Genomic DNA, 72089 nt, shown 5'->3' with positions numbered 1-72089 from the left:
TGCATCGACATCACTCTAAACAAAGCTCAATGTGTAGTATGCATTATTCAGAAAACTAGAGAATAGAAAGACAGCAATTTAACATTGCAAAATAAGGCAGAGTTTTGACATCAAAGGTACCGTCCATGGTGACCAAATTTAGTGTGCAGTTGCTCGTCATCATGTTTTCTTCTACTAATTCTCCACTAAATATTTTTTAGTGAATATTGGATAAAAATACTCTGAACCTTGTAGAACAATGTAATTTCATAATTAAAATATGAAGTTCTGTATATTAGTTTAGGGTTTTTTTTTTCCTTCTCTTTAGTAATGGGAAACATTCTTGAACATAACTTCAAAACTACCTTAAACAGGTTCAAATTAAATGCAGTCAGTGAGATCCAATATCAAGCACTTTTAAACCAAACTTGGCATCCCTCTGTCCTATCAGTCATGTCCACAGACAAAACTAGGGTGAACAAATAGCCCTTCCAGGAATGCTCTCTGGGTTAATAGATGTTGTCTTATCAGACGGATAAAGGGAAGCACGTTTAAAGCTAATGGATCTTCAAAGACATATCTCCTATTTCACTGTTTCTTAGATAACAACATTTAAAACACTAGGGGCTGTGACTGCCTGCAACTCAGAATGGAGGTCAGCATTTGTTACCAGAGAAAGAAGCAACGGAAGATGTTCCTTCACGACAATTTAATCCTCACACATGTCCAGATTGACTCCCTTCTCATAAGACATCGTGATGAGGCATCTGCTAATCCCCACGACATTCTAAACCAGCTCATCCTGTCTGCATTATTTAGTCTTTGGTTTACAACTTCCCAAAATTTTTGGAATTTCTACCTAAATATTAAAGACTTTCTCTACCCAAATACTAAAATATCTATTTAATTAAATAAATTAAAAGACAAACTAATACACATTTTCTATTAAAGAGCCAAAGAATTTAGCCTTAGGTAGCACTGAGGAGTTTAGCATTTGAGATTGATGATTGTGTAGACTTACGGTTTGGAATGTCTCATGAGGTTTAGTGATAGCCAATCACTTCTGGTTTTACTTAGACCACAGTGACCTTTTATGCATCCCGTTGATTTAAGTAGAAAAATATTCTCTTTAGTTACAGTATTCTTTGTATAAGCTTTTGTTTCTTTCTGTGGACGGCTTTCAGTGGTGTCTGTGGGTTTCCCACTCAGCGTTGACCTCAGGGCAAATACGGTATTAGCAGAGTTTGTCTGGAGCACCCCAGTATCCTCTTTGCCCTGTTCTTATTTTTCCCTTTAGCCTTAGGCCTTCAGCACATACAGCTTGTTTATCAAAACCCTCTCTCAAGAAATGATCAGAAGCAAAAATAGTAACTCTGAATTTAAATGCATTGAAGTAAAAAAAAAAAAACAAAAAAACACAAGATCATTCTGAAGTTCCTACAGTGGAATTTTAGTTTTCAGCAAGTTCATCCTCATCCTCTCAGGCCTGTTGTCCATGTTTTCTGTTCCTCAATGGTCGGAGTCAAGTTTTCTTTGCATATGCATAGGCCCATTCATTTGCAGTATGTGGCAAGTGAGAATGGGGTGTGCAGGTATGGTTTGTGTGTACAAAAGTGTTATAACACTATTGTCAACATAAAGGGGGGTCTTCATGGGCATCTGCAATCATACCATGCAGAATTACCTTTTTATTATAAAGTCCTTTCTGTTGTCATTTATGCCCTGAAAATTAGTAAAGAAAACATTTTGAACCACATTTCATATCAGGGAAGATATTAAAGGGTAATAAACAAATGCTTACGATTTTCAAAGTTTTAATACTCAAATGTTTCAACTTCTTTCCTACCTCTTATGATTTTTGACTCCTTTATTTTATGCCATCGGATCTAAATCTACTATATACTGCTACAGAGCTGGGGCCTTCAGAGAAACTGAGGCAGCACAAAGACCTCCCCTCTTCAAACCCTGTTTTTTTGCACCCAAATCAGAAATATTTCAGACATGTAGCTCAGAGTAACAGGAATGAGTTTATGGCAGGAATAGGAAAAGGGAAAGGAGATACTTTCAAGGGAGAAAGTGGGTCCTCTTAGAGAGGAGAGGGCCAATGTGCCTCTCCTGCTTTCCAATTTTATTTCGGATCCCAGAGAAGTTTCCAGAGAGTCTCGCCCAGGTCTACCTCTTGACTTTTGACTGACAGTAGGGTAACATCAGACTTTCCAGTACCCACTGCCATGGCAACGCTAGGTCACTTTGGCCAGTGCTGACCAGTTCTATTCCGATTCTTAACCATACTTTCTTACAGATTTGTGGTTAGGAGGAACTATCCTTGTCTTTTAGAGTTTCTCCCCCTTGAGGGAAACGCAGGTTCCTCTTATCAACATGATTTTGGGTCTGCATTTCTCCTACAGTTAACAGTTTGCTAAGGAATGTGATGTATCCTGTCCACTTAGGCCAGGCAGGACTGCAGGTGAATTGCTTCTTGGAAAAGAAAATATGTGGGGGTCACCACAGAGAGCCATTTTATAGAATTATTCTCTTGACCTCCTGTTCTTACTATTCTCATCTCTTTGTCCCCTAACATAGACATACATATATGTTAGTAATAAATCTTTTGAGTACTTGTTTGTGCCACACATTTTAGGGGAAAATGTTATTCCATCTCTAAAGCCACATTTGAATTACCCGGTCAGTTTATTTGGATAGTGGAGCAATTTGCAGGACCCTTTCCTGACAGTGTGAACCGTCCATGCAAAGGAATCCCCTAGTGAACATGTCACCGAGTGATTTCAATTTGGTGTGTGTGTTATCAGCACGAGCAGTACCAGGAATGCTGATACAACTGTCAGAGAGGAGTGGAATGTCACTGAAATCTAAGAAGTTAAGTGAGGGCCTGGCAGCCTTGTCGGCTCAGCACTCACCCTGAAAATAAGAAGACGTTCCATCTGCAGACATGTTTATGATTTTCTTATTAGATGTCACAAGCAACTCAATCCCTTCCAAACACAGGAACAATATTGAGAGGTAGATATTAAAATTTTAACCTGCAACAACTGAGAGAGAAACCGTAGCAGATGGCAGAGTAGAAAACAGACAGTAGTAAGAGCTTTGAAATAAAAATTTTCCTAGATTTAAATCTATGATCTTCCAATTACAGGGTGGAGCAAATTATTAGCAGCTATTAGGGTCAGTCTTATCTGGAAACTGGGTATAAAATGTTTACTTTATTTTTTTTTTTAGAGAGAATTTTTAATATTTATTTTTTAGTTTTCGGCGGACACAACATCTTTGTTTGTATGTGGTGCTGAGGATCGAACCCAGGCCGCACGCATGCCAGGCGAGCGCGCTACCTCTTGAGCCACATTCCCAGCCCAAAAATGTTTACTTTATACAGCTATTGTGAAACATACATGGGATAGAATTTGTAAAGAACAAACTCAGACATGAGTTCTTACAAGATTTTTGATAAATGGTTGGGAATTATTGGATCACTACCACAAGTCTACTTTGAATTCTGTACCTCATTGTCTTACAAAGTACCTGTTAAATTCACCCCTGTTTTCAGCACAGTCTCTAGCTGTTATTGCTTATGGTTTTCCTGTTCTTTAAACTTAGTGACTTATTCATGTTCATATACCTACGCTCTGTTATAATGTCCTGAATATGGTAATAACAATAGCAGACAAATTTTAGCAGATATTTCCTATTAGCCAGGCACTCTACTAAGATATGTTAAATTAATTTTTTAAATTCTCACAAGAGTCCCATAACATTAGTATTGTGATCTTCACTTTGCTTAAGTGGTGCTATCAAGTTTTTCCATTGTCAGAGAGTTAGTGCATTTTAGAGCCTGGATTCCAAACATGGGCGTCTGGGTCCAGATCCCAGCTTCTGATCACCATGCAATTATATCTAAGAGCAGGAAGAAGCAATCTAAATAAGGTGGCAGAGTGCCACCCAGTGATAACTCTTGAAATAGCAGTGAATTAACCAGAAGTCTGGGGAGATTCAAGCAAATCATACCAAGAAATCCTCTCCTCCAGAGAGGAAGTCATGCCAAAGGATAGAATTAACATTTAGTGCCATTGAGAAATCAAGCCATTACCAGGGGTGGTAAAAATGTGAGAAATATTTGGTTGACTTCATTTTTATTCGGATTTATACCTAGAGCACTGATGGAAATGAATTAAAGAAATTGTAAAAGCTAAGTATGTTAAATGCTAAACATTTTCAACATTAACAAAAATGCATTTAAAAGAACTAACAAATCCATATTCCAAGTATCTGCCTTGAATGAACTGCTGCACTACAATGCTTCATTTATCTGTGTTCTGAAGCTCTAGGAAACATGTTGAGTAATAGATTTCATTTTCTGATCAAAAGATTCATTAACACTATTTTGCATTAAACTCTAGGATGAATTAAATATATATTGATTAATAATTAATGGACAGAAGAGTGAGTGGATCAATAAGATCCAGGCCTATATGACAGGGGTGTAAAGTGATTAAACACTAAACTCCTGTGTTATTGGGGAAATATTTAAGAGTGTTTATGTATTTGTCTCCTTCCCAGTGAGGGAGTTGTTTTCTCCTAAGGCACAATCAGAAAGTTGTTCTTTCAGCCCCAAAGCCAGAATGTCATAAAACTCTTTTAAGCATCAGTCTTGATGGGACACCTCTCAGCGTGCTTAGAAAGCCTGAGCAAGAGAGAAAATTGATGTTAGAATAAACAACAGCAAAAACACACACAACAGAAGTATCTGAATAATGGTGGATATTTTAGAAAATTAAGAACTCTTGATGAAAAAACAGAATTCTGGAGGAAATGAGGTTTATTTGTTATTAAGTGTTGGATATCCATTTCACTATGTTCTCTTAATTCTATTTCTTTATTTGTTATTAAGTTTATTTACATATAAACTTCCATTTTGGTACAATTGGCATGGTATTGGAGCATCCCAGGATTCCTAAAGAGGAAATGCAACTTCAAACATCAACTGCTCTACCATAGACAGTTAATTTCACACCACCATGAACCATTCTCTGCCTAAGCAAGTTTTCCTTAGCTATTACAGTGTTCATGCCGAATGTAGTAATCCAAATCTCCCATTCCAAAGTCTAAGTCTAGTCATTACCTGTCCACCTTTCTGCTATTCTGTCTCTAATAAGAACCATATTCAGAAAGAATCTAAATCCATTTAGGGGGCCCCCAGTTGATGATCACAAGCAGTTTGCATACCCAAAGAGGTAAGTAATGCCTCTTAGAAAAAACTGCCAAGTCAGTTAGTCCTTTTGTGTACATCTGTGTTCTCAGCAATACGTTGAGCACTGGCAATGAATCTGACACGTTATTATCCCCAAAATGTTCTCATTTTATATTGACAAAAATATGCTATGTAATTATCACAGATAAAGGAAGTGAATGAAGCTCAGAGAAGGTAAATAGCTTAACTAAGATTACTCAACAGGTAAGTGCCACTCAATAATTGACAGTCCCAAAGACACTGGATAGGCATGTATTAGATACTGTGTAAATAAATGCAGAACACAAAACACAAGGCATAATTTAGAAATGATAAAGGGAAAACAAGGCAGGAAAGCAAGGTGGAGATCATATATCATAGGTTGATTGCTGAAAATCTGAGCACAGAAATAGAATTAAGAGAACATAGTGAAATGGATATCCAACATGTCTCCAAAACTACTTCACTGAAATTTGTACAACCTCAGACAAGACATTAGAAGGAAATGGATTTCCATCAAGTAAGGAATTCTCCAAGTGTAGTTTGAATTATCTATTAAAAAAAAAAAAGAAGAAGAAAAAGAATTGTGGGCCAGGCAATACTAGAACAAATTCAATCCTTTAACTAACTAAACAAAGAAGAAGGATGAGAAGCAAAGGCCATTAACATTTCTAGATCATAAATTTAGAGATATACCTGTGTTTAGTCTTACCTAACATGTTTACTTCTGGTTATTTATACAAAGATACACTTTCCAAAATTTTTCAACACTGAAGTATTTAGCACAATGTTGTTTGTAAAATTTAATAAAAATTACAGTAAACAAACAAAAAAAATGTAGGTAATTAGCATTGCCAGAAAAATGGTACAGAATGTCCAGCTACATTTGAGATCCATATAAATGAAAAAAATTTTAGAAAAAGTACATCCTGTACAATATTTAAGGCATACATAAGCATAAAAGCAACGGTGTCTATCTGGAACAATGTGTGATGTACTTTTATTAACTAAGTCTGGTAGATTTATTTATTAAATGATAGTAAACTTTTTAAAAAGCCAGATTCAAACTTTTACATGCAAAAAACTTTTACATCCAGATTTTACATTGAATTTTAGCAAGGTCGAAGAGATGGAGCATTTCATCTCCTTTTGCTGTTTACCATTACAATCTTTTTATATGCTTCCATTTCTTTAAAGAATATGTTTTATGGTTGAAACTTTAAAAGGGGGGCATTTCTTTTTAAGACAATACTTTTGAAATGTTAGATAAAATTACAGAAGAGCTAACACCTCTTCAAAGGAAGTCTAGCTCATTAAGATCTTTATTAATTTTTAGTTATATCTTTTATCTATACAGATAAATAGGGAAAGAGAGAGGGAGAGAGTGCAGCTAGACACATTAGGATGCTCATGCTATGGTAATTCTAAACATCGTCATCTTTTGTTGGTCCTAACTTTATCCCTAGATCTGGGCATGGAAAGTATCAAGCACGTCTCAGATGCCAATCATCGAAAGGAAAGAAAATTCCTAGTATAGTTTTAGACCAAGCTCTGTGCATGCAACAGGAGGATTATAAAAACCTAACAAACAAAAAAATAACGGCAACAGAAACAGCCTTTCAGCCTGTCTCTGGGAAGCAAGCATGCTAATTTGTAGTCTCCCCACACACATGCCTGTCTCGTTATAAATCCACTCTCTACAATGCAGCAGCCAAAATGTAAACCTGTGCTTAAAATCCTTCCAAACAATTCCACGCTCTCTGTTAAAGACCTATCCTTAACATAGCCTGTAATTAGAGTGACTGGGTGCTCCAGGGGCCACCTGTTGTTCTGCTATAATCATTTGTGGTACCTCCCTTTCTCTCTCAAAAGTAATCGAGTTCATACAATAAATTACAGTTAATTTCCAAATTCTGCTTTTTCCTCTCATCCCATCCTTCACTCCACACCCGTCAGACATTCTGGATTTCTTTTGGACACTGGAATATATACCACCCTACTTTCTAACTCAGGGCCTCTTCACAGGATGGTCTAAAGCCCCTTCCTCTGCTGCCCCTTCCCCTCTTAAAGGCTTATACCTTCTGAAATTCTGTCCATCAATTACATCTTAGTCCACATGTTGCTTTTTTTCCCAGATAATCCTTCTCATTTTCCACCAGAATAAGAGTAATCATCTTATTATTTAATTCTTTTGGTTTTTTTGTTTGTTTGTTTGTTTGTTTGTTTTTTGGTAGTGCTGGGATTGAACCAGAGCCCTTGTGCATGCTAGGCAAGTGCTCTGCCAACCTCTTATAATTTATTCTCCTGGCTCCTTATACTTTTCCATTCATCACAGAAGTGATATGACTTTCGTTGACAAGGTTATTTGATTAATGATCGAATTTCCTATTTGACTATACATTCCTGCTTGTTTTCTTATTGTTTGTTTTGTTTTGTGAGTCATTGTAGCCAGTACCCATAATTGTGCCTGGCAGATCATTGGTTCTTGATAATTACTTATTGATCTAATAATTGAAGGAGCTACATAAACTTTTGATGAAAGAATACATACAACCATAGGTACTTCAGTAGGGCTACTTCAAAGGAAAACTCTGTGTGCTCTTTTTTAAACAGTGGTTTCATGTCGGTTTGACTCCTGTATACACTGATTCATAACTGTTTGTCAATTAAGAAAGATTCTCCTACTAGTGTCTCTTTTTTTTACTAACTACAGTATATTTATAAGTCAAGAAACAAGCTCGTTCTACTCTTTAAAGGCATCCACTATTTCTACAGTTAAAGCTGATTTATGAAAGAAGATATTTTTCACGTACTCCACTATCTTTACTAAAATACTCTTCTATCTTATTTTTATAGGTAAATATGTATTTAACTTTTAATTGTCACTTCAGATGATTTGTTGATCTCTTTTTAGATGTTTTTGCCAATTACTTTTGTTACAAAAAGATGTCTGTAGGGCTTTGGTTTTCCTGTCTTTGTGCTTAATTTTCTTGTGGGAGAGGGGTTTCTGGAAGATTTCAAACTTTCTGTACTTATCATCTTCTCAGAATCCCTTATATTTGTTTGGATTTTCCTGGGCATTTTCAACATCCCATTCCCACATTTACTATTTCACATATCCTGTCTTGTTACAAACTGGCCAATGACAATGTAAAATAATGGTAAGTACTATACCATTATAATAACAATAGCAAGAAGGTACTGGTCTTTTACCATGTGGCAGAGAGTTTTAAGTGTTTTTCATGTATTAACTCAGGTATCTATCAAGAGGGCCATAAGCAATGCAAAATGTAACAGAGCATTCTAAAGCAATTAGCTTGGAACAAAGAAAAGTCATTATGAAAACACAGATACTGTGCCTTGGGGGAAGAATGCCAAGTCCTTGGTTCAGGAAAAGAAATGAGCAAAAGTGAATGATTTTAAGTACATTCTGCACTTCAATTTCATGCTCGGTTTCAGGATGGTTAATGTTTGGCCTCTAACATTAATATTCTTTAATAGATCCTCTGGACAGTGGTATTGGCTGATGACAATAAAAAGATGCTTTGCTGCTGCAGCTGTCTTTAGATGTCTCTGCCCAGCAGATTAAAAAGCATCACACAATGTACATCCCACCTTCCATTGACTATAGCCCCAAGGTTGGGTCAAACATGAGAATCAACTTAAGGAACTTAAAGTACTCATGTCAATTTGCAGATCCTGCTTCTTTTTAGGAGGAAGGTGTCATTTGTAAGCTCCTGAGAAACAAACCCCAACCATGATTTGAACAGGAAAACTGGATTGGAAGTCTGTCTTCATGAAGATATTATGATGAAATCATGAATAATCATACTTGGGACAAATTTTCAAAGAATGGAGTATTTATATAACTCAGGTAGCCTGTCCTACTATATAGTCTTCTTAGTTAATTGTTCATGAACATCCAAGTTTTACCAACTCAAGTACCTTCTCTTCACTGAGGTTCTGCTCAAGTAAGTTTTACTCAAAAATGCAACTTTTTATTACTTTAGTGCTGTTAGAGAGATGTAAAAAGTGAAACCAGCATTAAGTATTGATCTCTCAGTTAATTAACTTCTATCCTGAAGTTAGTATCTCCCTAATTAATGGAACACATGCAAATAAAGAAAAATGTTATTTGTAATAGATGTGTATTTGATTCTTCTATATATTGCTCAAAGGAAAGAATCTAGTAAATGTTAAATCCTTTTTTTTTTCTTGCTTTCAAGAATCACCTCTAGTCTTATTCCTAATAATGAATAACTTTCGTTTCCATGTATTCAGTGGGGTATATATATATCATAACATGCAGAGATTCACAGTCCTCCTTTCTTTAGGCTACAAATCCCTTTTTCTCCTAAGAGGAACCTGGATTTCTACCCCGTTTCTCTGAAACTTAACTCATGATATACTTAATAATTGACGGTATAATCTGAAAAGCTTAAATTATGAATGCTTCAAACATGTTACCTACAGATTGAGTTATTTAAAATATAACTAAATTGTGTATATGTAAATTTAGTTACAAATTTAGTATATATGGATGTATTTATAAAATTTCTAGAAAAAAAATATTTAGAGAGATACATCATAAGGTATTGGCTTATGTAAATAGGAAGGCTACAAATAATTCCCATGAACTGTAATTGGGAAGCAGAAGCCCCTGGAAGGCTGCTGGTGGTGGTCAAATGCCTGAAGCCAGGGAGCCAGTGTTGCACATTCCAGTCCCGATCCGAGACCTGAAAACTGGGAATATCAAGGGCAGGAGAAGATCAGTGTGCCAGCTCCAGCAGGCAGAGACCAAATTCAGCCTTGTTCTACCCTTGTGCTCCATGCAGCCCTCCAACACATTGTGTGCTGCCTACCCACACTGAAAGGGTCATACAATTCTCTCAGTCCAACAATTCAAATGTCAGTCTCTTTCAGGAACACCAGAAATATCACTTAACACATATCTGGACATTCTGTCACTCAGCCATGTTGACATGTAAAATGAACCATCACAATATCTCTGAAAATATCCAAAGCCATTCCTGTTCTTAAGAGGCATGCAGCAAGACATTTAAGTAGAACGTGCCACTAATTTTAACTGGTGACTCGTGATGGATGATACAAATGTTGTTCATTTGTTTCTGATAATCAAATCAAATATAATGGTTTTAAGAAAAAAATATACTTCTCTTTCTGCAATCAAATTGCTTGAGTTCAGCAGGCCATAAAACACTTAACTCAGCCTTAGAATATGGGATCATAGAATCTCGGCACTCCTGGCTTTTATTTTTAATAATGAAAATCACTGGTTGCTGTGAATAATGGATATATTTGCAGCAAAGGTTGAAAAGCAATGCAGAAAACAAGTACAGTAAATTGTCTCCATCTACACAATGTCAAATACAGCTCTAAGGAACTCATGCAACTTCAAGTTTCAAAATTAACTTGTTTTATTTCTGTAATAATTGGGTAAAAATGTAAGTTACAACACATACTGATAGAAGTATTTTCTAATCAAACTTAATCATTTAGGAATTTAAGGTTTTCCCATTCTGACTATAGAACCTTGAAAGTTGTATAGATTATTTTATAGGTATTTATCAGTTTAAAACATCTGAAAGAAACATAACAAAAATTAGAGAGTGCACTACCATTAACTTACATAGCATTAAAAAACTACAGATACCACATAGAAGTTATGATCTAAACTTTAATATTATAATTTCATTGTTTGATAGAAATCCTTGGCCATGTACGGCTATAAAAAAAATATCTTTATTTTAGCCCAGAGCAAATTTCTCTTCTGCCCTTACTCAGCTTTGACTAGCTTCCCTGTATATGTTTCAGAATGGTCTTGCCCTTCTTGGTAATTCAGGAGTTCCCTTTTATAAGGTACATAAATAATTTCTAAGTAGTAACAGCTTCTCTTTTTTTCTAGTCTCAAAGTTAAACTTTTAAATAGAAACATTATCAACCCCAATGATGCTACAAATGCCCATGCCAGGAATCTCTATCCTTATCTTCTTCCTCCATTTGTATTTCCCTATGTCTGACTATTTTGAAAGGTGGATGAATCTGTCTAGGTTCTCCAATGAAAACCTCAACACTAAATACTCAGTTAAGAATTTAATTTTAATTTTCTCCTTCTTCTTCTCCTTCTTTCTTCTTCTTTTTTTCCCCCTAATACCAGGGATTGAACTCGGGGCACTCAATCACTGAGACACATCCCCAGCCCTATTTTGTATTTTTATTTTAGAGACAGGGTCTCACTGAGTTGCTTAGTGCCTCACTGAGTTGCTGAGGCTGGCTTTGACCTCGTGATTTTCCTGCCTCAGCCCCCTGAGCTGCTGGGATTACAAGTGTGAGCCAGTGCACCTGGCAATTTTTTTCTTTTTAAAGTATAACAACAATCTTATATGATAGGTGTGACTATTTACTGTTACAGATGGGGAACTCAAGTGCCATATCATCATTTAACTTGGCCAAGTTTTCCTAACATGGAGACCAAACTACAGCAAAACAAAACTAAAGGTATCACTGATGCCAAGAAGCTCATACTCCCCAGGAGCACTGCATTAGGGTTCTCTTGAAGAGATTTATTATGAAGAATTGACTCATTTGATAGATGTTGAGAAGTCCCACAAAATGTCCTCTGTAAGCTGGAGACTTGCTGAAGTCTAAGATCCAGGGAGCTGATGGTATAAAGCCAGACCATTGACACAGTTCAACATGGCAGGCAGGAAGCTCAAGGAGTGACTTCTTTCTTCCACTTTTTTGTTCTATTCAAGCCTCTGCAGATTGGATGATGACCATTCACAATGGGGAGAAATTTCCACTTTATTGAGTTCACTGATCCAAATGCTGATCACCTGGAAACATCCTTAAAGAAACACCCAGAAATAATGTTTAGTCTTGGTCCTGCTTGGCCACCCATCAAGGTGACACATAAATTGACTATCACAATCATCAACAAAGTATTCAGTGCAGAGGAGGCTCTGGAGTCAGGTTGTTTGCCTTCAAGTTCTAACTCTACTTCTTGTGCTAGTTGGGGGAGCTCTGGCCATCATTTAACCTCTCTAAGCCTTGATATCTTCATCATCATAATAAGCATGATGATCATTCATAGCTCATGAGATCATTGTGAGGATTTGAGAGGCAAGGCATACAAACAGCCTGACATGGGATCTGTTATAACATAAAATTCTCAACACATGTTAATTATTAGTCATTAACACATTTTGGTCTCTCAATACATCAATGGAAAGGATTGTTCTTCCTTGCACATTAAAAAAGAAAGAAAGAAGGAAAGAAAGAAAGAAAGAAAGAGAGAGAGAGAGAGAGAGAGAAACAAATTCCATCCAAGTTCAAAAGCCTCCTCCATTTTCCTGAATGTGGGCAGCATAATTGGAAGTTCTTCTGACCATATTAGTGCATCATTTTTTTCCTTGTCTGCAGAAAGATGCTGTCATTAGAGAGTACACAAAGCAAGGAAGGGTAAACACAAAAATCTGATCCTAACTGAATTAAAATTTTGCCTCCCGATATTGTCTGTGTAAAACTTGCTTTCTTTAAACTACTGTTTACCATATGTTTATCACATGATAAACATTTTGCTGAGCTTTTTTTACTCAGTGTGTATTTCTCAGAATGCCACTATAAAAATAGGCATTTTATCATCATACAATAAACAATAAGATGGAAGCCCAGACAGTTACTTAACCTTTCATAAATAATGTGACTACTGTCTCATGGCACAGTCTTCTAATTTCAGGTCACCTTCTTCGAACTACCTCATGTATCAATCACAATAAATGTTTACACTTTGGCACTCAACATTAATTCAAGTCATGAATAAGCTTTGGAGCGAAACAATAAAAACAAACCCACAATCTCTATATTCAATTAAATTAATAAATATATGATCAATTTCTAGTTAATACAGCTAAAATCAGGATTAAAGTGATAATAAACAGGACAATTCTACTCTGAATTTCTCAATCTTTTGAAACAGAAGTTTTCCATCCTTCTTATTAAGAATTCCAAAACCTATTTCCCAAGAAGTTCTTAAATTAATTTTCCCTTGTTGGCAACAGTATAAGCATGAATGTCTTTTTTTAATATTTATTTTTTAGTTTTCGGGGGACACAACATCTTTATTTTATTTTTATGTGGTGCTGAGGATCGAACCCAGTGCCCCACGCATGCCAGGCGAGCGCGCTACTGCTTGAGCCACATCCCCAGCCCCAGTATGAATGTCTTTTGAAGTCATTAGTTTTATGTTGTTTAAGGTCCATTTTTACTCTGAATTGACACCCTTCCTCTCTATTCACTGACTTTGTTTTACCAAGTTATCCTTTCTGCTCATGACATTGTAAGACAGAATTTTGAAGTTTCCCTAGAACCACAAAGTCATAAATTAGAGGAGAAAGTGACTTCGGAGAGCATAGGATTTAGAATTGTTGTTTCAAAGATTCAAATGTTAACATCTAAAAGTCATAGTTGCCCTGGTCAAGACTATGGAAGTGAGGCATTAGAAAATCTAGATCTGATGTGAGAATATGATGTTGTCTCCTGGTACATTCAATATTCCTTCAAGAATTAATTACAAGTCTAGACCCATAAGAGGTGTTTCCTCCACAGAGGAACTTCTATTTGAATGGAAAGAAAAGACATATGCAGATATACAGAATTCCTCGGGTAAGGCAGAATTTCCATTAGAGAATGTCACCAGTATGATGTGAGACATATGTGTGTTTGTGTGTGTGTGTTTGTGATTGAGTGTGCATTGTATATGTGTGTGTGCATAGTATATATGTGTGGTACATATATGTATTTATATACACACCCATACAAATCATGTGTGTATATATGCACATATGCTATATATGTACATATACACAGATTTATATATATGTTAAAAACATTGCTAGAAGTAAAAATAATACACAGAAATGGGTGTAGTATGAAGTTATAAATTCTGTGTCCATGAGCATCTTGAAATACAAAAATAAAATAATTGGGTAAAAGTTTAAGCTGAACAGAATAAATAGAAAATCACATTGAATGAGCAGTGATTCGGTGTGGTTAGTAAATCTTGTCAAGAAAACCTTCTCACACTCTGGCTAATGCAGAGGGGACACCAGCTCCCAAAAAAAGCTAATGGGAAAGGGCAGAGGCTATGTTCCTCACAGTAACTCCAAGAAATAAGACCCTTGCAGTTGCAATTTGCTGGGTCTTCACCTTGCTTTAAAGGCTGGTTCAGGACTTAACGAAGAAAAAAAAAAACAGGGTTATGATTCTGGCAATGTAATAAATAATCTGTCATTACTCAATTATTAGAACAAATTGACAAAAAAACACTAAATGGCTCTATTATCAGTAAAAGTGAGAAAATATGAGAAAAAAATGTCATCCTGGAGCAGATCAATCATTTAAGTATTCCAGTATGTGGTCTCTCGAAATGTTGCACTGGAGACCTCTCACTTCCTTTGACAAGCTGACATGCTTCAGCCATCTATTAATTTATCTGAACTATTCTTGAATCTACATCTTCCAACAACATCGCCTTTCTGGGAAAAGACTTTCATTTGTTTATAATCACTTTCAAGTTGAAAAGTAACCTTTATTCTTGTAATTAGGGATCAAATAGAGATCAGAAGTTACTGTGTACACATCCTCCAAAATGTTTTAGACTTCAATCATCTCCTCTTTTCAGCTTTTATCTTCTGAGGTCGGAGCCCTCTTTTCTGTGTATGCATCATTAAATGGAAACTGGTCAATCCCATTTCATCTGCAACTCTGTTGAAATGTCCAATATCTTTTCAAAAATGTGATCATTTACCGGAACACTACTAAAATCTTTTCTAAAATTCCTTTTGAGGCAAAGACACTTAGGAAAAAAGAGAGAGAGAGAGAGAGAGAGAGAGAGAGAGAGAGAGAGAGAGAGAGAGAGACAGAGAGAGACAGAAAATAACATGTCCAGAAAGACCTAAGGTCTATATTTTTCATGCTCCCTGTTCTGTTTTTGTTTTTAAAATACTAGATAGGCAGAAAATGAAACATAAGTCATGCTAGTATGTCACAGTACCTAGCCATGTATTCATATGAATAGCTTTCTCCTCCCCCTAAAATTAATTCTGTTCACACGTGATGCTGACCACTCTGATTCTCCAGCTTTATTGTCAATTTCTTCTAGTATCTTACGGATAACTAAATGAAAATGTTTTAGAGAAAATAAGAAGCAACATTTATATGAATATGATAATAAAATGATTATTATTTATGTGAAAAGTTAACAAAGTAATAGAAACATTTTTCCCAAGAGCACTGTTTCAATGTATGCAATGCAACATTAATTTCTGTTCAATGTACACTTGCTATCACATACAGTGATTTTGTGTTTCTTTTCCCCAATTAAAAGATAGCATTTAAAACTTTTGTATTTTTCAGGTAATAGTTATGGAATTAGCAAGCAGAGCTGAGGGTTTCCTACATTTTAACATTGCAGGTGTTCCTTGAATATGTTTGAATAAACAAGCAGTTTTAGACAAGCAAGCCACCCATTCATCCCATAATAATGAATAACATTTTATTTGAATAATTTAAAAATTAGTTTAAACACTAATCCAAGGTATTAAATTGGACAAGAAAGGACCCTATTCTCAAATTTTGGAGTTAGTATTATTGATTCTACTTCTACTAACTTACCCAAAAGACAAAGAAAAAGATCAATTATTTTCATAGATTCATATAGAAAAGATACTGTATATCCTTTAACTTTTAGTTTGCTATATTATTAAAGCTCTTCTAGGAACTATCTAGAAACTCTTAAAAATATATAAATTTGTTTTTCTTCAATCTTGTGCTTTTGATAAAATAATATAAAATTGTTTAAATAAACTATATTCAACCAAATTCTGAGCAGTCTTAAAGTTTATGTTAATTAACAAATGTTTATAATAAATTATTAATTTGAAAGAAGATATAAACACTCTATAAGAAAACTGATTATATTTTGCATCATTTCTGCAGTCATAATATATAGAGATAGCAAAATAAAACATAGATATATAGCAAAAAGTATATATTAAAGAAAATGTTTAAAATTAAGCAAAATGTTAAATTTCATTTTCTATTAGAAATGTAATTAATGAAGTGTTTTATCATTTTCAATGTGTTTTCCATATTTTCAAGAAATATTTATATAGCATACAGTGTATGCTCAATACTAAGGCAGGGTAGGAGGACCCAGAGGCAAACAGGACTAGAGTTTTGAAAATAGTTAAACTGTAAACCCAGGTATTTTATTAGGATTTAGTAAGAAACATAGAAGCAGAAGGGGCACAGAGGAGGAGAATAACACATCTTAGGCAAAAGGTTTTCTTAACACATATAGTATTTGAATTTCTACCATATCCAGAAAACATTATAATGAAGTCTTTGTATTTTAAGTTACTAAGAAAGAATTAATATTTATATGAAAAATCAGGGAAATAGATCTAAGTATCAACTAAACCATCCATATTCAACAAATGGCTTGTAACAAGTATGTTAAACCTGTTGGAAAACTAAAATACACTTTAAAATGAAAGAGAGCTTTTTTATTGATTACCCCAAAGACATGAATTTTATCCTCAGTTCTGCACAGAAATTTCACTGTGTCATGTGAGATAAATCACTGAATCTTTCCAAACTGCCATGTATCAAAATATCTTGGTAGTAATTATATATTAAGTCCAGAGGACATTTATGAGGATGAAGTTAATTCCTTTCTTTGCCCAAATGAACAAGAGAAACTAGGAAGATGTCTATCATTATTATTTATGTGAAAAGTTAACAAAGGAATAGAAACATTTTTCCCAAGAGCACTGTTTCAATGCAAAATTTAATATTTCAATATTTTCAGTTTATGCAAGATACATACCTGAATCTTTTCCTGGTTGGTTATTATGAAATATATGACATATCTTTCTGATATATTCTAATATCAGATCAAGGTAAGACTTCAATTTTTTCTAATATTAACGAAGCAATTCTAAACTACGGTGCCTTTTAAAAGTAAAGGAAGTAATTTATTGTAGGGACTTGTGTCTCTAAGCAAAAAGGATAAAATAATATTTAAAATCCAGGTCAAGAAGTCAAGTACATTTGCACATACCTGTAATCCGAGTGACTCCAAAGAATGAGGCAGGAGGATTGCAAGTTTGAGACCAGCTTCAGAAACTTAGCAAGGCCATAAGAAACTTGGTAAGACTCTGTCTCAAAATAAAAACATTAAAAGGGTTGGGTATACGGTTCAGTGTTAAAGGCCCGTGGGTTCAATCCCCAGCACCAAAATAATAATAATAATAATAAAAATAAATATAGAAATGTTATTATAGTTATTAACACATATTAATTGTATAGATTAGTGGGACTCACTTTGATGTTCCCATACATTCATAAATCATACACTGATCATGTCTAGTTAATATATAGTTAAATATAAGGAAAAGCTTATAATTTAAATAGCTTATGTAATTATAATGTTATATTAATTATAATAAGAGGTTGCATTATATGTATTTTGAAATAAAATATTAAACTTAAAATTTAAAATATTTTTCCTTTAAGGATATTTAGAAATATAATCCATCACAGGACTCTCTTGCTTCTTAAATATTTTGGACAGGATACTATCTATTTTGGGGGATATTTTTAAATAATATTTTATTCTTTTGATTTTATTAGTATGCTGTTTTTTTAAAATTTATTTATCTTAATTAGGTAAATATGACAGCAGAATGCATTTTGATTCATGGTACACAATTGCAGAACTTCATTTCTCTGGTTATACATGATGAAGTATCACACTGTATGTGCAGTCATACATGTACCTAGGGTAATGATGTTCATCTCATTCCACCATCTTTCCTGTCCCCATGGCCCCCCATTCCTCCCTCCCATTTGCCAAACCAAAGTTCCTCCATTTTTCTTATGTCCCCCCATTATGATTCAGCATCCACTTATCAGAGAGAACATTTGGCCTTTAGTTTGGGGGGATTATCTTACTTTGCTTAGCATGATATTCTCTAACTCCATCCATTTACCTGCAAATGCCAAAATTTTATTCTCTTTTAATGCTCAATAATATTCCATCATGCATATATACCACAGTTTATCCATTCACCTATTGAAGGGCAACTATGTTGGTTCCACAATTTAGCTATTGTGGATTGAGCTTCTATAAATATGGATGTGGCTGTGTTACCACAGTATGCTGATTTTAAATCTTTTGAGTATAGACTGAGGAGTGGGATACTATCTAATATAAACTTATAGATGATTCCTTTTATTAAGGAAGAAACTCTAGAAATCTTTAGAATTAAACAGCCTTCCTCAAGACTGCATTGCCATTATTTTCCTGATGTATACCTGGAAGGAATCTCTTAGCATAGATGTCACAAATGACAGGTTCTTTAGGCCAGTGATTCTTGAGAAACCAATTTGTGTACTCCAGTCATTCACTTCATATTCTCTCTGGTACTTTATTTAGTAGAACTTTGAGAGGAAGAAAAATGGATTAGGTAATTTTTATGCTTCCTAAATATGATATATATGTATTTATAGACATGTGGATTTTCAAGCAAGATCTGTATATATAGATAAAGTTCTAATTAAGCTGGAAAAAAGAAGCACCAAGCCACAACTCACTGTTTAAATTCGTGACTTCCATGACTTTATTCCTGAGGGTCATCATTTCTGATTGTAAATAAAAGGAGAATTTTGCAGATGGGGAAAATTCTAGAATAGAGAAAGAAAACAATTTATGTAAGTGAGTCTTTATGCTACTGCTAAAAATGCACAAAGAATTTCTAACCTGATGTTTGCATTATTTTATGTTGAAATATGTTTTTATTTTTTTAAATTAAGGAATTTTCCTTATTCATTCTCCATTGATGGACACTTAGTCTGTTCCCTATCTTGGCTATCATGAATAATGTTTCAAAGAATATGTATAGAGGTACACATATATATCTTCAAGATACTTATTTTATTTCCTGTTGTTGCATCCCCAGAAGAGAGTTTGCTGGGGTATATGGTACTTCTAATGTTTTGAGGAACCACCATGTTGTTTTCTATAATGGTTATACTACTTTATAGTCCCATTAACAGTGTATAAGGGTTTCCTTTTTCCTACACCTTTGCCAAAAATTGTTATCTCTTGTCATTTTTATAATAGCCATCCTAGAAGGTGATGTCTCATTATGATTTTGATTTGCATTTCCCAGATGATTAGTGATATTGAGAAGATTTTCATATAATTATTGGCCATCAGTATATCTTCTTTTGAGAAATGTCTATTTTAAAATGTTCTTTTTAGTTTTGCTATTGAGACTCTTAAATATTTTTGAATACTATCCCTTTGTCAGATATATTAATTGCAAAATATTTTCTTCCATTCTGTAAGTTGCATTTCCATTTTGTTGACTATTTCCTTTATTTCACAGAAACTTTAGTTTGATGTTGTTCCACTTGTTCCTTATGATTTTATGTCCTGAGCTTTTGGTGTCATATCTACAGAAACATTGTGGAGATCAATTTGAATTTTTCTAAAAATTTCCTAGGAATTTTATGGTTTCAGATTTTACACTGAAGTCTTAAATCTATTCAACTTAATACAAATTAATTTATATACATTGTATAAAATAAGGGTCCAATTTTATTCTTTTGCAAGTGAATATCCAGTTTTTTCCAAACCACTTGTTGAAGAGATTACCTTTTCCCCAGTTATATTCTGGATATCTATACCAAACATTAGTTGACACTTACACATATATGTACTTCTAGGTTTTCTATTCCTTTGGTCTATGTTTTTATGTCAGTAAAACCTTCTTGATAAATACAGTTTGGACATATATTTTGAAATCATAAAGTGTAATTCTTGTAGCATACTTCTTTTTCCTCAATATTGCTTTGGTTCCTTAGGGTATTATGTGATTCCAGACAAATTTTAGAATTCTTTTTCTATTTATTTGAAATAAAAAATAAAATTGAAATATTGACTAGGATTGAATTGAATCAGTAAACTACTTTGAGTAGTTTAGGCACTTTAGCAATTTTAATTATTTCAATTCATGAACATGGTATATCTTTCTATTTATCAGTGTTTTATTATATTGTGTCTCTTTTATAAATAAAGTTTATGGGATGTACAAACTCAGCTGTAAGAGAGACTATTAATAAATATCTATATCAAGAGAAAGAAAAACTTCAGATAAACAACCTACTTCACACCTGAAGAAACTAGAGAAACCAAATTTTAACAGACTAAGCCCAAAGTCAGCAGAAGGAAGTAAATAGTGATAATCAGAAATGAGTATGAGATAGGTACTGAAAATACATTAGACAGAAACAATGAAATTAAGAATAGGGTGATTGAAAGGAGTAATCAAGAAACTTCCAAAAAAGAAAAGCCCAGACCAGAAACCTTCACTGGTTAATTGTATCAAACATTAAAAGAAGAACTAATATCAATACTTCTTAAACTCTTGCCAAAAATGATAAAGAAGAAATAGTTTCAAACTCATTTTGTGAAGCTAGCATTACTCTTACATCAAAGTCACCTGAGGATACTACCAAAACAAACAGACAAACAAAAAAGGAAGGAAAAAAAAGAAATTAATTTTCAGTACAATATTTCTGATGAACACAATGAACATAGAGGCAAACATCCCCCACAAACACTATCAAGCCAAATACACATTAAAAACTCATACACCATGATAAGTGGAATTTATCCCTTGGATAGAGGATCAATTCATCCTATGCAAATCAATAACTAATCCCTGGGCTACAGGGACAGTTCCTCCTATGTAAATCAATTAATATGAAATACCACATTAATAAAATAAAGCACTGAAATCATATAATTATCTCAATATACGGAAAAGGCATTCAAAAATTTCCATATTTTTCATAATAAAATCTTTCAACAAATTAGGTATAGCAAGAATATACTTCAACACAATGAAAATCTCATTCAACAAGTCCATACCCAACAATGGCTAAGAAATGAAAAGTTTTCCTCTAAATCCAGAAACAAGACTCTCCTTGCATTTATATTCTACATAGAACTAGAAGTTTTAGCCAGAGAAATTAGACAAGAAAAAGAAAGAAAAAAATATCTAACTTGGAAAAATGAGAAATGTTTTTCTTTGCAGATGACCTTATATATATGGAAAATATATATATATATATATATATATATATATATATATATATATATATAGAGAGAGAGAGAGAGAGAGAGAGAGAGAAATATATATACATAGAAAATCCTAACAATGCCACAAAAAAAACACCACTTTGAAAAAATGACAAATTCAGTAAAATTCCAGGCTACAAAATTCAACATCCAAACAGACAGTTGTATTTCTAATACACTAACAGAGTATCCCGCAAAGAAATTAAGGAAACATTACCAAATGTTATGGTTTGAAGGAGAATGTTCCTAAATTTCTTCTTCCTTATAAAGTTCCAAATTTCTTTTATGTATAAGATATTGAAAAGGTACCAGGTAGAAGGCAAACGGACTGCTCACAAGGCATAATATATTAATTCTTTGACATCTACTCTCACTAGACAAACTTGAATTAAAGAAATGGGACTCAAAAAAATTGTTAAGTGTAGCGGATTGTTTACCCAAATTTGTTAAAGTTGATCAGTTCTCATCTCCTCAGGCAGCCCCTTTCTGTTATTACTAAATCTGTGGTTTTTAGGAACTAACTCATTGAGACTCCAAAATACTCATTTAAAAAAAAAAAAAGTGTCTGTAGAGATTTCAAAACAAGAATTTTGAAATCATAAATGAAAATTAAGAAATACTATCCTAGGGGAACAAAAATGATTTAGGAAAAAAGTTAAAAGAATCATCACCCTAAAGCTCAATATAGCAAAATAGAAGTTTCCAATTTTCCTTTGTCCTTTCTTTTGCCCTTTCCTATCTGTTAGCCCTGCTGCAGCCCAAGTCATCACAGAAACACTGCCAGCCGCGGTCACTGAGTCATCTGCGTCTTCTGTACCCGTTGGAGGCTTCTCATTCATGTCAGCATTTTAGGCTTGCTATGAAATAATGCCACAAGTGTCAGCTTCCAATTTCTGGGCTTCCTGCCAACTGCTCACTTGTCGTTTTCTTCCAACGATAGCAACAAGGATACATCTGCTACCTCTGACCTTATTTTACTTTCCTTCATTTTCTTCTTCTTTTTTTGGAATACGTACACACACACACACACACACACACACACACACACACACACACAGATTTTTCTAATCAACAGCTATCTTGCTTTTTGTGCAACTAAAAGTTACATTCTAAGTTCTTTGATCTGTAACATCCCTTTACCCAAGTCATGATGTTCTTAGTGTCTGTGGTGAAATTTCAAAGCATTCATATGTATATGTACATATATGTGTATGTAGATCTAAGTTTAACATTCCATGGGAAAATGTTATAAAATGTGGCCTCAGTAAATAAAGTATTGTCTTCCACTGCTCTTGACATGTCCTTACAACGTGATTTCTTTAGAGGATTCACAGCTTTTATGTTGGAAGAACAACAGAAAATGTTAATAATAAAAGCATTTCAAAGTTGACTGCTGGCAAAGTTTAGGATGGCAACAGAGTCAAATCCAGAAGAATGAAACCTGATTGATTAATGAACTGGTATCCTAGCTCCTCCACTTACCTCCTAGCAAAAGGTGTTAGCTTCTGAAATTAACAACACTGTTTAATTTCTCTGTCCTTGTTTCTAGTATATAAAATGGAGATAAAAATCAATGACTGCTCTACAGTTGCTGAAATTATTTTGTAGCAAAAATGCACATTAAATAGTTCACAGGGTGTTATATAGGCAAGGCTACAACAAGTATAAGCAGTCAGGATTCAGTGATTATTATCAATGTCCCCATTAGTTCAGGGTAATGGCATGGGTGTGAGAAACTTGGCAAATCCTCTGGGTATCCAAACTGGCATTTTTCTACAAAAAGAATTACTAACATCCATTTGTTCACCAAAAGCTTCTAAACAGTTTTCATAGGGAATGTTGGTGGAGGCAACAGAATTTTAGCTAAAGATTTGCAACTATTGAAGTTTCAAGAAAAGTTAAACTGTGCTTCTGAAAGCCTTGATTAGTTTCATTTGCATCTGTATCTGAGTTTTCCAGCTATAAAATTAGAGTAACTTCATTCTACAGCTTTTTAAACACCTTCAAGGTAATAGTAGAACAAAAATGTGAACCAGAGACCTCCTTGTGCTTAAGGAGGTTATGTGCAATGTAAAAGACTGATTTTCAGCACTATCAAGCAATCACCATCACCTAATAATAAGGAGCATGGGTTCTTGAGCCTATTTGAACTGCCTGAGTTTGAATCTCAGCTTTATCAGTTGCTCTTTCTGGGACCTGGAGAATATTTTAACCTTGCTCTACCTCCATCTTCTTACCTTTGAAATGGGGATGATAAAAATGTCAATAGATATGTTATAAGAGTTAATATTTACAAAGGTCTTAGAATAACAAGTGCAGATAATAAATATTAAAGTAATAAATAATTATACCATTGGTATAAGTCAACATTTGAAATGTGCATACATGAAGCTGAAATAATAGGAAAAGAGGGTAAGAATGCATATTATGAAAAAATATAAATTTCATAAAAACAAGATAAATTCTTTGAGCCCTTCAAATTCAAAGTAATTATTTATAGCACATATATTATTAATGTTTGAATACTATAATGGGAAGTATAATTAAACAATACTAGAACATTATATGCTATTAATTTTAAAATAAATGACTTGTGTTTTAGTGCTAAACTACTTGTACTTTCTATTTGTATGACCCTAATCAGATTACTAAAACTTTCTATTTTTCTGTTTCTTTAGGGGAAAAAAAAAAAACCACAACTGTCTCAAGGGACTGTCATATGGACTAGGTACATTAATTCTTGTAAAGTGTTTCGAAGAGGACAAAGTGCATGGTATGTATTCAGAAAATGTTATTAAAGGATGTATTTTTATGCACTGTCACAGAATTGGATATAGATCACTGTAACCTCAGCTTTCACTTCAATTAATTAGCATCTGCCAACCCACAACATGATCTAATTATTATAAACTCACGGTCGTGCCATTATCTATTTTCTTGCCAGAGAAAACCTGACTGATCCCAAAAGTTAAACTAAATTTACAAGGTGAGGTAATCTGGAAAAGTTTTATTGCAAAGCAAAAATGTATATGTAAAATGTATATTAGAACTCCTTGATCTGCCCTTCAGAGAGAGAGAGTGAGACAAAGAAAGAAAGAGAGAGCCTCTGTATTTTCTTATTAAGTTAGCTGTAGTTGGAATTGAAAAACTTGTGGGACCATGTAAAAATATTGATGGTATAAGATACAATCTGCATTCTGACAGAATTTAGATGTGCACTTACTCCAAAGCCACTTTTCAGCATTAAGATCTCTATCAAGCCCAGATACATCATGTATCTTCCCAACTTGGAAAAAAAAATATTTAAAAAAATCATCCTAAATTTCATATATATGTTTTTCCCCTTTAGTTTTCATAATTGGTATTTCGGTGATTCGAAATAAATATAAATATAGATTTTCCCAGGTACACTATATTATTAAAATCTCAAAGTTCTGTTAATTTAATTTGCCTTCTTGATGTCCTACTTGTGTCTGGCACTGAGCAAATCGTCACCAAATATGAGAAGGTGTAGCTAGCTAGGAATAAAATTCCCACTGGCTATAATATCTGAGCTGTGTCTTAACAAATAATAGATAATTCTGTGACAATGTGTGAGGAAATAACTGAGCTGTTTGAGGAACAAATGTTTCAATATTGTTAAACTGCAGAAAAAAGAACAATGGCTGATATAATTTAGGAGAATAGCATGACCCAGGTCACAGGTACATCCTCTGCCTGCTTAGGAACTTGCTCTTTACTTTATCATTGAAACAACTGGAACTGGATAAAGTCAGATTAATACATTCATGATCACTTTGTTGCAAGAGAGGAGGAAAACTTAGGAAAAGGATAAAACAATGTGAATAGGTATAGTATCAGGCCGACTTTGTGCTTTGAATATAAACCTTGCTGCTTGACCTTTGGTGGCTTATTCTGATACTTTTTCCTTTCCTCTTCTCCCTCTTCCCCTCCACAAGTAGGGGAAGCAGGATTAATATTTTTCCTGTCTAAAGCCAGGTTGTCTGTCCTTTAGTTTACTCTCTCCAAGAGTAAAGGAACTACAGACCCAGAAACTGAAGCAACGCTTTCAAAGATACAAGTTGAAGGTTAATTAGATACACTGTTAGTGAAACTTGGAAAAAAAAGCCTTTGTATCCACCTTTTTAACTTCCTGGATGTTCGAATGGCAGTCTCTGTGACATGAGTCTATTGCCTTTCTCCTTTGCTGACAAAGCAATAAAACATTTTCCTTTTTCTCAAAACATTGTCCTTATTATGGGATCAGCATCAGAGACAAGGGCTGAGCTTTTGGTAGAATTTTCTAGTAGTAATAGATCAGGCAAAAGATAAATATCTCAACTTTAGTCAATGTCATTAGGAACTGAAAGAAGATGGTTGGTTGTTACCACGGTTTTTAGAGGCAAGACATGGTAATTATTTAAACATGCAGATTAAGGAAGAAAAGTGGGTGTAAAAAAGGTCTTGGACTTAAAAGACCAGGTGAATTTTGGTGGTATGTTCACAGGTAAAATATTAAAGGGGGAAAAAAAAAACACCTAGGGAAGAAGGGGGTATTTGATGATGGGCATGTGTAGCTTAGGAATCTAATTTAAAGTTCAATGAGGATGTCCCCTAAGATGTTAGATACTGGATTTTGGGAAGTCAGAAGAGGTGCCTGTGCTATCAGTTTTGTTGGATGTTAGTAAGATTTTTATTTGTTTTTTTTTTTTTTCCTCAGAGAATGAATGTCACAGAATGGGAAGAAAAAGATTATTAGGAATATTAACACAATGACCAGAAAGTATAATCTAAGAAAGAAGGTCAAGAAGTAATGTCTGAGGGGAAGAAAGAGAGCCAGGATATGTGTGTTGTCACAGAAGCCAAAAGAAGACAGAATTTCAAGAGGAAGAAGTAGCCAACAATGGCAAAGCTGCATCGAGTTCAGGTGAGGACCATATATTTATTAGACCTGACAGTTTTTAGTTTGTGGTTATTAATAACTAGAAAAGCTACAGTGGAATGCAGAGATGCAGTGATTGGAGATATAAGTGGTAGTTAAGAAAATTAAATTGAACAATGAATATGTGTCATCTTGACACCGCTGGTTACCAGTGACTAGTTCTGCTCCCCCACACGTTGAAGTTTGAACCTTAGAGAAGCAGGCGAGGCAAGCAGATAAAGCAGGGTTTATTTTAAAAGGGTTAACATAGACTTCTCCCAAAAGGGAGAAGGGGGACACAGCTGGTATCTTGATATGCCCAGAAGCAAGAGTGTTCTGCCTTTTTATAGGTCTTAGGATTCCTCTTGCTCTCTTCCCCCTTATCTCTCTCCTTCTTATGTGAGTACACCCAGGAATGCTTGGTGGGATGTCCAAAAAAGTGGGAAACAGGTGGGCTGAAGGGGGAAGGGCAGGATGGATCAATCCAGGACACCTTAATTAACAACCTTATAGCTCCCTGTAGGGAGGGGGAATTCTTGGGACAGGTTACCTTTGCAACAAGTTGGAGCAGGGGCAGTTTCTTGATAAGGGTGGAGGAAGGGCTCTGAAGGCATTTCAATCCCTCAGGGGGCAGTCTCCAACTTCCCAGATTCACTCAAATTGGCTTCCTTAATCTGACCCGATTTATCTATCTATACTGACTGCCTGTCTAATTCTGGCTTCAATCTTTCAATTAACTTGGTCCAGAGGAAAAAAGTACATTGGTAATTAGAGGACTGGAGAGAGGTTGTAGGAGCATTGAATAGCTAGATATGATGACGGTAGAAGAAATGACCCCATAGACCACAAGGGATATCCATTGTTGGGGAAAAAAATGAGATTATCTTATCCAAGCAAAAATTGCAGTGCACCAAGTTAAAAAGGAAAGAAAAGTTTTATTCAAGGCAACTGTTATGGAAAGAGAGTCTGAGTTCAGTTCCAGGAAAATAAAGGGATTGAGAATTTTGAAGATGTGGGTTGAGTGAATTCTATGTTCTCTGAATGGATCCTTTACTCAAAGAAAAAGTAAACTAATAAGGTTACAACTTGAAGCACAGCACTCCAAAGTTAGGCTCCCAAAGAAAATAGAAAATAGGGTCTCTGATTTTTATAAAGATTGCATTTCAAAATAATGGGTTCCAGGTTCTTAAGAAACTTAAAAGAAGCTTTTCAAAAAATTTACATCTCAAAAAGATAAAATATTTGCAATTACAAGTTTTCTAAAGTGCAACTCTAAGAAAGGGGAGGTCAGGAATCTAGAATCTGACCTGAGGAAAAAGCTTTCTAAAGTTTACTGAAGCTGAGGAGCACCCTAAGGCCTTCTTGATCTTTCTACTGACTCAGAGTCCTTTATGTATATGTAAAAGAGTGCAGTTTAAAGGTAAAGGAGAAGATGGTGAGATAAAAAGCAGGAAGCCCATCCCACCAGCAGATACTAGAGTATTGGAGGGAAGGCTGGGATGGAAATTAGTAAATTGATTATGGTGGGGCAGGCAGTTGATTGAATTCAAGCCTGGAGCTCTCAATTTTCTCAACAAAGTAGGTCAGAGAAATAATGATCTTCTGGCAGTGTGGTACTGAGTGAGTGGGAAATGGAAGAAGCCAAGGTCAAAACTTACAGGAGAGATAGAAGTGGGGCAATGGAACTATGACCCCTTGAAATATAAAAATGATGTAAGGAGAAAGAAACACAATGTTTCAAAAGAAGGCACTATCTGTGTCCCCGGCAGCATTTAGAAAGCATTGTATTTCTGACTGGTTATATTTTTCCTTCTTTCACTTAAAAGAAAGAGCCTATAACATAATCATGTATTTTTTTCCTCTTCTTGCTAATGATGTTTTCTGGTTCATCTGATTTTTAAAGTTCCATGTTGAACCTACAATAAAGATTTCTTGGCAGATTGTCTCCTCTGTGTATAGAATATGAAAAAGAGGCATTGAATTTTCTTACCAACTTTTCTGAACTTTGGTTATTACAGCAATGCTGGGGATGTTCATTTCTCTGCTCCTTTTCACAGTGCATTAACTTTAAAATAACATCTAAGTCCCTATCTAGCTGTTTTCACATTTTATTTTCTTCTATTGCCAGCCAATGAATTGTTCAACTTCCCAGTCTCTCTTTTGGGACTCTACTTTCATTGACAATAAGAGTTATTAAGATCTGTATAGTTGATTTTTATCCTTACTTAGATCTGTTTATGTCTCTTGGGTAGTTTTTCTGTGCACATCTCCAATTACTTTATTTCTGTACTGTCCTTTCTTTGTACCAAAATTTGATTTTGTTCATTCGTGTCCTCTTATAACGGATTCCTGAACTCATTGTTATTTTCTTGTCATGGTTATTCACTGACTTTTTTTCCCAAGGTTTTATGACCTGATATTAAAATCTATTTGCAAGTTTTGAATACATATTCCATTTCTAGAGTTCTGTTTTTCTTTACCATGCCATCTTGGACATTTCCATAACAGCCATCCTTAGAATCATGCTTTTATTTGTGTATAAAGCTGTATTCAATAAATGCATTTAGAATTTCCTAGCTTTCTTTTTTTTATAAAAATACTATTCGAAGTTTTAAAATCCCTTCTTTTAATTATGATTCTGTTATATGAGAAAGAGGTTAGACTAGGCAATTCTTAAGGTCCTTGGATACCTTAGGAAATTCAGTATGTTGTAAAAAATGTTTTTAAACTTCATCTAAGGGTAAGAAACATTTAAATTTAAATTGGTATTTAAATTCACGCCTGAAAAGAAGAGTAAGCAATTTCTAACCACCTATGATTTGAAGGCTTCTCTAGGCTTAAATATGCCCTCCCCATTGACCGGCTTTGATACCCTCGCTCCCCATTACTAACATGAAGTTCTAATTACGACTGTGATTTTTTGACTAATAATGTTTAACTCTCTCTCTCTCTGAGGTTCCAGAGCTATATAAGTAGGGCTTCTAGGCCAGTAGTGAAGTCTTCCAGATGATCCAGCCTTCTAAGGGGCAATCAAGGCAGATGGGAAGAGCAGGTAGGAGATACTAAAGGGAAAGAGCAAATAAGAAGGCAGCTAGGGAAATTTTAAAAGTAAGTCTACGGTTAGCCCTGCTCTTAAGTTACACTCAAGAACCTTTTTTATGATGTTAAGTTCAATATTCTCCTAGTAATTAACTTATCAGCCCAATACTATAAGGCTTGAAAAACAGATTGTCTCTGTTTGGAGGCTAAATTATTTTCCACTGAGAAAAAAAAAAAGACAAGTATATTTAGCACTTCTACTTAAATAACGCTGGAACAGATGAATGAAGGTGCTTTTAAATGTACTAAGATTTTGTTAGAACTGTTATCCTGATTTTAATAACAGAGGTGCTATTTAACTCTAAGAAGAAACAGGGGGATTATTTCCCTTAGAAAATAAGTAACAGACAATATTTTTTAAAAGCTACTTTTGTGGTCAATGGCAGTAAAATTAATGTCAAAAGAAATGTTTCTAAAAAATGAACGCTATTAATGATTCTATTGTACAGATAAACATTTCTACCTAAACACACACACAAGAATTCTGACCCAAAATAAAAAATAAAAAGAAGAAGAAGGTGGCAGTCCCTAAAAGCAGGAAGTGAACAGCTTTTGAACTGCACAAACAGCTATCTTTGAATAAAGTTTTGTTTTGTGTTGTTTGTTTGCTTTTAGTTCTTTCAGGATGGTGGGTTTTTGCAGTAGGAAAAACAATGCTTTTATCCTGACGGTGTTAAAGAATGAATAATTAGGATAATTAAAATCAGTCAAGCCAGACACTGTGGTGCAGGCCTAGAATCTCAGCAGCTTAGGAGGCTGAGGCAGAAGGATCACAAGTTCCAAGCCAGCCTCAGCAATTTATTGAGGTCTTAAGCAATTTAACGAGACCGTATCTCCAAATTAAAAAAAAAAAAAAAAAAAAGAATTAAAAAGGATTGGGGACATGGCTCAGTGGTTAAGGGCTTCTGGGTTCAATTCCTGGTATAAAAAAAATAAATCAAAATCAATCTTGAGATGTTTAGATACTAGACACAAAATATATGTTATCCAAGTCTGAGACTTAGAAAAGGGAAAAAATATACCTCAAGGTTAAGATGTGTAATATAAAAAAGGATGCTAATTTCAAATAGGGGTAGATTAAATGTCTGTCAACTCCCAATACTTTCTCAGTCATTCATATGCTATATTGGAGGCGGAGTTGTTTGGTATAAAGGCTAACCAATGAAATCATGTCTATGGAGTGGTGAGGATGGGGGAATTGAAGTAAACTTCATGAGACATTAAGATAGACAGGAGTCAGGGCAACAAAGGGGAAAATATATTCCAAGGGAAACAACAACAGCAACAAAGAACTCTGAGAACCAATAAAGAAATGACAGGAAACCCAAAACCATGGAGAATTAGAAAGGCAACCCAAAGAAAAGTACAAAGCAATTCTTAACTTCAATCCTGGCTCGCAGGCCAGGGGTGGGTAACTCGCCAGAGCAAGCATAAGATAATCTGGAAAGCACAAATGACCCATCTGGCAGTCCTCACTACAAGAGAAATCCATGGTTCTTACAAGGGCTTTAGATCCAATTGCAGGACTTGGTCAAAAAGTGACTTCTCTTACACAATAAACTAGCTTTGCAAAAGAAATGCATGATACCTCTCATCAAACTCTCCGAGTACTGCTCTAACCAGGAACCATCTTAAGAAGAGTCCTATTGTAGGACCTGCTCTGGTGACGAGAGAACTAAGAATAATCACAATTCAGTGTCCCCATGGAAACCCCACAATATTAATTAGGTAGAAAAAGGCCACAGGAGATAGCCAAGACTTCACACAGTGCTGTAGCCTGTCACCCCAAGCATCCTCCATCCATTGATCTCAATCTCCTGCTTCCCCATGAGCAGAGGGAAAAAGAGAAGTAGTGCAGACCTGAATGGGATTACACAGCTAACCAATAGCATTAGCACATGGCCACACCCTGATTAGCATAAATTTGGACTAAAAGCATATTGATCCAAGTAATTAGCATACTCAGGAGACAACCTCTACCAGGGTTCCCTCTTGCACCTTTCTGTTCCTATTCTTCACACTTGAATAAATCCTACTCTTTTCACTCTTGTCTTTCCATTATTCCTTGAATTTCAACCTTTGGATTTGTGAGACAAGAACCTGGAGATAAGTTGTCAGTGAGTTGCTGGGGTCTATTGCAACATTGGAGGGTATGATTCGAATTAAGAGGAGCCACACTGACAGCTGCCTCTTGCCACTCAATGATAGTGGAAAAGAATCAGGCTTTGCTGGCTGGGACCCTCAGAGCTGACAAAAATACGCTTTGACTGGGATTAGCGGCTACTGCTAAAATGGGCTTTCTTAACTACAGAGGCCTGTTGTTTACAGACTCCACCCACCAACAGAAGTGGAGAATTGAGTTTCATCTGAAACTCCAGTTTCATGTTTTGGTACCCAAGGTGAAGCACTCTTTGGACAGGTGACTGAAATGGATCAATTTTATTGCTATTGTTTTTTGTCTGAAGTTCTATACTTGCTTTAAAAAAAAAAAATTCTGTTTCTGTCTCTATCAACAAATACTGGGCACCTGTTGGCCAGTTAAAAGTGGTTAGCATGTTCACCAGTCTAAAGACACAGGAGACACGCTTACTGGAGGAGGTGCGATCAATTCCCTTTGTCTCTGACAGGGGAATTAGTCAAGTTCTCCTTCAGCTTCTCGAGGTAAAACAAGAACCAGGTTGCCTCACAGGTTCAAATTCTTCTTTTACCTTCAGACTGACTTGACCCAATGGTAAAGGGTACCCTGACCCATTGCATCTTGGATCATACAAGATCATACAAGATGAAATCTCAATCTGAACCCAGCTGTTCGGGAAAGCTGCCGAATGTGCTACTCTAGGCACTAATCCCCAGAGCGTGAGCCAGGTGGTCTGTGTTTCTCGTGTGCACTGCAGAACCCCACAATTATTTCATTAGGGTTCATAGATAAGGCTATTGGGAATGTTTGAGTCCTTAAGCACATTTTAGGATCTAAACTCTATCCTTATCCCTCGTGTGCTCCCACACACAAGAAGGGTCCCATCACCTCGATTTCCAACCCTGCCAGTTTCCTTAGTGAAAACAAAACAAAAGACCTCCATGGATCTAATCATTTTAATTGAAGCTTAAGACACTAAGTCCATTGTTCCCTATCTATCATTAAATTAGGATAGTAGAATCCATCCTCAACTCCTCCTCTCCTCTGGAACTTAAATGTTGGGCTGATTATAGTGGGGACACCACTTCTGACCCTTTAAAATAGAATCCTTTTTATAAAACATAGATATAGAATTCTCACAGGGCTAAGAGGGGACCCCAATGGGGTTGCTGCCTAAATGTGCTACTCTAGGGGCCATGAACAATGCTCACTACCTGCATTCCAGCTGACCCTGTCTGCCACTCCACAGCTCTGGGACAAGGACTTGGTTTCAGTACCATCAGTCACAGGTGGTTTATTTGGTGGGAGGTGGGGTCTGAAAGTGCCAGGACCAAAGTTAGTAAATCACCCAATTCCTATACTTCTACTTGGTGGTTTGGTTCCCCCTACCCTATCCTCTGAGACATTCAGGGGACATGTCACAGCTTAGACATTTGCCACACTCTCACAAAGACTGGAAACATCCATTCTGAATATATGCCCAACCAAGGTGGTACATATGCAACAGAAACTTGGTTGTGAAAAGGGTTTTAAAAGTTGAAAATCTACTGAGCATACCATTTAAAAACCTCTGGAATGAATACAATCCTGCCCAGCATGGTCCATAATCCACCAAAGCTTAGATGAGGAGAAGAACTCACTATGACTCTGACATATGCCATGCCCCTGAGTGTACATACTAAGAATATTCAGAGAGAATACAGGCCTGGAAAGATCAACATTCCTTTGTCTTACATGGCCAAGAAATGAGGGCAAAACCAGCTTGTTTGATTTGAGCTGAGAGGTATCACAACAGGCTGCAGCTGTAACTCACTATCACTCCCATACCTGGTGGACATCAACTTTAGAAAACTTAGAAGACAAATAGTGAAAATTTTTTACTCTTCCCCCACCACTATATATCTATATTTCACTATTACTATCTTTTATTTCTCATTATTTTTTTATTCATTTTATCATATATTTGTTTGCTTTTTTGTTGTTTTTTTTATGTTGTTTGTTTTATTCTGTGTAGTGTCAGAATCAAGCCCAGCACCTGGAGCATGATGGCATAAGTTGCAGTTTACTCTGGTATAACCTAGCCCCACTCAAATCTTGATGGGTACCTCAACTTTAAGAACAGGAGACTAAGCCAAGATGTAGTATGTAATCCCAGCCACTCAGATGCCTAAGGTAGGATAATTGCAAGTGTTATGGTTTGAATGTGAAGTATCCCATAAAAGTTCCTATGTTGGAAAAATTATATCTAATGTGGTGATGCTCTGAGGCAAAATGATTCAATTATGAGAGCTATAAATCTGTCAGTGGATTAATCATTTAATGGTTTAATAATTTGAATGGACTACAGGGTGGTAACTATATGCTGGTGGGTTGAGGCTGGAGAAAGCAGTTAGTGGGGGCTATGCCCTTAAGTATTATATCTTGTCCCTGGTCTATTTATCTCTATCTTTATCTCTCTCCCCCTTTCTCTCTCCCCCTTCTTCCCTCTTTTCCCCAGCTGTCATGAGTTGAGAAGAACTCCTCCACCATGCCTTTCTGTCACGAAGGTCTTCCTTACATGGGTCACACAACAATGAAATTGGCCAACCATGGACTGAACCTCAGAAACTACGAGCCCCAAATAAAATTTTCCTCCTTAAGTTTTTGTTGTGAGGTATTTTGTTCACAGTGATAGAGGCTGATTAAAATAGGAAGTTTTAAACCAGTTTCTACTCTGTCTCAAATTTAAAAAAAAAAAAAATTGGAAAAGCCTTGGGAGATTGCTCAGTGAAGAGTGGTTGCCTAGTACGTGTGCTATTCTAGATTGAATTCTCAGTACTGTATAATAAAAATAAAACAGGGGAGATAAAACCCCCAGGTTATCACTTTTTTCCAAATATATATGCCTACAGGTTGCCTGAACTCTCACCATTCACCCCTGCCCCCTCTTAATAGCAACAGCAGAAAGAAATAACACAAATTTTGTGGACCCCAAGACTACCTATTAGTTACTTCCCTACCCTTTCACCCTACACATTAATGAGGAGGCTGAAAGAGTAGGAGCAGATGATGTATCTCATATACTCCACAGCCTACTATCTGTCTGAACTACCAGAAGGTCCTAACTCTTGTGAGACCTACAAAGAAAGCATGTCCTCCATGGCTGGTGCGGCATGCATTGTGTCAAAACCCACTAATCGCAGCAAAATAGCTTCAGGGAAGCTACACTATGAAGTCCATTTCAACATTACACAACAAATCAATATCCCAGGGTACATCATTAAGAGAAGGCTGCTTAATAGGAAGGCCCTCCCAGAAAAGTGGAAGAGACACTCATCTCAACAGATGACAAATCTCAACATAAAACACAAGACATGTGAAAAAAGGAAGCAACGTGATACTTAAGTAAGGTTCATAGCTCTAGTAACTAAATTTTAAGATATCAAAGTAGATGAAAAGACAAAGAACTGAAAAGAGTATTTTTAAGAAAACTGAAAATCCAAGAAGATAAAAAATAAGTAGGTGAATGAATTAAGGAAGACAATGTAGGATATAAATGAGTGATTCGTTAAAGATACAGAGATCTTGAAAATCAAAATTTGAATAAGTCAGATTGAAAAAAAACTCAATTGAAATCATCACCAATATCACACAAAAGAACTAACATTAGGTCTTGAAAACAAGACTGACAAATTATTACCTTCAGACAATAATAAAGAAAAATCTTAGAAAGAATAAATAAAACATACAAGATATCTAAAATACCATTAAAAGACCAAAAACATGCACAATCAGAATAGTGAAGGAGAATTTATATATGTGACTGCATGACCAATGTGATTCTGCAACCTGTACACTCAGAAAAATGAGAAATTACACCCCATCTAATTCAAATGTATGAGATTTCAAGATCGTTGTACTGTCATGTGTAACTAATTAAAACAAAACCAAAAAAAGAACCAAAATTCTTATCAAGTGAAAAAAAAAAAGAATAGTGAAGGAGAAGAGAGAGAGTCTGAAGGTATACAGAATATATTCAGGGAAATAAGAGCAGAAAGTTCCCAACATTTGGGAAGAATTGGACATTCAGGTACAGGATCATTTAGAACCCCAAATACACAGGACAAGAAAAGAACTTCTCCATAACATATGATTAAACTGCCTAAATACAGAACAAACAAAAATGAAAACCTGGAAGAGAGAAGCACCAAGCCATAATTAAAGGCAAGTCCTTTAGAATACAGAAGATTTCTCAGCAGAAGCCTAAAATTCCAAGATGGTATGGAATGACGTATTTCAATCCTGAAAGAAAACAACTGTCAACTCCAATTATTATATATACCCAGGAAAGTTAATCTTCAGAGTCAAAGAAGGAAAGCAGACCTTCCAAGATAAGCAAAAACTAAGGGATTTCATGACCACTAAACCAACATTACAGAATATACATGAGGGACTCCTATACCCGGAAGAGGAAGAAAGATAAACACCATTACATGAGCATGAAAAGAACAAATCTCACTAGAACAGTAGATAAGCAACCTCTAATGGAATAATTATCTTCATTTCTTTCTCAGAAGATTCATTATTTGTGTATAGAGAGAATATTGATTTCTGCAGGTTGATTTTATATCCTGAAACATCACTGAGTTTGCTTATCAGCCCTAGAAATCTTCTGGTGGAACTTTTATGGTCATGGAGATCGAGGATAACATTATCTGCATTCCGCTGTCATATATAAATAAATAATAATAGTAATAAAACATTATCTGCAGATATAGTTTGACTTCTTTCTTTCCAGTTTGTATAGTGGAAGATCTCTACAATGAAAATTTTAGGACATAAAGAAATGTAGTAGATACTAGAAGATGTAAAGACCTCTTATGTTCATGAATAGGCAGGATTAATATTGTTAAAATGATCATATTACCAAAGGTTATCTATAGAATCAATGCAGTCCCCACCAGAATATCAATAGTATTACTTAAAGAACTGAAAAAAAAAACCACATAGAACAAAAGACTCAGAAGAGCTAAATTACTCTTGAGCAAAAAGAGCAATGCTTAAAGGCATCACAATTCCTGATTTCAAATAAAAGTAGAGTGTATAGAAACAAAAACAGCAAGACACTAGTATAGAAACAGAAACAGACCAATGGAATAGAGTAGAAGACAAAGACATACAAACACAGATACACTCATCGAATTCTTGACAAATGTGCTAAAAATGAATTGGGAAAAAGGAGCCTCTTCAACAAATTGTTCTCAAAAAAGTTGATACTCAGATGTATAAGAATGAAACTAGAACTCTATATCTCACCCTGCACAAAGCTCAACACAAAAGGTGTCAAAGATCTAAGTATAAGAACAGAAATTGCAACTTTCAGAAGAAAAAAAAAAGAAATTCAATGTATGGCACAGGCAATGAACTCCTAAACAGAATTTCTGTACCTCAGGAAATAAGAGCTAAAATCAATAAATGTATGTCATAAGTTTAAAAGCTTCTGCATGGCAAATAATTAACAGAGTGAAGAGACAGCCTGGAGAATAAGAAAAAAACCTTGCCAGCCACTCTTCTAAGAGAGGATTAATACCCAGAATATATAAAGAATTAACAAATCTCAACACCAGAATAGAAAAAAAAAACAATAAATGGGAAAGTGAATTGTACAGAGTCCTCAAAAAACAAAAAAGAACTGCCATTTGATCTAGCTATACCACTACTTGCTATACTCAAAAGAACTAAAGTCACCATAGAGACACCTACATACCATACCCATGTTTATTGCAGCATAATTCACAATAGTCAGTCTAGGTGTTTGTAAATAAAAGGATAAAGAAAATGTGATATATACATACATATTTACATGTGTGTAAATACATACATATATATATATATACACTCACACATGTATACACATATATAATAGAATTAATATTCATCTATAAAGAAAGATGGAATTATATAATTTTCTGGAAAATAAGTGGAAGAGGAGACCATAATTTTAAGTGAAATAACTCAGACTCAGAGAGACAAGCATACTGTTTTATATGTGGAAGAAAGAAAGAAAGAAAGGAAGAAAGAAAGAAAGAAAGAAAGAAAGAAAGAAAGGAAGGAAGGAAGGAAGGAAGGAAGGAAGGAAGGAAGGAAGGAAGGAAGGAAGGAAGGAAGGAAGGAAGGAAGGAAGGAAGGAAGGAAGGAAGGAAAGAGGGAGGGAGGGAGGGAGGGAGGAAGGAAGAGGGAGGGAGAGAGAGAGAGAAAGGAAGAGGAGAGAGAGAGAGAGAGAGAGAGAGAGAGAGAGAGAGAGAGAGAGAGAGAGAGAGAAAGAAGAAAGAAAGAAAGAAAGGAAGGAAGGAAGGAAGGAAGGAAGGAAGAGAGAGGAGAAAGAAAGAAAAGAAAGAAAGAAAGAAAGAAAGGAAGGAAGGAAGGAAGGAAGGAAGGAAGGAAGGAAGGAAGGAAGGAAGGAAGGAAGGAAGGAAGGGGGAAGGAAGAGGGAGAGAGAGGAGAGAAAGAAAGAAAGAAAGAAAGGAAGGAAGGAAGGAAGGAAGGAAGGAAGAAAGGAAGGAAGGAAGGAAGGAAGGAAGGAAGAGGGGGAGAGAAAGAAAAAGAAAGAGAGAGAGAAAGAGAGAGATAGAGGGAGGGAGGGAGGGAAGGAGGGAGGAAGAATTTCATAAAAATAGAAAAAAATCACTAAGGTATAGGTAGGGGATCAATGGGGAGGGTAGAGGAGATGTTTGGTAGTTAGATGGATCCAATTTCTTTTAGGCATTGTACAGATATGTCACAATGAAATGCACCATCTGTTTAATTAATATGTACAATTAAAATCAGTAAAAAGTGAGAGTAAATAATCAAATGAGAACTAGAAAAGAATCAAATATTATCAATACAGTAAGTCATTAAAACCCTAAGATTAAAAATAGAACATAGAATATTCAAAAAGATAAGAAGAAAAACAACAAAGTACAAACTTTTCAATAATAACACTAAATTTAGATGGTCTTAATTCTCCAGTTAAGAGGTATAGTCTCACTGATTAGACTGAAAATACAAAACTCAACAATATACTGCTGCAAGAAATTTACTTAATAAATGAATATATACACAGACTAAAAGTAAAAAGAAGGAAAATAATATTTTAAAAACATTCTTCTATCCACCTAAACAGACTTCAAGTCAAAATCTATTATAAAAGTCATTACACTTTAAAAATGGGAACAATTCCTCAAGAAATTATGATTGTAAATATATATGTGCTGAATTTGGAGGATGCAATTTTATAAGGCAAATAATACTGAACATAAAGGGAAAGATAGTGGGAAACCAACAGATAGATTATTCAGACAAAAATCATCAAATAAAAATCAGAGTTAAATTACACTATGAATCAAATGGATGTAACAGGCATTTACATAATATTCTATACAATAGCTGCAGAATACACATTCTTTTAATCAACATAAAGAACTTTTTCCAAATCGATCCTATATTAGACCATAAAACAAGTCTTAAATAAAAAATAATTAAGATAATTTATTGCATCTTATAAGATAATAATGGAGTGAAACTGACATCAATAGCAAGAGAAACTACAGTAATTATGAAAACACATTGAAATTAAATCATACTTTTTAATGAATATAGAGTTATTGAAGATATTTGGGGGATGTAAAAATCTCTAGAGTCAAATGACATTGGAAACACAACATATCACCACCTGTTTATACAGCAAAAGCAGTGCTGAGAGAGTATATTATGTCTATGAGTACCTATATGTAAAAAATAACAAAGAGACCTTAAAAAATAAACTAATGATATATCTCCAGATCTTAGAAAAAAAACACAAGAACAAACTAAATCCCAAATCAGTAGTAGTAAAGAAATGATAAAGATTAAAATAGAAATAAGTAAAATAGAGACTAAAATAATACAAAGGATGAATGAAGTGAAGAGCTGGTTCTTCAAGAAAAAAAATTGACAAATGTTTAGCTAAAATCAATCAAAGTGATAGAAAACCCAAATTGATAATATTAGAGATGAAAGGGGATATTATAATGGATTACATTGAAATATGAGGATCATTAAAGAATATTTTTGACACTCTATATGCAAATAAAGCAGAAACTCTAGAGGAAATGAACAAATTTCTGGGCATATGTGACGTACCAAAATATACTAAGAGGATATAAAAACCCTGAATAGATTAACAACAAGCAGTGAGATTGAAGCAGTAATGAAAATTCTCCCAACAAAGAAAGCCCAGTGCTAGACTGTTACACTGTGAATTTAATCAGATTTTAAAGAAAAACTAATGATATTTCTCCAAGTATTTCACAAGATAGAAATGGAAAGAACTCTCCAAAACTTATTCTATGAATCCAGTATCATCCTAATACCAAAACATATTAAGGTTGTGACAAAAAGAAAACTGTAGACCAATAGCCTTGATGAATGAATGAGCAAATATCTCAATAAAATACTTGCAAATTGAATTTAGTGGGACATTAAAAATATTATACATCATGATTAAGTTTATTTCATTCTAAGGATGCAAGAATGATTTGACATATGCAAATGGTACAGCACATAAATAGAATCAAGGATAAAAATCACAAAATTATATCAGTACGTGCAGAAAAAAAATCCTCTAGCAAATTTTAACATCTATCATAGTAAAAGCTGTGACTAAACTACAAGGCTACCTCGCCATAATAAGGGCTATATTTGACAAACACATAGAGGATATCATATAGAATTGGGAAAAAGAGCATTTTCTTTAAATTCAGAAACAAGATAAGAATGCTCACTCTCAACAATCTTATTCAATATTGTACTTGAAATGTTAGCCAGAGTAACTAGGCAAGAGAAAAAAATAAAGGGACACAAATAGGAAAAGAGGAAATCAAATTATTTCTACTTGCAATGACATGATTCTATACTTAGAAAAATCTACAGACTTCACCAAAATACCTTTAGAACTGATAAAGCAATTCAACAAAGTAGAAGGACACAAAGTCCACATACAAAAATAAGTAAGTTTTTTTTATGTGCTTATAATGAACTAATTGAGAAAGAAACAGGAAAACAATCCCATTCATAATAGTCTTTTAAAAAATCCTCTAGGAATAAGTCTAAGCAAGGTGGTGAAAGACATCTACAGTGGAAATTATAAAGTGATGAAGAAAGTAATGAAGAAGATATTAAAGATGGAAAGATCTCCCATGTTCATGGATTGGAAGAATTAATATCATTAAAATGGAAATATTAATCATAATGATTTACAGATTCAATGCAATCCCCATGATAACAACAATGTCATTCTTCAAAGAACTAGGAAAAAAATCCTAAAATTTATATTGAAGAACAAAAGGCCTGGATAGTCAAAACACTAAAACACTCTTGAGCAAAAAGAGAAATGCTGGAAGTATCATAGTATCTGAATTCAAATTACACTACAGAGCCATAGTAACAAAAAACAGCATGGTACTATGTGTCTATTCTAATAGCCCAGGAAATAGAAGCCAGAATTGACAAATGGGTGTACATCAAATTAAAAACTTATTTGCAGAAAAGGAAATCATCATCAAAATGGGAAAAAATTTGCCTGCTATTCATTCAACAGAGGATTAATATCCAGAATATATAAAGAATTCAAATACCTTGATGACAAAAGAAAAATTAATTCAAATAATCCAATTAATAAATGGGAAATGATCCAAAAAGACACATCTCAAAGAAGCACCAATAGCCATTATATACATGAAAAAATGTTCAATATCTTTAGCCATCAGGAAAATGCAAATCAGACCTATGTTGAGATTCCGTCACATCCCAGTCAGAATGGCCATCATCATCATCATCATCATCATCATCATCATCATCATCATAATAATAATAACAAAAAAAATAACAAATACTGATGAGGATGTGGAGAAAAAAACATTATAATTTAATTCAGTCATCACAAATAACAGAATGGATGTTCCTCAAAAACTAAAACTAGGACTACCAATGATCCACTATACCACTCCTGGACATGTAACTGAAGCAAGTAAAGTTTGCATACAAAAAGGACATCTGCATACCCATGTTTGTTGCATCACAATTCACAGTAGCTAAGTCATGCAATCAGCCTACCTGCCCATTGATGGATGAATGAGTAAAGAAAATATGGTCCATAGATACAGTGGAAAGATTTGTCAGTAGCAGACCCTATTCAGCCATAAAGAAGATGAAATTACGTCAAGTGCAGGAAAATGGATGAAACTAGAGGGCATCAACTGAAATAAGCCAGAAAGAGAGAGACACATATCACATCTTTTCTCTCTTATGTAGAAACAAACAAACATCCCTGAAAGTAGAAGAGAAACTGTCAGGTAGGGAAAGAAACCAGTGGGATTAAGGAGAAAGAGGAAAGCAAGAGAGGGAAATGGGAGGGTGGTGCATTATAAGTAGTGCATAATAAATGCATATAAGGAAATGTCATGTTGAAACCATTAGCTGATATCATTAACAGGTGTTGACAGTTATAATTCAAAAAGCAGACTGGGGTACTATGATCAACTTATGATCCAAGTAATAAGAATGGATTTTTTCCTGATATTAGGAAAATACACATCCTAATGTTTTATTGCCCCACCTCGATGGACCACCATGTACCCATCCCTAGATCCAACCACTTTCCAAAATGTGGGATAATTAAAGTTATTATTTAAAACAACTATTATTACATTAAGTAATAATACTTGGTGATGAGATTGCTATATATACACAATAATAATGTAAATATCTCTATTTCCCATGATACCATGTCCCTTTCAGATGAGAGAGTCACTCTGCGAATACTTGTTTGCACATTGCTCATATGAGGAATGACACTGTTTTCTCCAAGAGTCCCCACAAATTGTGACATGCTTTAAACGTCTTTACCTTTTCCTGTGAAGTACATGTGGGTCTCATTTTACTTAGGGGAAATATTCTGAAGTCAGAGAACACGAAGAAAACCAATATCTGGGCAAAATTTCCCTCAAAAATCGCTTATACAAGTGGTTAGATTAGGGAGTAGTACCCCATATCAGTTGCCTGTCCTCTCTTCCTGGGATGAGGTGCTTTGAATTTACAGTCATGTTTTGGGGAGAGATATGGTTAAAAAAATAAAATAAAAGGATGCATGTCATTGATCATGAAGAACAACATAAGAGCGGGGAGATGGTGACAATCTTCCCTAAGAGGGGGAGATGGTGATAGTCTTCCAGTGACAGATCTAAGGGAATGGCAACATTGTAACTCCAGGTCACATTCACAAGGGGGGTACACAGAATGCTCCTTAAATAACCCATACTGTCCAAAAGTAGTTTCCCTCTCTCTTTTTTTTTTCTTTTCTTCCCTCCATCTCCAAATAGGAATCGTGTATTTGTGTCCTTTAAATTTCAATGTGATATTCGCTATGCTGGATCTCCCTGTGTCCTTTTTACGGCTTTGAGTGCTAAGATACGACATTTTAAAAATTAGTTTCAGTGGTGGAGCTTCCTCCTTTACATAACACACTGTCTCAGCTCAGAAGACTTGTCTGTCTTGCCTGTGAAGTGTCTTGATGCTTGCCTGGCCACCGTAGTGTACAGCATCCCGTGTGTGTGCTGAGCCTTTGGAGACTGTGCTGCAGTGTGATTTCATTCCATTTCCTTGTGCCTCTCTGGCTTCAACTTGTCAAGCAGCTGCTACTGACAAATCCTGTTGTCATCCTGGAGGATGCATTGCTGGCAGTGACTAAATAGGTTGCCAACAGTGGGCTAAACACTCTACCCTCCCTGTCTTAGCATTCACAGGGAGAATAAATATCTGCTTTGTCTGTCCTCTCTTTTCAAAGGGTTCTCACTCAATTCTCTGTAGGTCATGCCAATATACACTTAAAATAATGCATTTCTCAACCATCCCCCGCCCACCTCTAGGCACACAAGGAAAGAATGAATCTGAATGATACTGTGCCCTAAAAGATTGAAATAGGAAGCTTTTAAATTGCCAGTGTAAATAAAGCATAGCGTGAAGACAAACTCATTTTATACTCCAATTTTACTTTTCCATTTCTCTAAATGGCACTACTCCCCAGATATCCCAGAATTAAGACAGATACTATTATAGTCAGTAGCGACTGGACTTGACCCTTTCAGATTGCCATTTCTAGACAAGACAATCTCATTCTCAACCTGGACACGAAGCAATTGGTGATGGCAGAGAATGAAACTTTCTATGGCACGAGGGCTTCTTGACAGTACTCTTTGTGGAATTCTAAGCTGACATCTGTGCCCTAGCTCATAAAGAATATTTTCATGAACATTCTTTCTTTCTTTGTCTGGCTGTAGAAGACAGCTCACAACTGAAGGAACAAACACTAAAGTTTGTATAGAGAAAGTATCTGAAGCTATGGATCACATCCCAAATGCAATCTGAACTCATGATAACTAAAACTTCAAAAATTATTATTCACATCTCTGGTTACACCCCTACTTCTCATCTCTAACATAATATTGCTCTCAATGAAAACAAAATGGTCTGTAGAGAATAAACTGACATATCACTGAGCAATTTAAGAATTGTAAAAATATAGAGGCTTGGAAACACTCTAAGTGGGAAATTGCTTGCACAGCGTGCATAAACTGGGTTCAATACCCAGAACAATAACAACAACAACAACAACAAACAAACAAAGAAAACAAACCTTGAGGTTGAAAGAGTAATACACATAACCATTTTTTTTGTTTTTATTTGATGTCAAGTTTAAAATTGTTATACATATGTTAGTCTCCTCCATGCTTAGGAAATAAACTATAACTTTTATTCTGCTTTAGATAAATTAAAATTACCTGTCTTATGATTCAATACTCTGTCATACACAGTTATGTACACAGTATACAAATATGATAACGGGATATGTGTATGGGCAAAATGTAGCAGTAATTGGGGAATTTCGCTTAAATGTCTGACCCAAGATACCACCATCATCAATATTCTTACCATTCACATAATTTTACTCTTCAGAAAATGGATTTTATAAAAACAACTAAGCTCATGAGGCAACTTTTGTTGCAAGAAAAAGAAATAACTAGTCCAGATAACAGTGTTTTGTAGTAAAATAATCATGGAGCGGAAAGGAACCAGCTTCCTTTGAAATGTCAAGGCCAAGACTCCTGATGCAGACAGTCTCAGGAAGACAGACTCAGGAGGGAGTATGGATTCAGGCTGATGCAATAATCTTAGTGGAGAAGGAAATTATGGATGTCACCTGGTGCTATCTTATTAAGCTGAATACATGACACTCACACTGTCTTCTTTCTTTCCCACTGAAAGCATTTCTGTACCCTTAACTTCTGTTTCTTAGCAACCCCAACCTATACATAAAACAGTATAGATTATTTTTAGGCTCAACCAACTCTGCTGACCTTTCAGTTGCAGCTCCTAACACTAACCATTTCATCCTACATATTCGTAGCCATACTCCTAAGACAAAAAAAAAATTGATTATTATAGCTCATCAGGTTAATTAGGTTCTTGGTTGTTGTACAACCCACATGTTAATTATCCTAGGAACAAGCAACCCTGGTTGGTCTAATTAGCTATGGCTGTGACATTCATGGCCACAGGCTAGATAGTGAGGTCTTTAAGAAAATCTTTTCCTTAAATTTCAAGACCTGTGTCATGCTAATTATCTTCCACTGCCACTTGCTGCATAGGTAGCTAAGATAAGGAAGATGAATTGATCATCCAATAGGTGATTAAGGTACAATAGAAACATGAAACTTACTAACCCGAAAGCATGCAAAAGCCTAATATCTGGCATAATTTTGCCTGCTTTTAACATGTTACTCAAAGAAACTTGAAAGTAAATACCAAATAGAACTTAGAATTCCCCCCAGAGGGTAAGTGTCTTTAATTTCATCAGTAAAGACTCCTTTTATGATTTTCTCCAAGGTATTTTAAACATGCACATTTTTAAACAGAGAACAAATTATTTTTACATATTATAAACTATTCCAGAAAGTAACTTGTCCATGCAGAGATGCCAACTTTTCAAATCACTGTATAAGTTTGCATATTCTTGATACTATACCTAAGAGCACATACAATAATAAATTCAGACAGGGCAAACTTATAGACCCATGATGTAAATTTAAATAAAACAGGAACAAAAACAATGCTGACTATGAATTAGAAAATTAATATAGCCCTATCAAGAAGGATTTGCTGTAGAAGTGAAAAAATGAATCTGCTCTAAATGAGTACAGAGTTGGAAAAGAGAACCTGTGAATCTCAGTAAGTGAGCAAAGGGTGTTAGGTCAAGTGCAGCACCCATTTCTCTCTGCATCCAAGTAAACAACTGAAATGGATAAACACAAAGTAGCTTTTTAAATGAATAGTAGCAAAATGACATGTATTTATTTAACAAATAGAGAATACCTGTACCTAATGAACAATAAGCATCAATTTAATGCTCAAACATTAGTAATAAACCTGAAGATATTAAAAGCACCACAATGAAGCTCATTATAATCCCAAGTGTCTACATTTTTTGGGATATTTAGCAAAATATGACAAAATATAGTAATAAGAGACATAAACATTGAAAAAAAAGAAGCAAGCATGTTTCTGTCTTTGAAAAATAAATATAAGAATCCTAGACAAGGTCAATGGCTCATATAGATAGAAACTATTAAAATTAGTAAAAGAGATAATAATGACAAGAAAGAAATAGTATACAAAAATGATATATGACAGAAACAAAAAATAGTAAGAAATATAATAAAATAAAACTATTCTGCTTACAACATCAATAAAATCTATTTTAAGACATCCAGAACCACGCTTTCCAAAGTGGCAGCCCATGAGTCCCATGAGCATCTGAAAGTAACTTGTCCAGAGCAAAATGCTCAGTCAGTGCAAACAACTCATGGCAGCTTGAGGACTTGAACAACAACAACAACAACAACAAAATGCAAAATATCTTATTAGTAAGTCTTATATTGATTACATGTTGAATAAAATTACTTTGGATATGTGTTATCAAAGTGGAAGTATTTGGCACAATGGTTACCATATTCATCACACATGAAAAATGTTGCTGGTTCAAATATGTATTATCAATGTTAACTTTTACCTGTCTGGAAAATTTGAATTTTAAGATGTGGATCATATTTTGTGAATAGCCTCATGTTTCTATTGGACAGCACTTTTGGATAGATAAGCAAAAAAGAAAAATGTAAGGTTTTAGGGAATAATATAAAACATCACTGAGAGATGTAACATTAAAAAGATAGAGATAAATCCTACTAATTTCAAATGTAAAAATAATAATAGTTTATACACTAAATGCAGTTTCAGCTGGATGCCAAAATGTTAACTGGACTTCACAACATAATCAGTTCTAATGTTTACTAGTCAATTTAGTAGTTTATATATCTAAAAATTGACAGGAAAATATTTAAGTGAAAACCAATAGGAAATTTTGCCTAAGTAAATAATAAAATACAAATAAATTTATAATGCTTGGAAAACTGGTAATAGTATGAAAACAAATAGTTTATTAGAATAGAATCAAAACATAAAAATAGACTCAGTTCAGAGATGTGTATAATTAATATACTAATGCATTATCATAGTGACATTGAATAAATGGATAAAAGTCCAAATTATTTTATTAGGGCTGGAAAAATGGATTTAAATATTATATGGGGGTAACAAACGAGGCTGAGCAGAAAAACAGGGCAGCAGGAAGGGAGCGAACCACTCCATACCTGCGCAGCCAGACCCCCATCTCACCTAGTCGGACTACTATACCTCTGAGAGTGTCAGAGGACCCCTATCCAGCTGCTGTCCACAGGAATCACAGGCGCTGTGACCCCTTGCGGGGCTCCAGGCCTCATCGTTCAAGTAGGATGCACTGCATTGGAGCAGGACCCAAAGCCCGAAGTCCTAGTCCACACAAGACTCAGCTAGCACCTTATCAGAATCACCTATCAACACATCTATAGAGATCGCCAGGACTTGGCTCCCTCCACCTCACCAGACACCGGCGCTGAAAGCAGAAGGCCGCAGTCTTGACTCAACATTCTCACCATTTACCTGGGGGCAGTTCCCAGATGGGCTCTCCAGCGGCCAGGTACCAGGTTTCCAAACTTCCCCCCTCCCCAGCAGCGGTAACCTAACACAGTAACTACTCAACAAGAGTGCAGTGTGACCAGGGAGCCGCCCAAGAGGCCCCCAGGGTGAGAGTTTCCTCAATTGGGAACTGCTAGGGGAGAGGGAGAGACCAGGAACTGGGAAATCTCCAGGCAAGAGAGGAGATAGTACCAGGCACTCACGTCATAGGAGAGAGTGGTCTCAAAAAGAGACTCGTAGGGTGCAGTCTTTCTGCAGGGACTGGTGGGTACCACTCCCCACATCCAGGTGCCCTGCTCCAGGACCAGTCTTCCCACCCTGGCTACCTCCACCATCCAGAGGGGGACACTGCTTACCACAGACGATGCCACCTACTAGATGAAAAGAGAAGCAGGAAAGATACAGATTTCTAAAGCTAGCTATAACCACGGCTTCTTCCTTCTTGAGTTTTTGTTTGTTTGTTTGTTTGTTTTTTCTCTTCTACCCCTCCATCCTCTGGCCCTCACATCCCCAACATATGTGAAACCAAGAACTTCGCATGAAATAGGACTTTGAGGACTGAGTCATCTGAATAATATAATATAGAGGTGTTGTATAGGCCCTTTTTTTCTTTTCCTTTTTATTATTTCATTTTTCTTTCCCACTTCAAATTCTGTTTTAACATCTGTATTTTTCTAAATACATATGTGTGTTTGTTTTATGTACTCTGTTGTCATCCCACATACTTGCCTACCCTAAATTGCTTCCTGTCTATTCTCTTGCTACTAATCCCTCTTCACTGAATTTCTCCTTCATACTTCCTAAGATAAATTAGCTCTAATATATCCTCCCATATATCTAATATATAGATATGTTATTATATATAGATATATGTTATTATATATAATATATGTTATATATAATACTCTAATAAATGTTTATTGTGGCACAATTCACAATAGCTAAACTGTGGAGCCAACCTAGATGCCCTTCAGTGAATGAATGGATAAAAAAATGTGGAATATATACACAATGGAATTTTATTCAGCAATAAAATCATGGCATTTGCAGGTAAATGGATGGCATTAGAGAAGATAATGCTAAATGAAGTTAGCCAATCCCAAAAAAACAAATGCCGAATGTTTTTTCTGATATAAGGAGGCTGACTCATAGTGGAGTAGGGACAGGGAACATGGGAGGAATAGTGAATTCTAGATAGGGAAGAGAGGTGGGAGGGAAAGGAAGAAGGTAGGGGGTTAGCAAGGATGGTGGAATGTCATAGATGTCATTATCCAAAGTACATGTATGAAGACATGAATTGGTGTGAACATACTTTATATACAAACAGAAGTATATAATAAAAATTGTTCTATACGTGTAATAAGAATTGTGGTGCATTCCGCTGTCATGTATTTAAAAAATAAAACCAATCAATCAATCAATCAATATAAAATCAAATCTAAGGGAAAAAAACAAATGAGGCTGAGACCTAATTATATGCTATAACAGATGTCAAAATCAATCCCAATTAATTAAATAGTAAACTGCAAAAAAGTAACAAAATCCTTAAAAGCAGATGTTTAGGTGACATAGTTAAAAATAAAATGTACTTTAAGAAAATGGTATAGATCCTGTGCATATTGCAGACATTATTACCTCATTATTACCTCATCCCATCCCATTATCAGATGGAAACTATTCTTCTATAGGGGAAAATGAAACTCTAAGAGGTTGATCAGCTTGTCCAGGTCACACAGAATTCAGCTGGTAGAGCTGGGACAATACTGTCATGTATGTGTCTACCTGGCTTATGTTCCCAATAACTACATTATCATAGAAGAAAGGAATAATAAATGTTTCCATAAAGTAAAACTATAATCAATATCAAAAGATGTAATTTTTCTAGTTTTAAATAATATTGGCAAAACTGATAGATCAATAAAAAACAGATTTTCAAAAAAGACAAGTAAACAAGAAAAATGCAAAAAGTTGTTACAAATATTAAAAAGAAATGTTAAGAAGGTGTTTGTTTTAGACAGATTTTTTTGCTGCTGTGACCAAAGATCTGAAAAGAACAATTAGAAGAAAAGAATTTTATTTGGGGCTCATGGTTATGGTTTCAGGGGTCAATCCATAGCAGCTGGCTCTATTCCTTGGAGCTGAAGTAAGGCAGAACATCATGGCAGATGAGTGTGGTAGAGGGAAGTGGCTCAGAACATGATCAGGAAACAGAGAGAGAGAGAGAGAGAAAAAGAGACTCCCACTCACCAGATACAAAATAGGTACCCTGAAGGCACATTCCCAGTGACCTACCTCCTCCAACCACACCCTTCCTTTACTTACCACTCACTCAATCCCTGTCAGGGAATTAATACATTGATTAGGTTAAGGCTCTCATAATCATTTTACCTCTAAGCCTTCTTGCATTGTCTCACATATAAGTTTTGGGGGGACTCCTTATGTCTAAAACATAACAGGTGTTTAATATCATGTTGAATCTAAGAAATGCAAATTAAAGTGAGGGTTGTTTTTTTTTAATTAGCATCTGGCTAAACAGAGACAACTGAATGGTCTTTTACAATGAAGCTACAGCAAAATCTGTTTCAGGTTTAAAAACAAGATCCCTAAGCCAGGAAGGGTGCTCGCCTCTGAAGGGAGCTTTGAAGGGATTCATTATACACAGGTCACAATCTTTATTCTTTATTAAGAGCTGGATGAAAGTCTGGATAATAATATTTGACTATTAATCTTCATCTGATCATTAAATGTGATTATTTGTAAAAAGAAAAAAAAAGCAAATAGTCATTTGCAAGTATGATGCCAACATATCTGGTAAGTAGGTTTGCAGAGGATTTGCCAGGCAACTTTTTTCCAGTATCAACAGGCAAAGGGGGAAAGGTTGTTGCATCTGGCCATTACTCAGCACCATTAGCCATTTTATGACTAATTATTCATATTCTGTCACTTCCACATTTTTCTCCAGTCAATTGAGACTTTAAAAACTTGTTAGTTATCTTCTTAAGCCAATTTATAATAAACAAAAAATAATAGTGGGAGCTTGCCTAAATAAATGGACATACTTGACTTTCTAAGATCAATGCATTAATCATAGTTTTTGAACACCGAGGCAAACTCATTATTGTCTTCGCATTAAAAATAAGATTGCATGCCCAAAGATAATGGGAAATGAAATAGCTATACATCTGAGTAATAAAGGTTCAGCTATGAGTTTAGTAATAGAGTCAGATGTCAGCTTATTGAACAGATATTTTTCTAAAGTGGAACCATCTCAAACAACAATATAAAGTGTTTTACTCAGCTTTTTCCTTGCTCTGACCAAAATACCCAACAAGCACAGCTTAAAGGAGGTAAGTTTAATTGGGACTCAGGGTTTCAGAGGTCTCAGCCCACAGACAGCCAACTCCATTGTTCTGGGCTGGGGGTGAAGCAGCACATCATGGGAAGGACTTAGCTGAGGAAAGCGGCTCAGCTCTGGGAGGGGTCTGGAAGTAGAGAAAGAAGGAAAGGGGAAGGGGTTACCTGGAAAATGCACCCTGCCAGGACACACCCTAGTGACCCACCTCATTTACCACCCACTCAGTCCATTCAAACCAGGACGGGCTGATTAGATTACAGCTTCCATAATATAATCATTTTACCTCTGCATGTTCCTGCATTAACAGGCGTTTTTGAAGGGCACCTCATCTTCAAACCATAACATAAAGCAAAGCTAAATAATTTTCCTTTATTATTTACTGAACACTTGTTTCCCTAGTAGATCAGAGACTTGAGTCAGACAGGAAATAGGATTGCAGTAGTGAAAATTAAATTTTAGAGATAGAGAAAACTTTGAGCGAGTAACTTAGTTTTGCATATGAAACATACGTATATATCATATGTAGTGAAAGTAACTGCATTATTAGGACTCTTTCTTCTCTGGAAAACCTTTTATAGTTGTTTCCCTGAGATTGCTGGTCAGAGATCTTCAATCAGTCCTGTGAAAACAAACAAATTGACCTTTAAGAAATAGATTGTAGATCATATTTATCACCTAACCATGATGAACCCTCAAAGAATCCTTTAAAAATTCTAAAAGTCCCTTAGTGTGGCCCCAAATGGGTGCCTGAGGACAGGAATGCACTCTTGTCTGCTAAGGGCACTTCAGTTTGTGAAGCAAGGAGTTGCAATGGTCTAATATAGAAGTGGAACTTGGAAAGACTTGTCAGAGTAGCTGAAAACATAAATGATCTTTTGTTCAATACAAGTACATAAATGAAAGACAAAGACAATAGCTAATTATTTTATTTGGAACACACATATTCCAAACATAATTTTATCAGTCACTTCTTGTAAAACCTAAAAAGTACTCAACACTTTTACTTGAATGAAGCAATCTTATTGCTAACAGAGAAAAATAATTTTTCTCTTGACGATTTTTGTAAAATAAACACTCTGTTTCACAATAACATATGTGTTTTTTTCATAGAGTCCTATCTAGTTCTTGCTAGATAATATATGGTAGGTATATATTTGAGCAAGAACAAAAAGAGTCCATTAATATTTGGAAAGTTAATGATGCAAATCATAAATCAAAGAGGAAAAAAATGAGTAACCAGTGTCTGTCTCTGCTCTTCACCTTTGCATATTCCTGATTCGAGGGATTTTGCATGTGAACATTTATCACTCAAGTACATCACTCTTCTACTTATGTGCAATTTTCTCTTCCGCAGAGGCTAATGTGAATTAGTAGACCAACTGCCGGGGTAAACTGGCTAAAGTCAGCCAGCAAAATCTGCTAAATTGGAGAGTCGATGTGGAACTTGCTGACACTGCCATAAGTGAAGTTAGTACATTCTAACAGTGTGCACTGGAAAAGAACAGGCAGCTCTTTAGGAAAGGAAAGCTGTGTCTGCTTTTGATTTCTTTCTTAAATCCATAGTGTAAAATTTCCAGACCTTTTCCCTCACTCCCCACCGTTCTCATACATTTGACCAGATCACTCAGTACCTGCGTGATCGAGGGAATAATTTTGATGGAGAGCCTATCACCACTGTGTGTGCCAGGAGTCTTTCCCCCTGACTGATGTAAATGATATGCCCTTTTACTTTTGTTGTTATTTTGCTATGATATTATCATAACAGCACACTGATTGCCTGCACATACAAATGAACAGACAAGATAGGACGAAGAGACCTGTAACCCCAAACCTGCGTAGCAACCAGTCCAGAAAGGTGAGCCACAACATTTGCATCCGTGGGCCCAGAATGGTAAGGACTTGGTTAAGGACGATCAGCTTCCCTAATTTTTGCCCCCACTTTAAACTGATGATCAACCAGAGAAAGTCAATTATGTTCCCCAAATCGGTCACATAGGACACCTGGAATGTAGTTAGCTGTGCTCAGCTTCCTCAGGCCAACCATCTCCAATAAGAACACATCTGTAGCTTTTGACTTTTCTCAGTATAGTCTCCCCACACCATGGCCTACTTTGAGTCAGGGGTCATAGCTAGTGATGGCGGCCACATCTGAGTGAAAAGCCTCTTTTGTTCTCCAGTTGGTAAGCTTCATTTCCACAGCATGCCCCATGGACTATCAGTGCTTCCCACTACCTGACATAGAGTTGTTAGTGTCTTAAATCTAATCACTCTAGGGAGCCAATTCCAGAAACCTTGAAACTAATTCAGGAAAATTATCCTTAAAATCCTGCTTCTCCAGAACTACTCTCGTTGCCCAAATCTGATCTCTACTCGTTAGGAGTCCCCAGAAAAACAGAACCAATGGGCTGTGTACATACAGAGAGGGACAGACAGAGACAGTGACAGGGATAGGCAGACAAAAGCTAGACCGAAAGATAAGAGAGACATACAGATGACAAGGTGCCTCACATAATTATGGATATTAACAAGTGCCAAGATCGGCAGGTGACAAGATGCAGATCCAGGAGAGTCAATGATGAAACTCCAGTCCAAAGGCCACAAGGCCTGAGGCCCAGGAAGAGACGATGTTATTAGAGTCTGAAGGCAGAAGAAAACCAATACCCAATAACTCAAATACAGTTAGGACAGTGGAGTTCCCTCTGAGCCTCTTGTTCTATTCAAGACTTCAAGTGATAAGGCCCACCAATATCAGAGAGGGTAATCTGCTTTATTCAGTGGACTAACACACACGTTTATCACATCTGGCAACACTTTGAAAGAAATATCCAAAGAACATTTGACCAAATATCTGAGAATATTGTGGCCCAATCAATTGTACAATAAAAATTAAGCATCCTACTGTCATTCCTAGGACAATACACCAAATAACTATGGACTGATTTTTTTTTAACCATAAAAGTTGATGTGTTTGTATGTGTATGTATCTTTGTGTGGTATACTATAAAAATGTTAATGAAATCTAATCTATTATTATACCATCAGGATATAATCTTTATAGGAGAAATTTTGGTCATAAACCAAATATTTCATGAACACAGTTTTGACACAAGGAAATAAAATAAAATTGGTTGGTTTAATAAAGAATTCTCCATGTATAGATAAAATAACTTAGCACCAATATGAATTTTTATGTCTATAACTATTTATTATTTTGTGGAAATTTTCTAAGTTGTGTTCAGCAAAATGGTTCCACAAGATTTTCAATGGTCTTACTGAAAGGTAGGGAAGGTGTTTTCACAAATTTGGGAAATCCTGGGTTAAATATAATTTTAAAAGTACTCTTTAGGAAAGACAATAAGTTTTTAGTGTCTGCATGAGATTTGAGAATTTCCAAGAGGGAGAAACATACATCTTTCCTAACTGTACTAGTCCACAACATTCTTTCTCCTGGAGAATTAGTGTTCTGTAAAACAGATTTGGGGAAATGCTTCTCTTGAGTATTTTAAGTTTGATATGTTTCTAATGTTCTTTTTCATTTTGAAAGAGTAAAAATATCTCTTTGTATTATGAAAATGTTATAATAACATCTTATATAAGTACAGCACTAATTAGTTTCAAAGTACTTCCTACACTATTATTGCATTTTAGCTTTATAATATTTTTTTAAAGGCAGGTATAATGATCCTCATCATATGAACAAAAATTTAGGACTGAGATAATTTAAGAGACTTGCCTAAGGTCACACAACTAGTTCAGTAACAAAAGTTGAGTTAGTGCTCTTTTTAAAAGTACCCAGATAAAAACAGTTTTCCCTTAATTATACCATTTCTACAGCAATGATTCATTAATGTCTATTCATATAATATTTTTAAATGAAATAGATTACTCAATTTTGAAGTCTCATCACCTAGATGATGATTAGCTTTTTATTTATTTATTTATTTGTTTGTTTGTTTATTTATGGTGGGTGCTGGGGATTGAACCCAGAGCCTTGGACATACAAGGCAAACCCTCTACCAACTGGGCTGTATCCTCAACCCACAATTAGTTTTCTAAGACTGGGTTTCAGTACTAGCTTTCCTGACCCTCTGTAGCCTTAGTTCCTGAGTTACTTTTCCTCAGCACTTTGATACTGAGGTCTTTATTTATAAAATGAGAACTAAAAACAGTTGTACAATCTCTTTTCTAAAACCTTTGGGGCAAGATATATTTCTCAGCTTAAGCTGTATTATAGTAAATAAATCATTTAATATCCCATATATTACATCACAGTTGCAGTAATACCACATTTTTTTCAGCTAAACATCACAAATATTATGCTGAGTGGGTTTGGTTATAGACTATGATTAACCTCAAATAAATTCAACTTAGATTTTTGCTACCAAAAAAATTTAGTCATCAAATGAACAGCTTTCAGTTTTCATAGCTTGCTGGATGTCAGAACTGTGATAAAATAGAGGAGTACTACCTCATGGGATGGTTACAAAGACACAGAGAGATATTAGAACACACGCAGTGGTGCCTGGCACACAGTATCAATACAGTAAATGTCAGCTGTTGACACCATTGTTTTGATTATGAAGCACAACTGCATTTGTTACAATCACACTCATTTAAAAATCTACCCATCCAACATCATGAAATGCACCTACCCAACATTTCTACATCATAAAATTTTGGTATCACAAAAAATACAGAATATTATATTTTCTGAACTGTTCTGAGAATACTACACACACACACACACACACACACACACACACACACACACACACACATCTAATAAATTCCAGTAGAGCCAAAGAGCATCTTCCTGAGATTTTTGTGTCTGGAGATAGAATAAGGTGAGCTTCTCGTCAATGATTAAATATATTGAGAGAACAGTAGCTGCAGCATCTGTATTTCAAGTACCCAAGAGAAACAAAGGAAGGAAAGGAAAGATGGAAGTAACACGCAAACCCATGCAGTAAAAAAATCATCATCATCATCATAATAACCTAGATAGATCAAGTTCCTTTTGCTAATTTGTTCATTTGGAGTCATGAGTTCCACGTTCTGGAGTCTTCCTGTCCCCTGCATTTTGGACAATGGTGTGGATTCTAGGACCCAGTGAATCATCACATGACCTTGCAACAGATGTTTTACTTTGTTTTCATTTTAGCTAGTATGAGTTTGATTTTGGTTTTTGAAAACAGGAAGAAGTCTTATTTAACAGTTGAGGCTAACAGCCATATCTATAAAGCTATTGTATTAGGACTATTTATAAAAGAAAATGAGATATCCTAGAAAAGCACTGTAATAAGTCATGGAAAAACTCTAAAAGTGAAATATGGTGCAGCCATTAAAACGGTGTGCAAAGGAATTAAATAATCAGTGATTATGTGAGAAACTATTAAATGTAAAAGCAGAATGCAATTGTTTAATCTATATTAGCTCTACGCTTATTTCTAAAGACATGAATAAATGTTTAGAAGAAAAAATATGCAAATGTCAGGGTGGTGGTAGGTTCTTGAATCACAGGTGAAATTATGTTCAGATGTCCCACACTTAGCAAATGAATGTACATTTTCATGTTTACAGAAATTATAAAATATTATTATAAAAATCACATTTGTTCACATATATGGATAATCTTCAGTGTAGCAAATTATGAAAATTTTCAAATTGGTAGAGCCAAATTACCAGAGTATTTATTTCATAGAAAGTAAGAGAATGAACAGGAGAGTTGTTTTTAGTAGATTTATTCTCTAAGCACATTCACACAAATATACAACAGAAGTGTCTCTCTCAATAAATTAGATTCTTAAATAACTTGTTCTTTAAACAAATAATAAGAAACATGATAATTGCTTGAAATGTGTTAAGTTTTTCCTTTAATTAAGAAATAAAGCCCATGATGGGTAAGATAATTCTTATGCTGAAAAGGCATGCAATTCCAATTATGTGTGCAAGAATTGAATTGGATCTGTTAGCTTTTGAAATAGTCTTTTGGAAGAAAAAAAAATACATTACCTGGCTTGCCAAATAGTGAGTTCAAATAATTTTTACCAAAAGAGATCAGCTTCATAGAAGCTAACAGCAAAGGCTAATGATCAATTTCTGAAAGCAGAGAAATGAAAAAATAAATAAATCGGGGATGGGGTTGTGGTTCAATGGTAGAGCGCTTACCTAGCACATGTGAGGCTCTGGGTTGGACCTCCAGCCCCACATAATAAATAAATAAATAAATAAATAAATAAATAAATAAATAAATAAATAACGGTATATGTTCAGCTACAACTAAAAAAATATTTTTTAAAGAAATGAATAAATTAAACAAACAATATATAAAGATCTAAAATAAACTAAACAATATATAAAAAGATCATGCCTGCTAAAATAAGGACATTTTCCCCACAGAATTTTTTATACAGGCCATAGTGACGCCGTAATACCTATAAATTAAAAGCAATAAATAAATAAACCTATATAACTGTATAAATTCCCTTAAACAAAATAACTCAATCACATTTTATGAAATGTGCACTAGGTATGATGCCAGGAAGTCCATTTGAATATCACTAAATTCAAAAAAATGTATCATTCAGCTCTTGAAAATATCGGTCATAAATACTTCACTTACCAAGAACCCGTATACCTTCAGTTTTCACAAAAGTTCAGGTGATGTTTATCAGATTCAGGTGACGTTTTTATTTTAAAAATAACTCTAAGTCTTTTCAACAACTGACTCTTTATTCTCTTCCCACATACTGATAACCATTGAAGAATCCATAGCAAACCTTTGTCACCTAAAGACTCCTTCACCTTTTATTTATTCCCTTTATTGCCTGTTCCACTTTGCTTCATTCCTTCTTTTATCTTCAATAAACTGGTTCCTACATTGCTTTTTCTAATTTTAATCCATTAGTTTAGTTGCTATCTCCTCAGGGAAGCAGCATATTTTAAAAGAAAAAAATTATGTTTAACAGAACATACACCGTAATGAGAACCACGTTAACGTTTAGTGTGAACAAGACATTTGGGCCAAATTGTGCTGCTAATGTTTTTAGGGTTGCATGTTCCCTACTTCACACTTGACCTTTGCAGCTCACACTGAGGCAGTCCGTTGTCCTTCAATTTTCTGAGGAATTTTCTCAGTCCTTTGGTGGAGGAGCTCTTTCTTGATTACCCAACATTTGCCAGATGTTCTTTATCACCTTTTTTTTCTTAGTTCCTTAAAACATGTTCCATGGCTTGTAAGTATGTTGTTTATGTATTTAATTGTTTATTGTCTTCTCTACTCCTATCCTTAAGTAGCTCTGCCAATTTTTCTGAGGAGGATCTTTTCTAGTGGGTATTAAGTAAGTATTTGGAATAAATTAATTAACATATAAGTGAATGGGATTTGAGGGAAGGAGTGAGTGGAGTGTTTTGTGAGGCACTAGATGAGGTGGGAGGTTCTGGCATCAGAAGTTTACCAGAGAAGAGATCAGCAGGAATTAGCTCAAGGCAGATCCGAGAAAGTTATTCCAACTTTAACACTGAAAGGCCAAAAAGTGAGAGAGATTAGAAACTTTCAGGAATAGGAGAATCCAGAATTTAACTTGGTAACAGCATTAGTTACATGTTGTGTAGAGATGAATCATAAGTTTTCTAAGATAACTAAAGCAAGATAATGAAAGCCCATGAGTCACACTAATTAATTGTAATTCCATTTTATTTGCAATGTGTGTCTACTAAAGGACTTTGTACAAGGAAGTTAATTTTAGATAGATCACTCTGATGACAATATTGAAAATGGTTTCCTAGGTTTTCAGCTTAAGCAATTAGGCAATCAACACCATTCATTGAGACAAAATAATGTGTTCAAATGTATGTGAAAAAAGTGCAGTCCTGTTTTAGATATCTCTCAAATTCACATAGAAGTGTAATTATAGATCCTAAAGGCAAAGAAATATACAGCATCTGAGCTATAGGTAGCTATTCACAAATATTACTCTTTTCTTCATAGAGGATTATAGTCCCTGAACCATGTTGTAAGGCAAGGCCAAGGCAGTAAAATGTGAGAAACATTGGTTCATGTCACCTCTACAAAGATGCTTTGGGAGACAACATGCAACTCACCACTTCTCTGAGTGCCCACGAAGGCAGCTGACTGCCTAGCTCATCTGTGAGAAATATATCTTTATTGGCTTAAGCCTCTGCATTACTGGGTGCTTTCTCATTACTAATGAAAATCTTAGACTCTATACTAATAAAGAAATTATTAGTTTATTAGTTATCTGCTTTGACCAGCATGGCCATTAATTCAGAAATCAGAGAGGGGTGATGGGGATGAAGAAAAGACAAACAGACACGCTTAGAGAGAAGGGTGGGGCCAGGTGGCAGCCAAACCCAGATGATGCTTGACTGACCCAGAGCTAGCTCAGAATGTTTATTATATGGGTTTTATCATCAGAAGGCTATTTGTGAGAAAATTTTATCAAAGCAGGCAATCTGAAGGACTCAGCAAAATTTGTGAGACATTGAGGTCATCTAGTTCTGCCCAGAATTCTCTACCCCCGGGGAGTAGGTGTCTAAGTCCAAGTTTCCAACTGATAGAGCTGCATGCCTTTGCACATGGCCTCCTTGGGCCAGCATCACCATAGCAACTGGGCCATCATTTTAAAAATTTGTTCTAATTAGTTATAAATGACAGTAGAATTCACTTTGACACATCATACATAAATGGAGTAAAATTTCTCATTCTTCTGGAAGTACATGATGTAGAATCATAGGTCATATAGTCATATATGTATATAGGGTAGCAATGCCAGATTCATTCTACTATCCTTCCTACCCCCATACACCCTCCCCTTATTTCTCTCTACCTAAAGTAACTCTATTCTTCCCTAGCCACCCGCCCCCTACTGTGAATTAGCATCCACATGTTAGAGAAAACATTTGGCCTTTGGGTTTTGGGGATTGGCTTGTTTCACTTAGCATGATATTCTCTAACTCTATCTATTTATCAGTAAATGCCATCATTTCATTCTTCTTTAAGGCTGAGTAATATTCTTTTGTGTATCTATAGCAGAATTTCTTTATCCATTCATCTGCTAAAGGACACGGTCGTTGGTTCCATAGTTTAGCTATTGTGAGTTGGACTACTATAAACATTGATGTGGCTATGTCACAGTAGTGTGCTGATTTTAAGTTCTTTGGGTATGAACTGAGGAGCGGGATAGCTGGGTGAAATGGTGGTTCCATTCCAAGTTCTCTAAGAATCTCCATACCACTTTCCATAATGGCTGCACCAATTTGCACCAGTAATGTATAAGTGTACCTTTTTCCCTACATCCTTGCCAACATTTATTGTTACTTGTATTCTTGGTATTAGTCATTTGAACTAGAGGCCTTCCTGTTTGGGGATGCTAGCAACTGGGCCATCTTGATCTGCATCTTTGCACAGGAAGTCCCCAGGCGAACACAGCCATGAGGGAATCAGAAGCCATGGCTCAAGTCACCACTATCTACAGTTGTCTGCTTACACACGGTAAGTAAAGCCACAAAAGCAGTTGAGATTTTCTCACAAGTGTGTAACAGGAAAAGTATACTGAGTCCTGGAGCACCATCACTTGACGGGAACAAAGAGAGAAGGAACTTTCAAGACACAAATGAGTATAAAATAAACAGACAATATTCAAATAAAGAACTGGAGATTGAAACTTGAGTTTCGGGACTAGAATCAATGGTGACCTCAGTGAGAAATCTTTTATTGGGACTGTTTCAAGGCACAGTGTAGTAAAGTTAGGATCAGCCAGGAGGCAAAAGCTAATTTTCAGAAAATTGGCTGTAAAGGATTAGATCTTATATTTTCCATAAAAGGAAGAATAAAAATAAAAGCAGTTTCAATTGAGCATTAGAATTTATATTATTCCACCCTTTAGTTATATCAATAGCCATAAACATTGTATGTAACAATATCAATACAGTAATTTCAGGGCTTTAAACACTAGGAGAAAAACCTATGCAATGAACACATTAAGATGAAGATTAATGAAGATCAACCTGAAAACAAACAATTGTTACATAACTATTTGTATAGAGTCCATCAAAATATAGCAAACCTATTAGGTACTTACACAAACATGCATATTATAACTATGAATTAAAAAAAAACAATTTGGCAGTTTGGTGGAATATATTTCTCTACATTTTCAGAATGCTTCAATCTATTGAGTTAAAAAAAAACTTGTGTTCAAAGTCTTTTCAGTATCTCTTTTAACAATGTTTCAGCCTATAATTTGAATTTATCTACAGATAGGTCCATGTGAATATTTTTTTGAACTAAGGTGAATTATTACTTAGTTAAATAAAATGTTACAGTCTCCTTCAGATAGATAAAGTCTGTTTTTTTTTTTAAATAGTGAATTTCTTCAAGATACTTATAGGCTAAATTATTTACTCTGAGTTGACTATTTTTTAGAGCACAGACTCCTGTAGGAATAAATAGAAGAAACAGTAAATAGCTCAGACTCAATCATTGTTGCAGATTATAAATTTATAAAAAATAAATAGGTGGGTAATACTTTGAGTCTCAAGAAATATTTTGTTGTCTTGATGTGCATTAAATACCATCCTGAACATCACAGGCGTTTAAAAATTGTTTCAGTAAATGTTAAGCTTAAAATGTAAATTTATGCAACAATTAGAAAATCATTTGTGTAGAAATGCGGCAAATTTGAGATAATATAAAATTGCTACAAGCTTTTAGACAGGGTGAAAACCTTACTGGCTCATGATAAACTGTCAGATGAAATCGTGTGTTGTTATGGACACTCTCAATTAATGCTGACGGGATGAGAAACTATCTATTATCCTTGCTAAGTAGATCAGGACTCATCTTTTCTTAATCAGATTCCCTTCTGGTTGTAATTAAAATTTGGTCTTTGTCAACTGTAAGTCATGATGTTCTATCATACAAATTAGAAGTTCATAAATTTAAGCTATAAAAGAAGGTACTTAATTGTTTTGCGTCACTTCGCTTAGTTACCTAAATACCATTCCACTCCTAAAATATGCCAGATCCACAGTGTTTGGATATTCTAACAAACCAATCACAAGTGCATATCTTAGTGTGAATTCTAAATAATCACGTGCTGTAAAATGTTGTTGAAGGTTTTCTCTAGCATTAACTCTCTTGCTGCCACACACGACTAAATCAGTCAGGATCACTGCAGGTGAATTTGGGTTGGCATGAAATAATTACACACAGATGGAAAATACCTTTTTCATTGGGCTCAGTGATGGCTCTTGACCTTAGGATTTCATTGGAAAAAGAGAGAGCACATCTCTAGCCCTGGTTTTATTGGGGGAGGCTGTTCCAAAGACCATTCCATCCGTATGAGGCAGAGGGGTAATGTTACAATGGGTCCCACTCCCATTGGGTATCACCCACTCCCAAAGCTTTGCTCCTCTGCTAAGTGGCGATAGGGATCCACCTATTTTCAGGTTAGGGGAAGCCAGTCTCCATAATTCCATTGCTCAAAGCTAGAGGGCGCTCAGCTCCTATGTGGCAGCTCCCAATACTTTAGTAAGTAAAACTCCAACATAAGGAAAATCCTGGCCAAAAATGCCTTCTCTAAAACAGTGCTATGTGAAGTGTGATCTACTGATATACTACTCCCAGGCAAGATCAGCACATTATCCAAGAGTCAGCATTTAGAAAACATTATTGCAATATGGCATTGCTGAGACATCCAAGATTGGTATCTTTTTTTTTTTCCTGTTGATTCATTTTTGTTTTGTAAGGTTTTAGTGTCTCAATAAATTGGACAGAAAAATACAGATAACCTGAGAAGCAAAGTGTGTTGCTTACCTTTATGTATTTAGGCAAATGTTACATAAAGTATTTAATGATAAAACATACTTAAGATATTCAGTGTTTTATATGGTAGTAAATCACAAATAATTTGACCACAATTTGAATAGTGTATGTACTCAAGCACACAAAATTAAAGTTTCATTAGTCCTTGATTGCTCCTGCTTCTTCTTGTTCCAAGACATAGAAAATGAAGTTCATCCTCACAGTCCTGATTCTGTGAGACAATGAATATTTCTCTAGGTTCAGGTCCCTGAATGGACCCAACTTCATTCTTCAAAGACAAGCTCTTGTGCTCAGCCATTTTTCCCCAAAGTACACATTAACACACATTTTTTTAATTTCCAAAAGCTGCATTCCTTCCTTCTTGCCTTCCTTCTTGCCTTCCTGGCTCCCTCTCTCTCCTCTTCCTCCATATTCTTCTCCTTTTACTTCTTTCTTCTCCTCATTAGGGTTTGTGGTGTCTCTGAAAGCTCATGCATGAGATCATGCAAGATTGCTCGGAGGTAAATGATTAGATTATGTAATTTAACCAGTGGTTTGATCCACTTGAATGGATCAACTGTGTGGTAACTGTAAGCAGATAGGGTGTGGTTGGAGTAAGTAAGTCACTGTAGGTGTGCCTTTGGGGTTTATATTTTGTCCTTAGTGAGCAGAGCTCTCTCTCTGCTTCCTGTCTGTCTTGTCCTGAGCTAGTTTTCTGTGTCACACCCTTCCGCCGTGATGTGCTGCCTGATATTGGGCCCAGAACCATAGAGTCCTCCACCCATGGACTGAACCTCTGAAACTGTGAGTAGAATTAAATTTTTCCTCCTTTAAGTTGTTTTTGTGGAATATTTTAATCACAGCAATGAAGAACTGATTAAAACATCTCTCCTTCTTTTTCCTTTTCAGTCTTAATAGTTCTCTCTTGTGGAAAACGTCCTAGCCTCATGGACTCTGAGGATTTGAGCTCTAGTTTCCAGTCCAAACAACTCTTTTCCTTCAGGTAATTTTCTATCAGGAAAATCTTTGCTCACATCTGTCAAAGAACCCTCAGTCCTCCCAAACTAATCTATTCTGACAGCTCCATATAAATGCAGATCTTAGGTAGCAGGGCTTGGGGCAAGATATCCTCCCTCCTCAGTGACCAACTTTGCAAAGAAGAGTTCTCATAAATATGAATCAAATAGAGAGGAAAATAGAAGGTAGTCTACAAGGGGAAAGGTATGTCAGGTTAGGAAAGGCCAGATATTGTATTTGGAAGATAATGAGAACATTGGTTTTCTTGGAATATTGATACGGGGTATATTTAGAGAAAAGTTCAAAGATTAAGATGGAGACCATAATATTGTAACTTGAACCATAATATTATAACTTTGAAGTACAGTAAGACAAATTAAATTCCTTGCTTCCATAGCCCATGTTAAATGGACAGTCCTAGGGAATAGAGACAACTAACCCCAAAGATTTAATCACTATGTGTATCCACATGGAGTACCTAATGAGAAATAAATAAAAATTAATTGACAATGAGTGTGTATGTATATGTACACATACAAAACATTTACATATTATGCATATTTGTACATAGATAAATTAAAGTCATATATAATACATGAAGGATTAGTGAGAAAAAAATCATTCTTGTGTTTTGTTTTTACTTTTTCATAAAGTTTATGAAAACACAAAAACTTATCCATAATCCCTGGAAAAATCTTCCATTCCTATCCACACTCCCTCCATTCATCCTTCCCTACAACTCTATGTCATCAGAGCCAGCAGCAACTCAAATAAGATATGTTTTCTCACTATGGAGTCAGGAACAACTAAAAATTGAGAAAATCTTTAACATTCAAAAGGAGTCTCAGATTTTAGCATTTGTAAGGTTCAAGAATGAGTTGGGAAGAGAATGAGGCCTCTCATTTGTAGTTAGGCAAAGGATTTTCATTTCCTTAGCTACCTAATGAATATACATATAGCTTTGGGACAATTTTAGGACATTTCAACAAAATGTTGAATAAAATTTCCTCAGGGTCGGAAGGGCATTAGGAATTAAATCATATGGACATGTCTATTTTTTTTTAAGAGAGAGTGAGAGGAGAGAGAGAGAGAGAGAGAGAGAGAGAGAGAGAGAGAGAGAGAGAGAATTTTTAATATTTATTTTTCAGTTCTCGGCGGACACAACATCTTTGTTGGTATGTGGTGCTGAGGATTGAACCCAGGTCGCATGCATGCCAGGCGAGCGCGCTACCGCTTAAGGCACATCCCCAGCCCCAGACATGTCTATTCTTAAAATAATTATTGGCAAGGAAAATGGGATTTTCATTACACCTATCTTTGAGAATCAGTGGATCTTCACATGAGGTGCACAGCTATGTGGCTGAGGAGAAATAGCTGAAAAATGTCAAGTTTTCAAGAGCAATTGGGGAAGACTGATAAGCCAGAAACCACCAGAGTCTTCCACAGGGTCAATATGCTTACTCCTATGTAAATGAGAAAGTTACAGTTAGTCAATCTCTCATAGTATATTATGTGCCGAGTGACAATTCAAACTAGACTGTCAGACTGAAGAGTCTCAACAGATGTTATTGCTTCTGGAAGAGGATTGTTTCAAAAAGAACATCAGAATATCTAGCTAAAAATACTGTATTCCAATCTTCCATAATGTGTATGAGGATTAGGATTTTTGTACTTGGAATTTAAAAAGTCAAAATAATTAGCACATGTTATTTCTTCACTGAGAAAAGGTATTAGTGAAATTGATAGAGTTGGGGTCTCAGAACTAAGGGTTATATTAAAAAAAAAACTGAAGAGGTAGTATAGCTTTAAAAGAGTGCCTAGATTCAGGCATTTTGTGAAAAACCTCTGGGAAGTGGGTTGAGATTACTCCAGTACTTATCCAATACATACCATCCACACTGCCCTTTTCCAGGTGAAGACTCCTTTTTATATATTACAAAAAAAAAATCAGTGATAATAATAATGGCCTTGATTCTTGGCCTACAGAAGCATCTTGGAATGGGTCTAATGAAAGGTAAAGATTCCTAAAATACTGCTATGTAAAAGATGATTATTTTTTCTTTAGATAGGTGCTCACTGGCTTTTCCCAGAGCTCACAAGCTGAGATTCATTCTTTATTCATGCAAAAGTATTTTGTATTGGTATAAGTTTTACTTGCTTGTTTTGTTAAAAGGAATGCCTTCTGCCATTAAAAAAAACAAGTGATTGTAATTGTAATTTTATTTTCTATATTCCCCTGAAAAAGAGCTTGAATTAACATGGCCTTGACTAGTTGCAGTAGCAAAGTTCTTGCAGGATTATAAGTGGTAGGGAGATCACTCTAGAGGCTATAAATGGAAATTGCAAGACAATATGCTAGTTATAGGAATATAGAAATGAATAGGCCTACTCTTTTCATTTCTATAGTGCCATAAAAAGCTTCACATGCATAAATCAACTGAACAACCATAATGAGTTTGAAATGAATGCTATAAGAGAACATAGGAGGGATACATAAGTAAAGATCAAGAGCTTATAAAAAGCTTTCTGATAAGAAATGTTTAGATGGAGTAAAGAACTCATACAGGTGAACAAGAAAATGAACATTCCATTTAGCGCATGAATGTGAGTTATAAGGGATTATCCAGGACAAGTGGAACACAGTCTGGCATTTATTACTGAAGCACAGATTGAGTCTGGAGGGTTTGAGTTTGAAAAATTGGTTGGGTCCAAACTCCAAGGAATCCTTGATCAAGTTAAGAAATTTGATATCATTGGGTGTCAACTAGGACATATGATCAGATTTGCATCCTAAAATACAATTTTAATGTCAGTGTGAGGAGGATTTAGAGGGAGATTATGACCTGAGTTAGAGGAAATAGATATAAGATGACTGCAGTCTTTTTAAGGAAAAAACCATGAGAGTCTGAATTAATCTTTAAGGTGAAAGGAAGAGGAAATTTATTGATAAACTGGATACAGGGCATAAGAAAGGAATCAAAGATATATTCAGTTCTGTAGTTTAAGAAACTGACTACATGTTTATGTCAGTAACCCATAACAAAAACATGAGCATGATTGGAATGGAATGGGGAGAAGGAAAAAAGATAAGCTGAATTTGGAACTTGTTGAATGTGAAGAATAGATGCTCATTGACCTGGAGATGTTCAGTAAACAGTTGAAATGCCTGGTATTCAAAAAAGAGGTATCTGTTTGGTGCAAGTTAACCCTTTATAAAATAATTTGATCACTTGGCTAATATTTGGATTTAAAAAAAAATAAAGTTTAAAAGGAACCATGCAAGGTTGGGGTTGTAGTTCAGTGGCAAAGCACTTACCTAGCATGTGTGAGGCACTGGGTTCGATCCTTAGCACTAGATAAAATAAACAAATAAAATAAAAGCATTCTGTGTATCTAAAACTAAAACTAAATAAATAAATAAATGAAACCATATACAACAAATCCTAAGAATTTAGGTGATGGAGTCTTCAGAGCAAGATAAGATTGGTTACAACAACTAGAAAGAAATCAATTGGGAGAGATCAATCTAAAGATATTGTCAAAACAACACAAACCATTAAGAACTTTGAGTCTATTCAGTCTATAGCAATAGGTAGAACATTCAAGATCTGAAGATCAGTGTGGGTTTAACTTGGACTTTTCAAAGGAGGAGTCACAGTGACTTATAATTGGAAGGATCGGGCATGGTCTTTAATTCTGGAGTGGTAAAATCCCAAAAAGCAGTACCACTGAGATCCAGGAGGAAAAAAAAGTGTTTGAATATAGACTGTTATCAGTGAGATCAGTTTAAATGAGAAATTGAGACAAATACTTTCATCAGAAATAGAATCCATTGTGAGACTTCAAATGAGCAGTTTGAAAATGGTGAACATACAAGTGAGATTCCATGTGATGTACAATATTAGTGCTATGTGAACAAAGACATGCCTTCTCATAAATCCATGCAAGGGATTGTTGGGAGAGGGTAGGATGATTCAGAAGTATGCTAACATCAAAGGAGGATGTCTCCATGTTTTGTAGGCAGAAAGAACCGCAGTGGATGGAAAAGAAGATGTTAGAGATGTTATTGTTACAAACTTAAACTTAGTAATTGTGTTACAAAAAATTTGATAAGGATTAGAAAAATATGTGAAATATTAGAAAAACATGTGAAATATAGATAAAATAAGATCCCAAAGAAATGGTGTTAAGACAATGGAAAGACTTGCAAACATAAAAAATAGGTTAATGAAATACCCTAAAACAATATAACTTATTGAGGAAAATAATTGATATATATTCCTTATGGATCAAAAACTAGGTTAGGATTTTGGTAAATGGAACCAAGATGGGAAGAGAATTTAGATGATCACCATGAAAATGCTGACCTCTCTGAGAGGGTAAGAATATTTATTTATTTATTTATGTATTTATTTAATCTTTCTTTTATTTTTATTTTTTTAAGAATATTTAAAAGCTTAGTTAGAGAAGAGTTGCAGCAGACATGTTTATGTCTTAGTTGCAAATCTCTTCCTCCCATCTCAATATTTAGTAGGCCCCCTTATCACAGCATGCAGAACACAAAGTGCTCAGAACAGAAAAAGACTACAGGGGGCAGGGCCATGTAAACTGATGAGAAACATCCCCAGAGTTGGAAGTGATTCGCAGCAGATATTTGGCGAACACAATGAAATTACAAAAGTCCCAGGAAGACTCAATTCTCAATGTGAACTTTGAGAAATTGCACGTCTAGGGATACACATCTGGGAGCATGAAGAGCTTCTAAATTATAACAAAGTGTTCTCTTAGCCCAGACGGAAATCTTGACATTAGCACCATATTATGCAGTTTGACCAGAAATATAGATACATCACTGATATTAGCTAGGAAAGTTCTAGGTAATTTTTGATCACCTTCATGCTTATGGATTGCTAAATTCTTAGCCAAAAATCATCAAACATATAATCCCAGGTATGCTCTCCTTTGGAATTTTTTTGATCTTTCACTGTTCAAATTTTATAATCCATTATGTTCTGTATATTCTATTTTACTTTAGATGCTTATCTGTTTTGCTTTGTTTTGCCTAATGCTTGTCTGTGCTTCAAGGTTTGTATTCAAATAAAAAAAAAACATTGAAGTGAAATGTTAGGTAGACATTCTTTTTTCATCTGGTGAGTAATAAGCCCATGCCTGCTGCTATTAGAACTGCCAACTGTTAAAAGGGTCTTAGAAAAATTTGGTGCAAAAGCCATAAAGTAAGACAGTCACTTCTCTGACAATGGATTCTGAATCTGTGTATTTATCCTACAGAAATAATTTACAATTATGCAAGAAAACCAACTTTGTGTTCAAAGGTGTTTACTGAAGAGCTACAAATAACCCAATATGTAACTATAGAGACATCAAGTCAGTACACTTGATTGAATATTACACAGACATTAACAGACTATGCATAGTTCTATATCAGAGTTAACTGTTAGTAAAACACTATACTATATACATAAAATCACAATAGTATAAAAACAAAAAAAAACAGGAAAAATGGACTTCTTTGAGAGAGCATGAATATTTTACCATTTCTCCTACATTAACATATTTACCACATTTTCTATACTATGCGTGTATTAGTCAAACTAAGCAATATTATATTTTTTTCAAATAATGTTAATGAAAGAGTGTTTCTCACTCAACCCAAATAAGCAATGGTTGGTATAAGCATGAGCTGGTCATGCCACATGAGACACCAATCATTAGAATTATTGTCTTGAACTTCTGAGCTCAAAAAGTGATTGAAAAAAAACTACAAATGTATTATTTCATTAGTTTATACATTAGGTTTATAAAGCCATTACCTCCTAAGACACTGTTAGTCTGCTATCAATGTCTAATTTGACTAATTGTACCTACAGGCCCAGAAGAAATCAGGTCTAGAAAAAAGTACTCCTTACTAGGGAAGAAAATTAATTTATGAAGCCTTTGGGCTAAGTTAGGAAAGCCAGGTTGCAGACGTATTTATAGCTAAGTTCTAGATACTCTCAGTTGTAAAATGCACCATTAGCTTATGTACTGCTATACATTTAAATATTATCAAATTAAATTACAACGGAATGCTATCCATACCTTAAAATTTGCATTCTTTTACTCACTGTAAAAGCTACAGTGGATTTCCTAACATAGATTTTTTTTCATATGTCTCACGCATATATAAGAAGAAAAATAGAAGAAATGCACTTGTTAGAATGTTTTTAACATTTCCATACTTTGAGTCCAACTCCATTGAATAATTTTTCAACATAGAGCCATTTATGTCTGTTTTTCACACAATATTATTAAATAAATTTCTGCCAAGCTTTCCAAGTTTTGATCGTGTCACTTGCTTGATCAGACCAGAAGGTAACACATAATCTTACGTGATAATGTGATAAATAATCTTGTATCAGTGAGTTCTAAAATGGCTCGTAGACAGAAACGCTGAGGCGATGCCATTGGCTAATTAGAAATAACAACCAAGTTCACCCACAGGTGTTAATAAACCACAGCACCAACTGGCTGGCAGTGAAAACAGATTCCTAGACATGGTAAAGCACATTCCAATGTCACAGAAGGAAACGTGGTGTAAAAAAGCATCTCAGAACCTATGAAAGAAGATCCCAGTAGATAAAATAGTAGGAAAGCAAAGAATATGTGAACCGCTAGAAGTGGGGATACTGAGAGAGGACAGTCTGGGGATGGAAGCACCTTCAAGAAGGAAGACTGAGATGCCATTAAGGACAATTTACCTGCTTGCCATCATTAATAATTAATTTTGTATACAGCGAATAATGGACAGAACCAGAATCTAAGTATTCCAGATTTTCTCCATTCTGCTGTCATCATACATATCCACTAAAAGGGATACAAAGTTAATTATGTATGTATGTATATGTATATTCACACAGCTATACAAAATTAAAAGGGCAAAAAATTAAATTGTATATAATTAAATTATATTATATATAATTATATTATGCTATATTATACATAATTAAATTATATTATATATAATTAAATTATAACAAAATTAAATTTTATATATATGTATACACACACACACACACACACACACACACACATATACACCAACAATGAAAGGGATGGTATATAACAAACCAAAACCAAACAAAGGGGTATATAGACAACTAAACTTTATAGCAATGCTTAGTCATATTTTAAAAATAAATACAACAGATGTTACCCATAACTCTTTCAGTTGCCCTAGAGTCAGTTATTCAAAATGCAGAGCTAACGCATACATCTTACATCATCAACACCTGAAAGATGTATGTGTTTTAACTAACCACTGTATAGCTTACTTTCCTTTCTTCTTTCATTTTATGTTCATTACTATTCTTTTTAATTTTATTTCTCTAGGTATCTTTCTTTCTAGTTTTATTTCTTGCCCTCTTTTGCTCCTGGTTTGGTAGAGGTCTCTATAGTCATGCCATTCTCCTAAATAAGCTTAAAGCTGAAAATTTTCCTGATTCAGGAATCATTTGCCAATTTAAAATTTGAATCCTCTCTAGGTGTATGACTCATGACTTTCTGTTTGCATTTGAAGCATTTAATTGAATTTGTATTTTAAACACCCTATGTTTAACTCTATCTATGTAATCATTACATTGTTGTCTCTTTCATTTTTAGCAGTATTCTTCTCTTCCAGTTCTCTTGATGTACACTTGATAGTTAAAAAATTGTACATATTGAATAGATAAATGTGATATTTTGATATATGGGCATAATGAAATGATGACCACAATCCAGATAATTAACAAGTCCACCTCACATGATTTCTTTTGGAGGTTGTTTTGTGACTGTGATGAGGACACTTGCAGTCAACTCTCAGCAAATTTCAAATAAATAATAGAGTGCTATTGAGTATGGTCTTTGTGCTGTATATTAGGCCTCCCAAACAGATTTGTCCCATACAACTCAACCTTTGTACCTGTTGACGAACAACTCTTTGTATCATTTATTAGACCTTGAAATTTTAATATAAAATGAATTTTAAAAAACCTTAAAATAAAATTAAATATATGATAATTCATCTTTAATGATATAAATTTTTATATTTATGATTTCACCTCAAGAAAGGCGGTATAATAGGGCAGTAAAAATAGCATGAAGTTGCTTTATGG

Source organism: Ictidomys tridecemlineatus, chromosome 10 (genome assembly GCF_052094955.1).
Source record: "Ictidomys tridecemlineatus isolate mIctTri1 chromosome 10, mIctTri1.hap1, whole genome shotgun sequence".
NCBI classification, from domain to species: domain Eukaryota; kingdom Metazoa; phylum Chordata; class Mammalia; order Rodentia; family Sciuridae; genus Ictidomys; species Ictidomys tridecemlineatus.
This window is presented reverse-complemented; position numbering follows the sequence as displayed.